This window comes from Alexandromys fortis, unplaced genomic scaffold (genome assembly GCF_014885135.2).
Source record: "Alexandromys fortis isolate MF-2015 unplaced genomic scaffold, M_Fortis_MF-2015_v1.1 scaffold_12, whole genome shotgun sequence".
NCBI lineage: Eukaryota > Metazoa > Chordata > Mammalia > Rodentia > Cricetidae > Alexandromys > Alexandromys fortis.
In genome coordinates, this window is record NW_026067937.1 from 18,640,683 (window position 1) to 18,712,035 (window position 71,353).

At 47.4% G+C, this 71,353-nt stretch overlaps 1 protein-coding gene and 1 long non-coding RNA gene across 6 annotated transcripts; one reads left to right on the top strand and one right to left on the bottom strand.

The window, feature by feature from the left end:
• Nucleotides 1-22,782: 22,782 nt before the first annotated feature.
• On the bottom strand, nucleotides 22,783-51,332 carry Kcnk1 (potassium two pore domain channel subfamily K member 1). 2 transcript variants are annotated; one of them, XM_050147169.1, is made up of 4 exons: nucleotides 51,245-51,332; nucleotides 50,383-50,790; nucleotides 26,590-26,985; nucleotides 22,783-23,914 (listed from the first exon to the last, which is right to left on the bottom strand). In XM_050147169.1, exons 2-4 carry the CDS (start codon nucleotides 50,735-50,737, stop codon nucleotides 23,655-23,657), a joined length of 1,011 nt encoding a protein of 336 aa, XP_050003126.1. In that variant the 5' UTR covers nucleotides 50,738-50,790; nucleotides 51,245-51,332; the 3' UTR covers nucleotides 22,783-23,654. The 2 variants fall into 2 exon arrangements, with proteins under 2 accessions (XP_050003126.1, XP_050003128.1); XM_050147171.1 differs by lacking the exon at nucleotides 51,245-51,332 and adding an exon at nucleotides 50,908-50,993.
• LOC126504711 (uncharacterized) lies at nucleotides 50,746-58,105 on the top strand. Of its 4 annotated transcripts, none has more exons than XR_007592691.1 (6): nucleotides 50,746-50,933; nucleotides 52,916-53,038; nucleotides 54,742-54,918; nucleotides 55,324-55,670; nucleotides 56,008-56,205; nucleotides 57,415-58,105. It is a non-coding gene; the product is annotated as an uncharacterized lncRNA (long non-coding RNA). The 4 variants fall into 4 exon arrangements; XR_007592689.1 differs by having other exon boundaries at nucleotides 52,919-53,038; XR_007592692.1 differs by lacking the exons at nucleotides 50,746-50,933; nucleotides 52,916-53,038; nucleotides 54,742-54,918 and adding an exon at nucleotides 54,511-54,705.
• The last annotated feature ends 13,248 nt before the right edge of the window (nucleotides 58,106-71,353 follow it).

Sequence of the window (71,353 nt, forward strand, 5' to 3'; positions counted from 1 at the left end):
TTAAATGTTTTCTTTTATAAAAGTTGCTGTAATCATGGTATCTAATCACAGCAGTAGAAACCCTTACTCAAACAAGTGGTCAGCTAAGGTTTGCAGGGTCTCTCCAAACGCACAGTCCCAGGATCTGTGCCTAGGTCACCCCCAAATGTTATTCAACATTATGCACTCAATTCTTGAAAAATCTCTTAATCCAACCATTTTCTACAGAACTACTTAATTTCCCATCATCAGAATGTACAGAGGAGTTTGTGCACAGACCGTCCATATTTAGTACTGGCAAATGAAGACAGCTGATAATTATCAAGAGTCTCCCACAGTCAGTGGAGGGTGGAGATGGGAGTGGGCAGCAGTGAGATGCCTGGAAATAAACTCTTTATGCCACAGCTGGGCATGGAGACAACCCTGGGATCCAAGCTCATGAAATGGGAAACTTAATGGCTCAGTGCTAAGTCAGCTCACAGCTACCATGCTTTACTTTCTCAGCCATTATGGTCGCTCATCACTCTGGAACCAGAAACCAAAACAGGAACAAAAGCAAGCAAGTAAACAAACAAAAAACCCCACTTCCTTAAGTTGCATTTGTTCGGGTTGTTTTACCAGAGCAACAGAAAAGTAATTAATACACTTTCTGCAGGTGAGTCTTTAATAGACTAAAATTGTGCCTTCCCGTTATGTTTTCTGTTGGTAAAGGGCAGAAAATAGGCACAACTAGGAAGTAGAAAATATTGGTCTGGTGTCATTGTGAACCTTAAAGAATATTAGTGCAAAATAAGCAATTCTGTTTCAAAGAAAATCAAGAGGGCTGGAGAGCTGCTAGAAGGGTGGCTCATAGGCTGAAGGTATATATTGCTCTCATGAAGGATCTGAGTTTGGTTCCCAGAAGCCATGTCATTTGGCTCACAAGCAACTGTCACTCCAGCTTCAGAGGATGTGATGCCCTCTTCTGGCCTCCAGGGCACCTGTACACACATGCAATATACCCACACACAAACACAAAGACACACCAATAATAAACTAAACGCATAGCTTATTCTGAGTGAGGCATGAGAGAGCCTGGAGTAGGAAAACAGACTCAAGTTATGCTGAGTTATATATTTCACTATGGAAATTTTTATATAAACTTTTATAATGACAAAACATGGAAAAAGTCATTAATTGATATATTTACCAGTTACTTTAATGGAGACATCAGGTAGGTGGGTTACTCAAGAGCAGGGGCCCACATCTACAGGCTTTAGATATTAACTTAGAACATTGTCAGCTTCAAGGTTGTAGAGCCAGAAAGGACAACTGCTTGTCAGAAGTCACTTCTCCTTCCCTACCTCTCAGTGGTATGACAGACCCAGAGTCTGACAGATCCTACCCTGGTTCTAGGAGTCCCTAACTTGAGAATCATTCTTGTGTGATTAAACTAAGTTAGATTCAAATTTGCCAAAAAGCAGCAGCCAAGAAAAATAACAAAGGGAGATGGAAAGGTTGTGAAGAAGAGGGAAACGGGGAGGAGGGGGAATGGGAAGCCTCGGGCATCTCATGACTTTGTGAAGTAGATTGTGCAAAACCCTGCACCTATGAGCTCAGCTGTTTGCTCTGCAGAAGCAGTAAACACAGTTTCATCCTTTAGAGGACCCCTTAGAGGTCAGCTCAGCTTAAGGATACATTCGAAGAGCTCTGTCTAGTCATCACAAGGATGCTGAGTTGGATAAAGAGATTGGCAGTAAATGGTCATTAAGAGAGACCAAAGATAGACCAGGATAATTTGGGCTCTTGATCTTCAACATTTCGTCTCACCACAATCATGATGACTTTGTTTTCCAAGGTCAGTCTCGAGGCCCTTCTACCAAGCTGTGGCTTCCCAAGACAGACTGAGTTCACAAAAAAATTTCTATAGTCATTTTGGTTTTAAAAATTAAAAAGAAGAGTTAAACAAAACTGAATTTGGCCAAAAAGAGCTTCTATACAAATATGATTATGTCCTCTCTTGGCCCACTGCAACCTAACTCTGTATAAACAGAAATGGATCCAAACAGGACTTTGTCTGTCTAGCAAATAACAGTCTCAGTCAATCAAAGTGCCAAGTCTTCAACCAACCAAAGTTGAATAAAGCAGACATCAGATTTTTAGATTTTTACTTCATTGCTTATATATACTTATGTGTATGTGTGTGTATGCATGTGCACATACATTTAGGTGCCTACAGAGGCTGGAAGATGGCATCATGTTCCTGTTGGAGCTGGAGTCAAAGCTGGTCATGAGCCTGTGTAGGTGCCAGGAACTGAATTCAGGTAACTAAGACAGAATTTGGTGCCAGGAATTGTATTGCTGTGACAGGCCTGACCTTGTGTGTGGAAGAATGTGGGAGACAATGGGACTTTAGACTGGGAAATTGGTTGGCTGCTGTGAGTTGGGCTAAATGGGCCATTCTAGGAGGAGCATGGAAGGCCTTGTCAGAAGAGGTGTGTCACTGGGAGTAGGCTTTGAGGTTTCAAAAGCCCACACCATTTCTGGTTAGTTCTCTCCCCTCCTCTCTCCCTCCCCCCTCTCTCTGCCTCCTACATTGAGATAAAGATGTAAGCTTTGAGAAGCTGCTCGTGTCTGCCTGCCTGCTGACATGTTCCCTTCTCTATAGCCATGAACTCACCTTACAAAACTGTAAGCCCCAAATAAACTCTTTCTTCTATAAAGAGCCTTGGTCATGATATCTTATCATAGTAATAGAAAAAAGATTCTGGTCAAATTTACACTTTCCTCACTTCCATTTCCTGAAGGTGACTTCTCATTTTCTGTTTCTATAAGCATTATCTAGTATGTGACTAACCTAGAGTCTCACAAATCCTACATTGTTTCTAGGGGCTCCCCAGTGTGAGAACTGTTCTTTGTCTCAGTTAAAGATAGTTATATTTAATGTATCTAAAGTTGATGTGTGCGTGTATATATATGTGTGTGTGTGTGTGTGCTGTATGTGTATGAGTGCATATGTGTATGCATGTGCGCATAGAGGTCAGAAGCTGACATTGGGTGTCTTCCTCAATTACTGTCCACTTTATTTTTGGAATGAGTTCTCTCACTGAATCTGGCCAGAGATCACAGGTTTGGCTCATGTCCAACAAGCCTCTGAGATGAGTCTGTCTCCATATGTACAACAGTGGGTTTGCAGACCTGCGATGCTATGCCTGGCTTCCATGTGGGTTCTGGGGGCTGCCCTTGAGTCCTGACATTTGAGCAGCAAGCACCTCACTCACTAAGATATCTCTTCAACCCTCTAAAACTTTTTTTTTAAATAACAAAAAAGGAATATAAAAGAAAAAGAATGAAGAGACTAAGAAGAACAAGATACCATCTGAGGTGGGTATAGGAGGCCTGTGACAGTGTGTTTAACTTAAAACCTGTCATTTACTCTTCAGAAGGTCAAATGGGGGTCATCCATCATTCCTTGGCATTGTGATGGTAACAGTGACTTTATTTTCCCAATAGCTATCCTTTTCATAAGGAGATTGGCACCATTAATACTGTAGTCAGGAAAACCAAGACCTTGTTAATAACTTTATAATATACTCTTTATCTTTGTTCTGGCAAAAATATCTAAATCCTTTCCTATAATTACATGGATTAAATCACAATATAATAGAGGTGCCTGGGGTTGTGAAATGAATCATTGCTTCTGAGCAGGGATGTCTTTGTGGTGGCACAAACCTGTACTTTCAGGATGGGGAGACTGGAGAAGGATACTGAATTCAACACTAGCCTGGGTTGCATAGGGCTGGGAAGCCAGACTAGACTGTAGTGACCCAGAAACTCCTCCTAAAGCTCCATCAGCACTGTTGGGTTCAGCTACAAGGAACAGATACTCCATTCCATTTCCTTTGAGACTGAATTTTGCTATGTTACCCTTGCTAGGTTTGAACTCTCTATCCTTCTGCCTTATCCCCCAAGTGCTGGGATTGCAGACATGACCCGCTGTGCCTGGATACTTCATTCCATTTCATAAATAAATGAATAGCAGCAGAACAGAGCCTGGGGCTGGGCAGATAGTCTGCAAAGTGTTTGGCACAAGGCCCTGAGGTCAACTCTCAAAATCCACATACAAGTTTGTTCTTGGTTTTCCAGTTTAACTGTAGATATTAAGGCTATATTGCTGAAGACACCAAACAATGTGGCTGCAGGATATAGGAGAACCTATCTCAAACCTACCAGGAAAACTCCTCCCTGCTGGCCAGCTGTCATAGCGCTGGTAAGGGGGTGCTATGAAGGATACCGGGAAAGAAAATACATTAGTGTTCTTACCCTGTGCTGGACCCTGCACTCTGTAATATTGACTTGCCAAACAAGACATGTCCACCGGCACAGTAGCTCACAACTAAGCACTTTCTGATTAGATTTGAAACCTTCTCCAGAGGAGGGAATTCCATGCCTGGTACAATAATCTTGGTCATGACTTGGGTAATCTTAGGCCCTAGGGTGGAACCTACCTATTTTTTTTTCTAAATGGCAATGTCAAATTACCTTCTAAATATTTATGTTTATGTCAGTAGACTGGGCTGTTGTCAACCATGGTCAGAGAAGATTCTTCCTACAGTGGGTAGCAGTCAATGCTAAGGTGTGTAAGTGGTCAAAGTGCTGAGAATTAGAGACCGAGTGCTCAGCCCTATGTGAAACACCTTCATCAATATCCCCCATTACCACCTAGGCTCAGGAAAGATCATAGAAGAGACAGAAAGAATGTATGAATGGGGGGGAGGCAGAAATGTGTGAAATGTTGTCTTCTGTATATGACATAACTGTTGTCCACATCAACTTACAATAGCCTGGGATACCTGCACAAGACCTGCTTAAGATCAGTTCTGCCAAACTTCTGGCATAGATGGGAAAGTTCTCTCTAGACTCCACCCCTTACAGAGGAGATATTGGCAGTTGATAGATACTGGGGGAGGAAGAACCATCTATTTTTGAATGTATGGCAGCTGAAAGATTTCCAGTGCTCCAATGGATGACCTCAAACTCACACATATACAGACAGCACTGATTGGCTCACAGCTTTAATATCAGCACTCGGGAGGCAGAGGCAGGTGGATCTCTGTGAGTTCAAGGCCAGCCTAGTCTACAAGAGCTAGTTCCAGGACAGGCTCCAAAGCTACAGAGAAACCCTGTCTCCAAAAAAACATAATTAAACCAACAAATAAATAAATATATGGATTTTGGATGGAATCTTGTTGGTGGAATTTGGGGGTTATTAGAGGAGGAAATGGATAGATCATGCTTCATTGATATATGTAATTTTTCAAGAAAAAATGTGTATCTACTTAAAGATAGGTGTGGGCCAGTCAGATGACACAGTGGGTAAAGGCAATTGCCCCCAAAACTGATGACCCAAGTTTAATTCCCAGAACCCACATGGTAGAAGGAGAGAATTAACTCCCAGAAGTTGTTCTCTGATCTGCACCACACACACACACACACACACACACACACACACACACACACACAGAAGACCCTGCTAAATAGAGCCCGTGGCAGCTGCTATATCTTCACCAATCCTCGCTCTTGATCATTGTGACTGCCTTGCTTTTCCATTCTGGCTTGACAGCAGGTTTAAATGTCAGAGGAAAACAACAGATTGGAAGACTGAATTGCAACAGCTGAGGAGTAAGAAAATACATTAGCAACTCCAAACCCCCACACCTCTGCCAGGCCTCCTCTAATTGAACAGAACAAAGCAGGTGTGCGATTTTGTTAGGAAAACAACCTGAGAGCTGGAGTCCCGGAGGCAGGAGGCCAGGGAGGGATGGGAAGAGCTGGAGATGAACCCTGCCTGTGATATGCCCACGTCATTGCACTTTTTCCAGTTTGCTCATGAGGACCACTGTATATCAAACAATTCCCAGGTCATGTTCGTTTCCAGTGTGATGGATGTGTTCACATTTGATAGGTTTTTAAAGTGGTTCAAAACAGGTTGTCCGACTGAGGTGGGAAGCCAGGGTGTATGTAGTCTGTCTTTCTTGGTCAGACTTTCTCTGGGACCACCAGCCTCCAAATGACACAGAAACTCATTATTAATTATGAAACCTTGGCCTTTAACTTAGTTAGGATTGTTCCCAACTAGCTCTTATATCTTAAATTAGAGAGACAGAGACAGAGAGAGAAAGTGGAGTCAGGGAGACACCATGTTGCCCCACCAGAGACAGATGCTAGACACAACCTCACAACCTTGCCAGTAAACCACAGCCATACACAGATTAGTAGAAATGAGTTAATTTGTAAGAGCTAGCCAATATGAAGCTAGAGCTAATAAGCCAAGCTGTGATTTAATTAATATAGTTTCTGTATGGTCTGTATGGTTATTTCAAGTTTGGGCAGCCAGGAACAAACAAGTGGGCTCCTATTACTCCCCTCTTTATGCTGTGAATGTGTTTTATTACCATTGGTTAGTAAAGAAGCTTCTTTGGCCTATGGCAGGGCAGAATAAAGTTAGGTGGAAAAACTAAACTGAATGTAGGAAGAAAGAAGGCAGAGTCCTGGAGATGCCATGTAGCTGCCAAAGGAGAAGAATTCCAGGACCTTACCAGTAGGCCACAGCCTCATGGTGATATACAAATTAAAAGAAATAGGTTAATTTAAGATGTAAGAGCTATCTAGAAATAAGCCTGAACCATCAGCCAAACAGTGTTATAATTAATATGGTTTTGTGTGATTAACAGGTCTGGGTGGCCAGGAAACGGAAAAGCAGTCTCTGTTTACATGCTTCTTCTACAGAACCCCTTCCGTGCTGTTTCTCTGTGGCTCTGGGCCTAAGCTCTTAGGGACAGTCATGATGCTGTCCATCTTCTCTGGCCACGGCCTTAGTCTCTCTAAATCTCAATAATCCTTCTCAGCGCTTCTCTTGAGCCCCACATCTAAGATCTTGCAGACGGCACAATGGATGATCCGTTTCACGTGTCTGGACTCTTGATCCTGTAAGTCTCCCCTCAGCCATGCTCTGTAAGTGAGACCAATAAATTTGCATGGAATTGCTGCTTTGGTCTGTCCTCGGTGCTGTATCTGTGGCAAAAACACATTTGGTTGCATCTCTGAAGAAAAGTTAGTGCAACAGAGAATGAAGCCTGGAAGTGAGGGGCCAGAGGAAGGGCACGGAGGGCAGGAAGATGCTGTCATTTGGCTTTCGGTTTCTCTGCATTTAGGACAGCACTGTGGACCCTCTAGCATAACACTGCAATTATTGGCGTAAATTACCGTCCATTATAAAGCACCTTTTGCTGAGAGTGCTATTAAAATGTGCTAAGATGCAGGCTTTAACACCATGCAATTAATAGTTCAAAAGCCTAGTTTAACAAAAGAAAAAAAAAAAAGAGCAAGCTTGGTTTTTTCCGGGCCACTGAAATAATTCTAATGTTTGTAGCCAGTGAATGGAAGAGGAAAGGATATGAGGTTCCACGAGGTGGGAGGATAAAGCTCGCATTTGGAGTTTAAAGAAGTGAGATGGAAATACAGTCTACTGAGACGGCCTAGATGGCTTCAGAGTGAGCAAGACGACCATTTCAGACACACGGACATAATTAGGGGGTAATTGAGAGAAGGTGAGTCAAATCCAGAGAAGGTGGCATATACCTGTAACCCAGCACTCCAGGGGCTGAGACAGGTAAACTGCAGGGCTACAAAGAGTTCAGGGCTACCTTGAGTTTACACAGTGAGATCCTGTCTCAAATTCACCCTCCCCTGCCACGTGCACATTGAGGCTTGTGGTGCTTGTTGCTTGTTGTGCTGGCTAGTTGTAATCATCAACTCAACACAGTCTACAATCACCTGGAAAGGGAGTGCCCAGGGAGGGACCGTCTAGATCAGGCTGGCCTAAAGGTATGTCTGTGGAGGGTTGTCTTGATTATATGATTTGAGACGAGAAGCCCCACCCACTGTGGGTAGCACCCTTCCCTAGGCAGAGGACTAGGAAGTGGAGAAAGTGAGCCGAGAACAGTTATGCATACAACCGAATGCCACAGGACCGTCCTGCATGCCCTCTGTATCCTCCCCACTGCGACAGGCTGCATCTGAACTCGGGAGCTGAAATCCATGCTTCCCCCTTAAGTTGCTTTCAGCAGGATATTTTTATCACAGTAGCATGAAGAGAAGCAAAGACACTTATCTATGGGGAAAACAGGATGCTCGTGAGGGTCCATGAGAGAAGCAGCGAGGCTGGTGTTGCCAATTGTTACATATTCTGACTATTTGTGTATTAAGCCACCTTGATCGGCTAACTGCTCAAGTGGTAGGAGACGCGTTTCCACTCTTTTTTCTTTTGATAGCAGATGGAATCGACACCCTGTCTAGAAAGCCTGATCCTCCAAGACTTACAACCCAATTAAATTATTGAGGATGTTAAGTTTCTCATTGAGGCTGTTGGCTAATACAGTCACTGTGACCTGTATGGTGTGTTTTACCAGTTGCTGCTACCTAAATGTTACCATTCTAAAGTCCTAGCTTTCCCCAAAGAAAGTCTGGGTGCATAGGAACTGTTACCCACAATGGCATTGATCAGATCTGCACAGGGGGCCAAACTGCGAGCAGAGCCAGGTCATTGCCAGCCCAGCCTAAGACCTGGCCCAGTTGAAGCCCTTGGCTCTTTCTCTGCCATCTCTCTTTGGCCCAGGCTTTATTTGTGAGTCTACAGGACACACAGGATAAGAACAGCCCATGTTCTGGACACATAAACAATCAAATGGGGGCACACTCGAGGTTATCTCAAGGCCCCTGGTGCCCCTGGTAGTGAGATCTGTTTCTGTGTTCAGAGATGTATCTGTCAGTCCTGGTGTTTGAGTATTCGTTTGATTTGGTCACTTATGGAGAGGGGGGTGGTGTACGTTCATGTGAGCCCAGGTGCCCGCAAAGGCCTGAAGAGGGTGTCAGATCCCCTGGCGCTGGAGTTGCCTGCAGTTGTGAGCTGCCCAGTGATTGTCCAGAAATAAACTTAGGTTATCTGCAGTGCAGGAAGCGCTGTGAACTGCGGAGCCATCTCTCCAGCCCCTTGAGTGATTATAGAAGGCTAATTGGGCCTGCTCCTTTGTTCCAGGCTTTCAAGCCAGATAAATATTCCTTTCACCCTAGGGACACACTTACATATTTATCTTTTGAAAATGATTGAAAGAGCATTCCATGAGTTTAATGTCTGCAGCAGGGTTCACTGGAGGACTTTTACACACAGTAGCTTTCTATATTATATTAAAATCTCCACATTTTTTGAGACTAGCATCTTCAAGGGCTGGAGACAAGGAGGGATTTCATTTTATTAAGATTCCTGGGGATTCTGATGAGCACTCATTGGGAGCACGGAGCTTTGGAGAGCCCTCTCCCGTGCATCCGTTCTCACTATTTCTCAACTCTTCAAAACCGCCTATCACTCAGAGTCTGGATTGTCTAAATGTTTCATTCATGAAATCGTCGTTCTCTCTGTGGGAGTCCTTCTAAAACATCTAGCATGTTCAAGTATCTTATGTTTTCAAACCAGTCGAGGGCTGGGGAGATGGCTCAGTCAGTAAAGTGCTTACCACACAAGCATGAGGACTCAAGTTCAAGCCACAAAAACCATGTAAGAAATGCTGAGCATGGGAGTGTTTGTAGTCCCTGAAATATGGAGGTAGAGACAGGAGGATTCCTGGGACTTGCTGGCTAGCCATCCTAAGCTATTTGGCCAACTCTGGATCAGGAGAGACCCTGTCTCAAATGGTGGGTGGCTTCTGAGTACAATATCTGAGGTTGGTCTCTGGCCTCCACAAGCCTGCATGCACATATACATGTACACCTGTGCACACATGCACTTATGCACTAGTGTACACACACACACACACACACACAAACACACACCTGGACCCTATTGTATCTGTTTCCAGCAAGGCCTGCCTGACCACAGGCAGACAGCTTTCCAAGCTCCCTCCTTCCCAGCTCAGCCCTCTGCATCCTTGGATGCACGTCTCAAGTAGACTCTGCCCTGGATGCTTAGTGGCATTGCCTCCAGCCTCTTCTGGCCTCTTGGGACCCTCTTTCCTTGACCTTGGGGACACCACAACCTTTCACAGACACTCTTTCTCGAGACCGACCCTGCTTCTTTTCCTAGCTTACTCTTAGGGTTGGTTTTTGCTGCTGCTGTTGTTGCTGTTTCTGCTTTTGTTATTGTTGTTGCTGCTGCTGCTGTTGTTGTTATTGTTGTTGTTGCTATTGTTGTTACTGTTATTGCTGCTGTTGTTTTTGCTGTTGTTATTGTTGTTGATGCTGTTGCTGTTACTGCTGTTGTCATTGGTTTCAGGACTTTGTTTTTTATTTTTAACATCAAGTACATTTAAAAGTAAAGAGAACAGTATAACTGAGACAGGAGTTAGTTTCCCTAGGCAATAAGGACTGAGCCCATAATGAATCATGAGCTGTTTTCTTAGCACACATGACCCCTTCCCTGAATGAATAAAGTAACCCTTCCTACCACTGGGCCATGTTGGTTCAAGGGAACATGTATAGGGTATGTGGACTCTTCACCCACTTGATCCATGATGCAGTTAAAAACAACCAATCCCAATAAATACTACCCAATCTCCACTTTGTTCCCGCCATAGGATCCATAAACCCCACTGGGGCAGGCCAGTGAGCTTCTATTCCTCCCTGGAACCCCCTTTCCAGAGTTCTTTCTCACTTTTCTTATGAATCTAGGTTTGTTCTGCCCACTCAAGAAAGAATCCATCAAACCTACATTATAGCAATTACCATGTGACCCACGTGGCAGTTGTCCGTTGACCACCATATTGTTAAACTATACCTCATCTATGTTTTCTCCGATGCCTGGATTGTTCTGAAACACTTCCCAGACACCATTCCACATGGTTGGGAGGTGTTTGATTTCATAAATGTTTATAAAATAAGCGTGAAACTCTTTCAAAGTAAAACCAGAAACACAGTCTCACATCACCAAAAACAACTGCTAAAGTCCCCTACAACAGATTCTATTTTCACGGTCCCTCTGTGGTAGTTCTCTTCAGCAAATGGAATTAAAATCTGAAAAGAAACAGAGACTGTGATTCACCGTGTACCCCTTCAGCCATTCTGTTCTTACTGCACTATTTCCACTGTTCCTTGTATTTGTCCTGAAGATTCCCCCCAAGCAATACACGACTTTGCCCTGAAAAGTTTCACAAACTCTGCAGGCTGGTGATGGCATCACTGGGGTCTCATAATGTGTTTCTCTCTTCTTAAGTCCCCTGGAAGTGATTAGCTCCATCTCCAGAGAGTTGAGCAGATAACGGTGGCATCTGAATTCTCCGCAGGAGCTTGTCTGCTCTGCTCTGCCCTTGGTGACGCTAACAGACCAGACAGATGGCCGCGGGATTCAGTAGGTGACTGCTGTCACCTGTAGTGCTATTTTGATTATGTGTTAACAAACAAAGCTTGCTTGAAGATCAGACTGCAGAGCTAAACCGCTAGGGGCCAAGGAATGGCGGCACACACCTTTAATCCCAGGGTTTGGGAGGCAGAGGCAGGGGGGTCTCTGTCAGTTCGAGGCCACCCTGGGCTACACAAGATTGAATCTGCTTAAAAGAGAAACAGAGCTCACACAAAGGCGATTCCAGCGGTTGGGATTCTGTACCTTTAATCCCAGTACTAGAAAGGTGGAGACAGGAGAAATGTGGCTCAGTGGAGAGAGGAATATAAGGCAGGAGGAGACAGGAGCTCTGTGCAGTCTGAAGTTTGGTGAGAACAGTTGCAGTCTGAGGACAGAATCACCCCATGGGACTAAGCATTGGTAGAGGTAAAAGAACTCTCAAGAGGCTGGCCTCTCTCATCTACAGCATTAACCCCTAAATCGGACTCTGTGTTTTTATTATTAATACCAATTAGAACTTGTGCTACAGTCACAAGTGATTTTTTTTTCGAGACAGGGTTTTTCTGTAGCTTTGGAGCCTGTCCTGGAACTAGCTCTTATAGACCAGACTAACCTCGAATTCACAGAGATCCACCTGTCTCTGCCTCTTGAGTGCTGGGATTAAAGGCGTATGCCACCACCGCCCAGCTCACACATGATTTTTATGAGTATTTTCAATTGATAATTGTCTTTTAGAATGGGTTTATTCATATGACTAGGTAGAAAAACCAGAATAGGGGCTGGAGGGATAGCTTAAAGGTTAGGAGATCTTGATGTTCTTGCCGAGGTCCTGAGTTCAGGTTCCAGTGCTTATTCAATAGGTTCGCAGCTCCAGCTCCAGGGATCTGGCATTCCCATCTGTGGCTACCTGCATTCAGGTGCACCTACCCCCACATACACACACACACACATATGCACATAACTAAAATTAAATAAAGCTTTTCATAAAAAGAAAAAAAGAATAGCTATTTTTATCCTTTTTCTCAGAATTCAAATAGTAGAACAATTCTCTACTATTTTCTGAAGATTAAAAATGAGCTTCAAAAACTGTCAATAATTTTAAGAGCTCAGGACTCAGCATGGCCGGTGTTTATGAGTCCCCAAGATTGTCTGGATTAATGGATTTGTCAATCTTCTCTGACTTGTAGCTACGTCTTCACAATGGCAAGAGGGTCATTTTGAGACTCCAGGAGTCTCAGATGATCTCCTTTACTTAGAATCTGACAAAGTGTTCCAGAACCACAATTTCCTGCCCCATACTGAGGACCAGGCTGTTCTCCAAAGAGCCGTGGAAACAGACAGGGCAGATGAATTTAGATTTAACACTTCCAGTGCTGAAGAAACTCATCAACCACATCCATCCTCAAGTTACACCTTCTGACCTTGGCAGAAGTCCCATTTTGACAGCCCTGTAATGACCGCTTGGTGATCCCACCACACACATGCGTGTCTCCCCTCGGTGATCCCACCACACACGTGTGTCTCCCCTCGGTGATCCCACCACACACATGCATGTTTCCCCTCGGTGATCCCACCACACACATGTGTGTCTCCCCTCGGTGATCCCACCACACACATGTGTGTCTCCCCTCGGTGATCCCACCACACACGTGTGTCTCTCCTCGGTGATCCCACCACACACATGTGTGTCTCATAAAAGCAGCACCATTGGCACAAACACCTTTTTGACACTGCACACATACGGTATGGGAAGTCCTTCTGTGTGTGTTGCTTTTATTGGTTAATGAATAAAGAATCTGCCTTGGCCTATGATAGGGTAGAGTAGAGCTAGGTGGGGGAAACTAAACTGAATTCTGGGAGAAAGAAGGGGCAGAGTCAGAGAGATACCATGTAGCCTTGCCAGAAACAGATGAGGAGGAACCTTGCTGGTAAGCCACAGCCACATGGCGATACACAGATTAATAGAGATGGGTTAAATGAAGATGTAAGAGCTAGTCAGTAAGAAGCTAGAGCTAATAGGCCAAGCAGCAATTTAATTAATACAGTTTCTGTGTGGTTATTTCAGGGCTGAGTAGCCGGGAACAAACAAGTAGCCTCCTACAACACATGCATCTGTGTTCTCTTATTGTAAGCATCCCTGCTTTGCACAGAAAGTATCCCACTGGGAATTAGAAACAAGGTTATGATGTCTTAAAGTCACTTGGATCCGTGAGGCCCTGTACCATCTAGATCTACAGTTGCAGTGTTTGGTTGCTAAGCACTATTTTAAAGCTTTGAGTGGGAACATGCCTGTGCAAGATCATGTGTGCATGAGTTTGCCTGCATGTATGAGCCAGAAGACAGACTTGATTGTCACTCCTTATGTGACTTTTATCTTGTTTGTTTTTCCAGACAGGGTCTGTCACTAGCCTGAGCTCATCCAACAGGCTGGGCTGGCTAGTCAATGAGCCCTAAGGATTCTGCTGCCTTTTCCTCCCCAGTGCTGGGACTGCAAGGATGTGCCATCATTCTCAGGGTTTTTTTTTTTCTTTTTCTTTTACAATTTTGGGCCCTGGAGGGTTAAAGTGAAGCCCTCACGCTTGCGAGGCAAGTATTCTACAGCCTAGCTGTCTCCTCAGCCTGGAATGACTTTTCTTAACTTGGATTCTGCTTTCAGCTTTCTTAATGGAAGGCCCTTAACCCTCCTATTTCAGAATCAAGGCAGCATATCACACAACTGGCTCCCTGGGTCTGCTAAACAGGGGTCTCTGGGGAGAAGAGCTTGGGACCAGGATCCCAACATTTGGTTTAGATCAGAACATCCCAGTGGATGAAAGAATTTCATGAGGTACACAGAGGCCCTTGGACTTCTAGTGGCTGGTGGCAATGTGAGTCACAGGTCCTAGTTGTCTTCCTGGTTGTCTTCCTGCTTGCATGGCCTCATCCACTCATCAAGGGTCTCTCTCCAACAGCGTCTTATTCATACTGTCATGAACTGAAAAGATTGGGGTGAATTACCCTAGGCAACTGCCATCATTAATCTCGACTGACAAATTGCTGGGCACCTAGAATTTCAATGGGACAAACCTCTGGGCAGGCCTGTGAGGCACTTTCTACACCAAGTAAATTGAGGTGGGAAGGCCCATCCTAAATGTGGGTGACACCGTTTCAGGAGCCAACAACTACGAGCCAACATTCCTCTTCCTTTGCTTCTTGGCCTCGGCTGTACTGTGACCAGCCATGCCATGCTCCCACCCTCGAGCCTTCCTTCCAGTCTTGGTGTCTCTGGCCTGTCCTTGTCTCCTGACTCTCCAGTTTAATCCATGGCAGCAGCATCTGCTCTCGGGCCCTAACACACATGGCCACAGACCACTGGATCTCTTGACTGACATCCACAGCCACGTTCAGAAGTTCAGTCCATAGTCATGTCTCGGCTGTGAGTTCTGAATGGCTCCAGAGGCTCCGCCAAACCATCACACACCGGGCCCAGAGCCGAGGACAAGCCTCCCCACTCCCTGCATCAACTCATGTGGGCATCCACTAGATCTCTAGTCTGAGAAGTAAGTGGCAGGGGCTTCATTTCCTCTGACTTGGCTATTTCTCAGTACCATCGAATAAGATTTTACATCGAAAACACACAAACTATGACTCTTGTCTGAAATCTTGCCTGAGCTTGTTGCTGTCCAGATAGGAGAGAGAACACGCTGAAGAGACACTTGTGCTTTTCCTTCAGGCAGCAGGCTATCTCTAGGGGGCCTCCAAGAAATTGGAATTTCCCAGGAATCCTAAAGTGGGAGAAGGAAAAGGCTGAGGCCTGAGGCCAGCCAGAAGAGAAAGTTGTCTCCCAGGAAGAGACCTCACACAGTTCTGACAACTTGTGAGGCTGATGGGATCTGAGACAATGCTGGGCTGGTGGTGGGCGGGGCCACACCCTGGCCTGGACTCCTTAGCTATTTGTGACTCCTGCCATCTGTTTAAACACAAGCCTTGTGGTTGCGAGCACACCTTCAAACCCAGCATGTGGGAGGCAGAAGCAGGTGCAGGTCTTTGCATTTGAGGTCAACCTGGTTTACAGAGCAAGTTCCGGGACATCCAGGGCTACCCAAAGAAATCTTGTTTTGGAAAAAAAAAGGGGGGAGGAGGAGGAGCAGGAGGACAAAGCAATCAAACATAGAGCTCATGTCAGGACTTGGCGCGGGAATCACTGGGCCACTTTATTGGTCTTTCTGCCCAGTGTTGCCACAATGCAGAATCTTCTTCTCTGCCTTTCAGTTACTTGTCTCTTTAATTGCCCCCTTGGAGACAGACACAGAGTCTAGTTTGTTGGAGGCATGGTTCCCAGGTTCCCTAAAACTCCAGTAATGCGCTCTGCCATTTAGTGGTCATGTGACTTTAGTTATTCGACTCTGCTACTTAGAGGCATTTGACTTTCACCAACTTGCTCTGCTCTTCTGACAATTTGGTTTTTCATCTGAGAATTGAGACCAAGCAATTCATTTCACAGGCCTGTCTGTGAAGATAAGCTTCTAAATCACCTAGTAAAAAATGCCAGGCAGAGACATGGTGCTGGCCAATTATCGGTGCTCTCCCCTGACACCTCAAGAGGTAGATGGCTGTCACAGATGAGAGGTTGAAGACTCAAACAGGCAAAAGAATATCCCCAATTCTACATGGGCATGTACCTGCCCTGTGCAGGATATGAGAGGATGAAACAAGATTTGTAAAATATCTAAACTGGGCCAGGTATGCATTGTAATAGCCCTTTCAAAAGCAAGATTGGTTTATTTTTTTATTTTATGTATAAAATAAAAAATTTGCCTGCATGAATGTCTTCGTCATGTGCCTGCCTGGTGCCAAGGGAGACCAGAAGTGGGTGTGACACTCCCTAGAACCAGAGTTACAGGTGGTCATGGGTGCTGGGAATTGAACCATGGTTGCCTGGAAGAGCAGCCAGTGCTCATAATTGTTGATCCATCTCTGTAGCCCCGGTTATAGCCTTTTAAATGGCGCTTTCATGCTTAGAACATCGCTCAGTTTATAGAGTATTCACTTAGCATACACAAAGCCCTAGATATGATCCCAGCGCCTCACAAACCAGGCATGTTGGTGCATGCCTGTGATCACAACCCAGGAGGCCAGGCATGATGGTGCAAGCCTGTGATCACAACCCAGGAGGTCAGGCATGATGGTGCAAGCCTGTGATCCCAGCCTTTCAGAGGTAGAGGAAGGAAGATCAGAAGTTTAAGGTTATCGTCTCTTTCATAGCAAGTGCAAAGCCAGCCTACTACTACAAAAGACCTTATGAAAGTACAATAAAGTAAGCTAAACAGATCACAAAGCTGCGTGAGGGCAAGCAATGACTTCTGTCTTTGTGTTCGCGGTTATGTTTCATGCATCTGGAATGATGTTTGCTGTCTTGTGGGAACACAACACTTGTTGGTAAAATAATATTCCTTTTCTATCTATATCTCCAGTATTTCACTCACCATGGGTCTAATATTAAGAAAATTTTGCTTTCAAAACTTCTTCTTTTCTTTTATGTATACTGAGCCTGATCTTATCAGATCCAAGAACTGTTACAGGCACGCTTAGACATGGCTTCTGCCCAGTGTAGTGACAGAAACATTCAATAGCAAACACAAAAATCCTCAGGAGAGATGTGACAAAGCTTGTACAGGAAGGGGCTGGGAGGAAATTGGGTTTGTTTAGCATCAGTTAAAATGACATCTCTGCATCAATACCAGAAGGGTCTAGAAACAAATGTCATGTTGGTACATAGCAGGTGGGAAGGCAGAAAGGAGGGGGACAAGAAAATTAGAAACAGCGGGAACAGAGCTGCAGCTGATATGCAGCAGATACTGTGGCACAGGGACAGAGCGAGGCCATCAGGACACCAGCTAATGGCAGGCCAAACAAATGGGCATCAAGCTGGTGCCAGGGATGGCAGGAAATGGAGGAGAAGTGAATGAAAGCTGAAGGGGCTGTGAAAAAAGTGTATGTAGTGTGTATAGTGTGTGTGTATGTGTGTAGTGTATATATGTGTGTAGTGTATATATATATATATATTTGTAGAGTGTGTCTTTGTGTATGTGTAGTGTGTCTGTATGTAGTACGGGTGTAGTGTGTGTGTGGTATGTGGTGTGTGTGTAGATTGTATGTGTGCAGTGTGTATGTATGGGTGTGGTATGTGTAGTGTGTGTTTAGTGTGTGTACTGTAGCATGTGTATAATGTGTGTATGTGTATAGTGTATGTGTAGTGTGTATGGTGTGAGTGTATTTGAGAGAGAGTTGTATATGTGAGAGAATTTTATGTGTGTGTGTAAGAGGGAGCCCAGAGATCAATATCAGGGGTCTTTATCACTCTCCACGTCATCATCTGAGCCAGGGTTTCTCATTAGGCATAGACTCACCAATTCTGCTAGGCTGGCGGGCCAGAGAGCCTCTGAGATCTAGTCGCCACCATCCCAGCATTCGGAATACAGGTTCATTCCACTTTATCTTACTTAGAAACATAAACTGAAAGCAAACAAAAAACCCTATATGTTTTGGGAATTCAAACTCAGGTTCACAGACTTACACAGGATGTAGGATTTTAACATTAGACAGGTGGCCTTACTCAGGCCTGTTCACACCGCCTTGCACACGCATCAGCAGTGACTTATCTTGCTGTGTGCTCAGTGGTGGCAGACACAGCTCTCGGGCCTTCGTCGCTAAGATGCACTGTTGCAGAATATTTGCTTACACTGTGTGAAAATGTGTCACTGTGACTGGTTTAATAACGAGCTGATGGTCCAATAGCTGGCAGGCGAGATAGGCAGAATTTCCAGGGAGAGAAAGAGAGGCTGGAGATGAATCTAGGTGCGTGGATTGTGACGGAGATACCCATGAGACTTTGAAGAAGTAGGACATATGGTACAGAGCAGAGGTGACGGAGCCACAGGGCAGAATGTAGATTAATAGAAACAGTTTTTTTTTTTTTTTAAGTAATAAGAGCTAACTGGGGACAAGCTTAACCTAAAGGCCAAACTTTCATAGTTAATAATGTCTCCAGGTCATTATTTGTGGGATGACCAACCAAAGACAGTTTGACAAGAAAACTTGCCACAATGCGCATGAGCAGGTCACAACAGGTGTTCTTACTTCTTCAGCCCTGGCTGCCCTGAAACATACTTTGTAGACCAAACTGGCCTTGAACTCACAGAGACCTGCCTGCCTCTGCCGCCCAAGTACTGGGATTAAAAGCATGTACCACCATAGCCTGGCCTCCCCTAGATGTCTTAAAGGAACAAAAAGTGCCATAGGTTATGGCGCTGATGAGATGCCCAACTCTAGGCAGCATCTGAGAACCTTAGGACCCTCAGGAAGGGTAATAAAAGGATAACAGTGTCAATAACAGGACCCATTGAGGAAAAAAACTGTTGTGTAAATGAATAAAGAGCGTGTCAAGTCTAGAGAGAAGAGGGAGGAGAGACCCGCTGTCATAAGCTTAGCATGGGACAGTACATGACCTGTGAGAACCTTTAGCTGGTCAACAGTTGAAAGAAAGTTAAACGTGCATGCGTGTGTGTGTGTGTGTGTGTGTGTGTGTGTGTGTGTGTGTGTAAATGTCTAAACTCAGACCTTCCTGGTGGAAAAGCCTCTCTGTGAGGCTTTATCAGCTTCATTTGCATGTTTATTTAGGACGGAAGCAAGCAGTGTCTGGATGAGAGTAGACCACTGCTTGTAGCACTTGCGTCTGCTGCCCTGGGTCCCCAGGTCATGTGCAACTATAAGAAACTGTGGTGGCTCATACGGGCTTTCACCCAGACACGGTCTAGTCTCACCTAACAGACAGGCCTCTGAGCTTATGAGAAGGTTCTAGATTATATTTATCAAGGCAGGAAAAACCTCCCTAACAGTGGGTGATTTTATGCCGTAGGCTGGGGTCCTGAGCTGAATAAAAAGGAGTAAGTAAATTGAATGCCAGGGTTCACCTCTCTCTGCACCCTAGCTGAAGATACATTGTGCCTCATGCTCCAAAGATACATTGTGCCTCATGCTCCAAAGATACATTGTACCTCATGCATATGCCACAGACACACACCACAATATATGTGTACAAACACTTACACACATTCCACACCACACATACACAGAGGCCATACACATACACAAACCACACACACCACAAATATACATACACCACACACACGTACCAATATACACATCTACACATATATCCCGTGTTCATATACTCACACACATATACATACATACATGCTTACACACACACATACACATGTCCATCCACCCCCATGCCTTCCAAAAGCCCCAGCAGAGCTGTTGCCAACATCACAATTATTGTGCAGCAAGAGCCAGGGAAAATCAATTCCTATTTTATCTCTGGTTTGTTATTACCTGGACAGATGAGGTCCTAAACTGTAGCCTTAATATAGTGAGAAGATACAAGAAAACACCATTGTCAATTTTTATAGGGAGAAGAAATCTCTCTCATGGTAGCTGATTCTATAAAGATCTTCACTCTGATCCTACACACTTTCCTCCTACAAAAACGGAGCCTGGGTCCTCCCATAGGTCACAGGGGTAACTACTGATATCTGTGTTCACAGCAATACATCAGTGTGGGATCTGATCTCAAGGGTACCTGAGGTAGACAGATAATTCTGGAAATGGATACATCCCTGTGTACTCATAGGAGAGTGTGTGTTTGAGTGTGGCATGCTTATGCTGGTGTGTGTGTGTGTGTGTGTGTGTGTGTGTGTGTGCATGTGCCTCTGGAGGTCAGAAGACAACTTCAGGTGTCATTCCATAGCACCAACTATCTTGTGACTTTGAAAGAGTCTCTCATTGGCCAGGACTTTGCAACCAGGTGAGGCAGGCTAGGCTACTGGCCAGCAAGTCCCAGCCCCAGCTGTCTAAGCTCCCCTAGCACTGGGCTTACAAATTGCCAGCATGCCTTTCTTTAAAATAGACCCTGGGGCTTGAACTCAGGTCCTCAAGGTTGTGGGGTACTTTATTAACTGAGCTATCTCCTGGCCCAGAAATAAATGCATTTGACAAAGAACCTTAGCCAGCTAAATGGTGTAGGATAAAAGCAAAAAGTGTCCTATGGATTGTTATGAGAAATTCCCTATAGTTGCAGTTGGGCCAACATTCTACCAAATTAGCCTTCTGCAACCAAGACTGACCATCTGAGAACACAACAGAGTGACATGGGGTGTCCAGTTTAGGGGACTGTGATGTGCAAATTCAGCAGCTGTTCAGCCCACAATACCTTGCAGTAGACCTTCCCTTCTCACAGACATCCAGATGCAAACTGAGACATTGTTGCTGGATCCCTAGTAACAGACTTCAGGTTCTAGGGTTTCACTGGCAGAGGAAATTGAATCTAAGGAGCTACAGTGACCATACATCCTGGTCCCTGCCAAATTCCTGAACTTCTGCCTGGCTTGTGCTGTGAACCTCCCCACCCCCTTCCTCAGAAAGTAGAAGATACCCCACATCGGCCCCCAAGAGCCTTGGCTTCCTCTCTTCAGAGGCCCAGCCGTGCTGTCTGTCTATGATTGGGGCCTGAACTTTCTTCAGAACCCCCACACTACTGCTATCTGTCTGTCCATGTCTTTACTAACCTTTCTAATAAACTCCACACCCTCAAGAAACCATCCTAGTGTCCCCCTCCTGGGACAGGTCAGGTATATAATGTGACAGGCATTGTTTTAAATAATCCTTTCATCTATGAGGCATCTTAGACACTGAGAACACCATGGTAGAGAGTAGCTTACCTGAACCCCACACTCAGAGCGTGGCATGGATGGCAGAGCCAGGTGTCTCTGTTGGCTCCTAAACTCGGTCTTTATACAGTTGTTGTGGGATAATATTTTAAGATGTGTTACATTTGTTTATGCTGCGAAACATTTGTTTAATGATGCTAAGGTGTGCTGCATTTATTTAACTCTGCGAAGATGTGTTACTTTGCCTGTCTACAACACCTGATTGGTCTAATAAAGAGCTGAACGGTCAATAGCAAGACAGGAGAAGGATAGGCAAGGCGGGCAGGCAGAGAGAATAAATAGGAGGTGACATCTGGGAAGAAAAGATCAAGTAGCAAGAAAAGAAGGGGTCACACCCAGCCACACAGCCAGACACAGAGTAAGGAGGAAAGAAAAGATACACAGAAATAGAGAAAAGTAAAAGGGCAGAAAAACAGGTGAATAGGATAATTTAAGAAAAGCTGGCTAGAAACAAGTCAAGCTAAGACTGGGCATTCATAAGAACGAATAAGCCTCCATGTGATCTATTTGGGGGCTGGGTGTGGGACCCTCAAAGAGCAAAGAGTAAAAACAACCAACAGTACCTGGTCTCCAAAAAAGTTCCTTATGCTTAATCTTCTAGGACCAGCTTCCCCACAGAACCTTGCTTCCAACCTTCGGCTGAGTCCATGCTCCTTTTGCTCACTCACAGTGTCACCAGCACCATGGCCTTGCACTGCTACCCGGCATGTGTGTTATTTCCATTCATAGGTGTCCCCTCGAGAGCCCACTTCACCCATTACTTCCTCAGCTGTCAACATTGTTTCCTCTCCCAGGGATGCCTGAGCCTGGAGTTCATAGCAGCTGCCGACGCTGTGGACCTGTTTCCTGAGCACTGGTGGGCAGATGACGGTCACGTGGTCCTCCCTTGCTGTAGCTCCCTCTCCTGTGATTCTGAGTCCTGACACTTACAGGAGACACGAGTGGGACCTCCTAACAGTGATGATTCTCAGCCTCTGCCTTCTCAAACTTCTCTTCATGACCCAAGCAGGGGACACAGAGCCATGAACAAAGAGACTGGGAGGCTCAGCCCCCAGCTTAGCGTGTCTATTGCTCTTGTCATTATTGTGACCCAATTAGCTGTCAAACATAACTTAAGGAAGGGTTTGTTTTGACTCAAGGCTTCAGAGGATCCATTCCATCATGTGGTACCAAAAAGTACCACAAGTGGAGAACTGAGTGTTAAAAACATTCAAATCCCAACACTGAGCAAATGACATAAAATGACTTCAAACTTTTCACACCTGAGATTGTATTTGCCTGTAAGGTTGCTAATTCCAGGGCTGTGCTGTGATATAGTAATTCTGGAATAAAATGGCCCAAGCCTGGTTCAGATCCATGTTGGGAGAATAAGGCCGGAGTGGGCAACAAGGGGCTTAGGTGGTGGGAGCGAGCTACCTAATGTGAGGATACCACACCCTGCAGTCACGGATGTGACCAGGTCATCACCAGGTGAGGGGAATCACCTCTGGGTATGAGCCATGACAGCAAGATCGTGAACATCTGACATCACACAGGGCCTTCCTGATATCCCAGATACACCAGGTACATCCCAGATGGCTACTATCGTTATCCCTAAAGCAGTGCCCATAGAGACTATAGGTATGGAGGAAAACATCAGACAGAGTAGAACACGAGATTGCAGCCTGCCGTGATTTTATTGACTTCAGCTTCTACATGTAGACTTCTCAGATTAGCCTGACGTAATCTGTTCATTGGGGGCATTGACACTGTGTCCTGTGCTTTACTGTGAGGTGTGTAGAAACAGCAGTAACTCTTCCAGACCAGATATCTTCACCTTCTCATAAGTCCTCTTCCTCACTGGCCATCTGGTCCCACACCATCGTAAGAAGGCAGAAACAAATACGGTAATATAATATCATACTGATTTTCTCTTGGGTTTCTTATGCCTTCTAGCTTGTTGTGGCAATTTTGAGTTCTTTAGTATAAAGAGAAATCAAAAAGAAAAAAATATTCCTTATCTTTGCTTAAGGAGTACAGGGAGATCTGGTAGCCTACACGTATGTACAGGTTATAAACATATTTATATGTTCTATGTACACAGTGGATGGTAACCTATTTATTATAAATAGCGTTAATTTAGATCCTACAAAAATAATTATTTTGGAGAGGTACATGCAAGCCAGGACACTTAAGCCTATTTATAAAATACATCTCTCTATATATTTTTTACATATAAATGTTGCTATTATAGCTGTCAGCAAAAATGATTGGAATGCAAACCCAGAGTCCCCGGTTATATATAAAATCTGCTCCCATCCCCTGCAGCACACTGCTTCAAGTATCCGTCCCAGTATGTGATGTCCAGGTGATGTGTCTCCTATGAATTACAGGCACACATTTCATCTGGGCAGGGATTAGACACCCACCTCCAGAGCCCAAAGTCCCAAGTTTTTAAAATATTAATATTTCTTAAAATGACGTCATCTTGTTTTGACTTCCTTGTAAAAATGGACAGTCAAGGCTCTGCCTCACGTCCAGGATCTGACGGCCCGGGCTCAGTGGTTCGCAGAGCCATCCTCAAAGGGGGGTGACTGGGAGGCCACAAAAGGCTCGTTTTGCTTCTGATCCTCCTTCAGGCCGGCCGCCTGCTCAGTGATGGAGGAAAAGGACAGCTGGTCATGCTCCATGATGTGAACCTGATCCTCATCCTTGTCTTTCTTCACATAGAACATTTTCCTGAATTTCTTCAGCTCATGGAGCTCACAGAAGGTTTCCAGGACGACCAACATGGCAATGAGTCCGAGGAGAAGGTAGCCTGCAAGGCAGAAAACACGGCAGCAGCTCAGTTCGACCAAGTACCACAAAATCAAGACTGCATGACTTATTCTCCTCCCACGCCACACACACAGAGTTCTCCAAGCTGTGGCCAGTTTATTCCGAAGCATGTTTGAAGTCCAGGGCTCATGGAGGAACCCAAAGAAGAATGAAATGACTTAGCCATGGGTGAACTTGGATTAGACACAACCACGGGCTTCGATCATATGTGTGAGCTTCACACAGGTAGGAGGGTGCACCCATGCACGTGAGTGCAGAGGCTGGGACACTGGATGGCCCACTCGCTCACTCTCTGCTTCATTCCTTGAGACAAAGTCTCTCAATGAACCTGGAGTTAGGCTGGCGGCCAGCAAGCCTCAGCGACCCTTCTGTCTCCGCCTCTGCTGCCACTAGTGCTGCGGGTGTGCAGCCATGCCCTCTAGTGGGTATGCGGGGGCTGCGGTGTGCAGCCATGCTCTCTGGTGGGCATGCGGGGGCTTCGGGTGTGCAGCCATGCTCTCTGGCGGGCATGCGGGGGCTGCGGGTGTGCAGCCATGCCCTCTGGATTCGGTGTTTTTTTGGAAAGCTAAGCTAGCTCACAGATCAGGAGATAGAAAAGAACAATTAATACAAGAGAAAAGATGAACCAGAAAACACAATTTCAGGGACATTCCACTACTCAAAGAAATTAGAAAGCCAAGTGAAAACTAAAGACTTGCCTGCTAGCTGGAAAGAAACTTAAGATGGCTTCTATCTACACTGCTATTAAATTCACGCACAAAATGCCTTTGCCACCCAAAGAGGATGGAAACTCGGACACCAGCGACTGTGTGCACTTGTGTTCCCTTTGGGGGCCTCAGAATTATGTTCTGTGACTCACGAAAGAAGCGTGTTCATTTGGGGCCAGCAATCCCACTTTTTAGAAAGATCTCAAATACAAACACAAAAAGAACTCCATACTGAGGAGATTTGCCATGCTACCAAATTAGAGGCAAGCCAGTCTAGCTCTACAAGCGAGGCAGGCCGGCTGTGGGGTGGTCCTGGAGCTACACCCAGACTCTAAAATAACAAAGAGTAGGAAACCCTCCCGCAGAACACTCTGGCAAATGTTTACTGTGCTTGGACTGGAGCCAAAAGCCAGGAAGCACTGGGTTTATGAGTGCAGGTTTTGTTCCTGGTGAGCTGACGGTTTCACCGAAGTGTTCAAATATAGTTCAACCAACCGCTTTCTGGAATTAAGACAGCAAGACAGGGCGAGGACACCGACTGCTTCCTAGAAGTTGTAGCTGGGCAGGGTCACAGGTGAAAAGAGCCCAGGGAAGGCAGCAGAGGAGACTATGCTAGGGCTGCTTGCTACTCATCCTGAGCCCACAGAGAGGGCTCACAGAAAATCTGCTTCTTCCAGATGAATGGCTGCCTTTTTCCAGACTGTGTGCTGTGTGCATGCATGTATGTGGGTGTGCTTGCTGGTGAATGTGCATGGAGACGCCAGAGGTCAACAGTCTCTGTCTTCACTGTAGACGCCAGAGGTCGGCAGTCTGTCTTCAATGGCCCTCCGGCTTATTTTTGGGATAGAGTCTCTTGCTGCACTTGAAGCTTGCCATTTTGGCTAGACAGACCTGTCAGCGACCCTGGGATCCTTCTGTGTTTGTCCCCGCCAGCATTCCACCACACCTGGCTTTCCACATGGACACTAAGGATCTGAACTCAGGTTCTCAGGCTTGAGCAACCGGCACTTTGCCAACTGAGGCCTCTAAAATTTGCCTGCCTCATTTTCTACACGTAAATTCTGAGAAGAATTGGTGCCAGGTAACTTCAAGACACAGACAAATGAGGCCAGTGACTACTTAGAGAAATTTCCTGGAAAATTAAAGACCACAATGTTGGTGACAAGCAGAGGTCTTATTTTCCTGCGTGTAAATAGTTACCGGTGTAATGTAAGTTACGGCAGTAATAGACAGCTAGTCTAGTATGCCTGTCATACCATCTGAGAAATCCATCAGGGATTGGGAGATGGCCCTGGCAGTCAAGAGCATCACAAGTGTGAGCTGGATCTTCCAAGCCCTTGGGAAATGCTGGTGCCATGGTTTGTACTTGTAATCCCAGAGATGTCGAGATGGGAGGCGGAGACAGGTGGGTCCCTATAGCTCCCTAGTCAGCCAGCCTAGGCTGCTGATGAAATACCAAGTCAAAGAGTGACCCTGTCTCAAACAAAAAGAAGAAGGCACTGGAGGAAGGACTGGGGAGGTTGTTCTCTGACTTCACAAGCACAAACAAGAACACTTGCACACCCCACATAAAAACACACACATACAAGAATCTTAGCAGTGACTTCCAGGTGCATTGGGCACACCACTAAGCAGTAAGAGTTGTGATATTGGAATGGGTGAAGTGAAATAGCTCTAGGAAGTCAGGGGAATGAAGAAAATAGATCCAAGAGAAAGCAGGCAGGCACTGTCACAGGACTGTCAGTCCCTAGACAAAGAACGTGGGGACAGAGCAGGCACGCAGGGTGCAGCCCGCCACGGGTACTCACATGTGATCCCAATCTTGTACAGCTCTCGGCAGAGCAGGCACGCAGGGTGCAGCCCGCCACGGGTACTCACATGTGATCCCAATCTTGTACAGCTCTCGGCAGGGCAGGCACGCAGGGTGCAGCCCGCCACGGGTACTCACATGTGATCCCAATCTTGTACAGCTCTCGGAACTTCTGGTTGTAGCCTTCCCCTGGCACGTAATCCCCCAGGCCGATGGTGCTCAGCGAGATGAAGCAGAAGTAAAAGGACTCGAGGAAGTTCCAGTCATCCTCCAGCACGGAGAACACAGCGGCTGGGATGAAGAAGAAGCAGGACACGGTGACGAACCCCAGCAGAACAGCATGGACGATGGCCACCACCTGCTTGGAGAAGCCCCAGCGGATGTGGAAGTAGAGGACGGGTCTGCGGGTGACATGCACCGTGACACGCTGGACCACGGCCGTCAGGAAGAGGAGGGTGAACGGGATGCCGATGACAGAGTAGATGATGCAGAAAGCCTTGCCCCCATCTGACAAGGGCACCGTGTGCCCATAGCCTGTGTGGAGAAAAGGCTTTGTGAGTGCACTGGAAACACAAGACACACCGTGAAACAACACAAGGAGACTGGGAAGAGGCGGGAGCCTTCAGAGGCGCTGGCCTCTGGGTGTCTGTTAAATTCATCAGGGTGACAGTCACTTGTGAGGCAAGAAGGTTTGTGAATCATACAAAAGTTTAAGGTAGGGACCCAGCAAACAAGGAGGGCTTCGTTCAGACTCTGCCTGACCACCCCAAGAATTGAATAAGCCTACTCCAGCAAATGGAAAATCAACTACCTACAACAACCAAAGAAAGATCCACAGTGTCAACTAACTTCTCTCTGGCCTTTGGAAGAAAGGAACCCTGAACTCTAAGTCAGGGCTCTTGAACTACCTATGCATGCTCCCTCCTGTGGAGGGTCCTCTGTTTTTATTCTCACCTTAAAAAAAAAAGAGAGAGACTTTAAAATATTTTGTGGGCAAATGTGTGTCTGTGTGAACGTATGTGTGCATGAGTGCAGGTAAAACTGCAGAGGCCAGAAGAGAGCCGCCTGAGGTGGGTGCGGGAATCAAACTCCAGCCCTCAATGCTCTGAGCCATCTCTCCAGATCCTGTTTTTGTTTTTAATCAATCTACGGTTTCATAACTGCCGTGCTGTCTCATGTCCCCTTCATTGTCCAAGAAACAAAGAACCTGAGACCCCCCCTCTGGTAACATGTGGAGCGTCTATCGGTTCTTCGTGAAATCTGACCTGCTCCTCTCACGCAGAGGTCTCTGGCTTAGGACACACTGCAGGGCTGAACAGGAGGAAGTGTGTGATAGAGGATGACACCCTCATCATCTCAGACCCCTCGGGAAAACTCCTGCAGGACACCCCACTCATCGGGGCTGATTCCTCTCCTCCCCACTCCCCACAGGTCCCTCATTAGTATCTGTCTATAGCCGCACTATGCTCCCTTCAGAACCAGGTGACTCAGGGAATGTTGGTAGGACTGACAGACAGACAAAGGTGTGTGAGGGGAAGCAGGCTGATAAGAGCAGGGGCAGAGGCGAGCAGACACGGTAAAGACACAGGAAGCAAAGCCTCAGTGAGTCATAGGCTGAGTGATTCTTTCCAAACCTCGCCGCCCATTCCGAGCTCCACACATTTCCCCTCCTGCCATTTTTAGACATCCAGAGACCCCGTGACCCCCACCAAACAGAGCAGCTATTTCAGGACTGGTGATTGTTGGTCATAGCATGTCTGACTTTCTTTCATTGAAATCATTATCAAAAAGCCTATCGGGAACCGACCAGAGAGCTCAGGTGAGAAGGAGGATCTCGGAACCATGTCTGAAATCCCACGAGGGCTTCCTCCTGAAATGGCAAGTGTGTCTGAACAAGTCAGTTCAAGAGAGAGCTAACTAAGCGTATTTTTTTTAAAAAAAAAATGAAATTAGGTTCTGAAAAAATGACATGTTAGTGTAATTTGAAACGGGTTTCAAAGTGTAGTCTTGGGAATATATTTTGCCTAAAAATATATAATTCTAAAACCCCAGAGTTGCAGATTCAAATTGTTTCATTCTCAACTATCTGATGTTGTTAAAAACAAAATCAAGCCCAAGAAAAACCTCTCCTCTTGGGGTTCAAGATATGATTTAGATGTTCTTAGCCCTTGAGGACATGAGTTCGAATCCTCAGCACCCATACAGAAAGCCATGAATAACCATACATGCACCTAAATCTTAGCTCAGTAAGGGGGTTAGGGAGACAGGAGGATTACTGAGGCTTGCAGGCAGACAGCCTAGCTCCATGTTCAATGAGAAATCCTGTTCAAGGGAATAGGCCAGTGTGATAGAGCTGGGCACTCCTCCGACCTCTGTACCCGGTGAGTAAACACACACACACACACACACACACACACACACACACACGAACGCATGCACGCGCACACACACACGCGCGCACACACATGCATGCATGCACACATGCACACACATGCATGCATGCACACATGCACACACGCGCACACACATATGCGCACCCACGCACACATGCAATTATCCAGATTGCATGCCCCAAAAGGTGCACAGCTCGTGAGTGAATCACAGATCATCTTCTGAAGCCATGTGCAAATGTATACATCCACCCACAGATGCGTGTTTTTGTGAAGTTCCCACAGTAGAGCTTCTCAAAAGTGGCACATGTCCCCAAAATGGTAAGAACCGTGACTCTGAGCACCAATCCCTGACTCTATCTGGTCTCCACGCTGCCAACAGCTCCTTAGGGCTGAGGCTAATTTTGAGCTTGACATTTGAAGCGTTGGGGCTTCCATATCGCGTGAAGACTGCCAATAGTGTGCCACATCCAGGTGGCATATGGAAAAGGGAAGGGCTAGATGGCAAAGAACAAGACCATTTGTGGGTCAAACAAACCACGACCACATCGACTCCAGGTCTCTCAGGAGCCAGAGTTCTTAGACTTCAGGGGACATGTTCCAGGGATCAGAGAAACGAGACGGGATCTGGAGATGGATTTCTATTCACCCATAGCAACGCATAAACCCAGGAGTGGACTAAGAGTGTGGCGGTGAGAGCATCCACAGCAGAGACAGCTAAGCAGAGATTGCAAGGGAGGACAGTGACTTTGGCAGGAGCTTGTAGAGGAAAGAAACTGATCTGAGGTGGGGATAAAAATTTGCATGCCTGTGAAGTTGTGGCTTTTTAGGGAGGGAGGGAGGGAGGGAGGGAGGGAGAGAGAGAGAGAGAGAGAGAGAGAGAGAGAGAGAGAGAGAGAGAGAGAGAGAGAACAACAACTTGTAGCCATCAATTATCTCCTTCCACCTTGGAGGCAGGAGGAACCAGCTCCTGTCTGCATGGCTGGTGAGGGAAGCGCCATATCTTTGGGAATCAGGAAGCAGGGAACCTGGGACAGGGAGCAGAGAACATTAGGCAGGAAGAAGGGGGCCAAGTCAGGAAGCAGGGAGCCTGAGAATGGGAGCAAAGAATCTGGAGCAAGAGGCAGGGAGTCTAGGCAGGCAGAGAGTGGGACAGGAATTAGGAAACCTAGGACATGAAGCAGAGACCCTGGGGCAGGAAGCTGGGGTGCACTAAAACCCAAGGCTTGCCCCCCCTCCCCGGTGACCCGCTGCCTCCAGGTAGGTAGGACCCTCTCAATGAGCACCCACCATCTCAGGACTACTCATGCAGACACATGAGGCCAGGGAACATTTCACATGAAGCCCTCAAATCGTGCTGACATGGGTCTTAGGGTGTATATCCCCTTCCTAGCATCACGGAGAAACTGGGATTTCACACGGCACAGCAGAGCACATCACAGAGTTAGAACTTTCTCCCTTGCACAGATGCATCTAAGAGAGAGGCTGCTCAGCAGGTATAGTAGCTACCCTTGTTTCTTTACCATAACTATCAAGCTACGGAACAATACAGGCCGTCACTATTGTTAGCGTGGTGCATGCTGGGAAGGAGGCCCAGGCTGGAGCTGCAGGCACTGAAAGCCACCCTGACACGTACACAAATCAGTGGCCTCTTGTCTCATCCTCTGTGAAACTGACCAATCCCGGACTCTGCTTGTTTCCTTCTTCTTTGGAACTGTGTGTCCCTACAAGGGCATGGAAGGAACAGGTTCTTCTCTGATGCCTCTGATACTTCCAGCCTACAGTGAGCAGAGCTCTGGCCTAAGAACCAAGGCGTCTGACTTCCAAAAGCAGAAGGGAGTGTCCCAGCACAAGGAGGCAGAGAGAACTAATCTTTTGTTCGGTGTGGACCCTTGACACTCCAGATGCAGCCAGACACACTGGTGGGCAGATCTCCAGAGCTTAACTCTGTACTAACTTCCTCCAGAAATGCGCTCCCAGACTGACACCAAATAACGTTCAACCAGTGATCTGTACATCCTTCTGTCTGCCCCCCCCCCACACGGTGCTGAGGTAGAGGTGCACACCTCCCTTTTTATGTGGGTGCCAGGGTTCTGAACCCAGGTCCTCATGTTTGCACTGCAAGCCCTCTTAGACACTAAAGCATCCCCCAGTCCCCGCCTTGGCAATGGTAGTACCAGGACTTGGCTGAGGGTGAAAAATCATCAAAGAAGCCAGGAAGAGTAACAGACAAAGATTCTCTGGAAGCCCAAGATCATGAACTAGGTCTGCTGATCTAACTAAAGTCTTAGGTCCTCCACTGCCACTTTCCCTGAGTCCCCTCCAGGTTTAACAAGACCACCCTGAAGCCATCACTACCCCGAGGTTAAATTACTATACTTTAAAGGTTTCCTAGATACGCACTTTCAGAAAAGGGTGCACGGTCCCTGCTGCAGGCATTCCCCCAGGCAGGGCAGCTGCTCAGATAATTTAATCTTTCTTCCCCTGGGAACTGCTAAGCCCCATAGGCTGGGAAGACAGACTCCAAAGGTAACTCAAAATGCCAAGAAAGAAGAGATGCTATTTTCTTTCAGACTTATTTTATTTTTATTTATGTGCATGAGTATGTGTCTCTGTGAGGCTATGTGCACACGTGTGCAGTGCGCACGGGTGCCTGAGGGTGTCAGGTCCCATGGAGGTGGAGATAGAGATGGTTGTGAGCCATCCCACATGAGTGCTGGAGACCAAAGTGGGTCCTCCGGAAGAGCAGCTAGTGCCCTTAACAGTGGGGCTGTCTCCTCAGCCCAGACACTGTTTTCTTGATGCTGCATTTGGGGTGTACCCTTAGCCACAGAAAACCCACAAGTAATCAAGGGAGCTCTCACTTGGCCCCAAGCCCTAACTCTAGAGCGGAAGGTGAAGTGGTCCTCATGAGACCCTCATACAGTGTGAAGGGATGGGGATCCCGAGGGACCCTCTGGAGCAACCAAATCTGCCCGCCGCCTTGCCACTCCTGAGACTCACAATTGTCCTTTGTCAACGTCCCTAGCGGCTACAGGAGGAGAGCAAGGTGTCCACTGAGACTTTCTGGAACCTTAACACCTGGGGAGGTAGAAGTTTCTAGATGAACCTGCAGACGTTCCCTGTGGGCTTGTGTGATGCTACTTCTCAGTTCATGCAGGTATCCCGAGGAGAACGCAGAATGACTCATGTACTGTATGTACTGAACTCACGAGCACACGTGAAACACAACCCTCCTGTGTCACTGGCCATACAATATGCACACATGTTCAGGTCAGCAACGCAGCTTCTCAGTAGAGTACAAAAAAAGTTGCCTAATGCCGGGCGATGGTGGCGCACGCCTTTAATCCCAGCACTCAGGAGGCAGAGGCAGGCGGATCTCTGTGAGTTCGAGACCAGCCTAGTCTACAGAGCTAGTGCCAGGACAGGCTCCAAAGCCACAGAGAAACCCTGTCTCGAAAAACCAAAAAAAAAAAAAAAAAAAAAAGTTGCCTACATACTTCACTCTAGTCTCTGCACACAGTTCAAGTCCCACCGCATCTTTTAAGATAACGTCCTCCGTAGTGATGACTGAAGGCTACTAAAATAGTCCCTGATTTAATTGATAAAGGAACATTCTGAGCTGTCTTGTAATTAATTACACAGGCTGGCAGGTGAAAACGTAAAAGGCGTTTAATCAGCTGCAGGTGAAGTCCACAGGAAAGACTGTTTATGTGGAAACTTTAGTTTAGTTCCTTTGCAGTCGACCATCAGGGACACCGCACCCTGTTTTCCTGTTTAGGGTATAAACTTTCAGGACTGCTGACCCCAATCAGCCCAGGATTAACAGCTAAGGACGTTCCTCTATGGAGCACCCTTCTGTGAATTCCTGACAGCTCCCCCATGCAATTCCCCACTGTCTGACCAGGAGCCAAAGTAACTTGCTTTTCTTTCCCTTTCCTCTGGGGGCTGAGGAGAGCACTCAGTCACTGAAGAGTTTGCTGTGGAAGCATTAGGACCTGAATTCAATCCTAGCACCCACACAGGTCCATGTACTGTAATTTGGGCTCTGGGGAGGCTGACCGGTGGATCCCTGGGACTTGCTGGCCACCTGGGTTCTAGGGAGGCTGACTGGTGGATCCCTGGGGCTTGCTGGCCACCCGCTGGCCACCCGGGTTCTGGGGAGACAGATCATTGGGTCCCTGGGGCTTGCTGGCCACCCGCTGGTCACCTGGGTTTTGGGGTGGCTGACTGGTGGGTCCCTGAGGCTTGCTGGCCACCCAGTCTAGCTGAACAGTTTTCCCTCCATCTGCTTGTTCCAGGCCTCATCAGAGGCCTAAAGCAAGACAGTGGGCCAGAAAGTCAAATAGATCTTTCCTCCTCTTAAGCTGATTGTCTCAAGTATTTTGATACAGTAAAGGAAGAAAACAGGCACCCAAACAAGCAAGCAAACAAACAACATAGCTTTTATTCCAATTCTAAAGGACTCTTTAGCCAAAGGTGATCAAACACAGGGGACTCCATGCCTTCTGTTTGTCTAAAAGCAAAATAGAGATTCCCAAAGGCAAATGTCCTTCTGGCTTCCTTCTGCCCTTCTAGTCTATGGGCTGGATGTGGATTTCCCTTTCCAAGACTTTTTTTTATTAGCTTGGAAACTGGGACCAGTGGGACCTGCAGTTCCTTCAGTGAGTTCTTTCTCACCTGGGACACCTGGGACTGTGTCCCCTCCCTAAGATGTGCTCTTTCTTGTGGAAATACTTTTCTCCCACGCTGTGGACCTGCACGTATGGCAAACTCACAAACGTTCCCTGTACTAACCCACCCATTGCTATAGGGCTGTGTCTCAGTCACACACTTACGCCAGCTAAGGAAAAGCACGTTTTCCTGCCCCTCCTTTTACTTACTCAGAGGGGATTTCTGAGACATTCTACTTTCCCCAAAGGAACCGGAAGAAGCTGACTCTGTGCCAGGACCTTTGCACAAGATGTCACCACCACCTGGAGTGGCCCTTGTTGGTTCGTCCACATGCATGGCTTGCTCACAAACTTTAAGATTTGACCAAAGTCAACATGGAGAATGTAAAATATGTAAAGTCTCTACGTCACCCCCGTGCAATCCTTGTATCACCTTTACCTCCTTAGTCCATCTTCCTTCAAATGCTTATTTGATATGAAATAGTTTTTCACATGCTTACATTGATTGTGGTTATTCTTCTCTTTTAAAATGTATGTTCCAGGACAAAAATGTCTGTCTGCTTGTTTTAGGATGCCACTCAGTGCCCCTAAGCCCTTCTGGTGCCAAGCAGTACTTTATGCTAGGGTGCTAGCATGAGCCAAATGGAGTTTCATTTGTGGGGTGCTTACTATCGATTGTCAACTTGGCAGGACCTAGGATCACCCAAGAGACAAACCTCTGGCCACATCTCCAAGGAGGGAAAACCGACCTGAATAAAGGCAGCATGTTTCCATAGACCGGGGTCCTGGGCTGACTAAAAAGGAGAAAGTGAACTGAGCACCTGAGTTTATCTTGCTGCTTCCTGACTGGATACAATGTGACCAGCTGCCTCAGCTCCGGCCGCCATGCCTTCCCCGTTATGAGGGACTGCACCCTCACACTGTGAGCCAGAGCCTCCCTTCAGTTGATTCTGTGAGGTGTCTGATCACAGCTCTGAGAGAAGTAACTAACACGATTTGGCAGAGGTAAGCTTTATGCATTAGTTATTAACAAGAAACTGAACTACTAGTTGGATGACCCGGGGAGGTGTTATTAACTTGCCATGTGTAAAGTCCAAATGTCAGAGAAAGATGCAGAATTACCAGAAAGAGACTGCAGAATTATGATGTCCTACCGGCTTAAACCGTCCATCTTCACTCAATCAAACCAAAGCACAAAACACAACAAAGATGATGATGACCTTGGTGGGAAGCTGTAAGTTTGCCTCAGATGAGGGTGTGTCTGCTGTTTAGACCTATACCTAAAAAATAATTAATCCACTTTTTATTTTATGTGTTTGAGTGTTTGCCTGCATGTATGTATCTGGGCCAGGGGTGTGCAGCCTTATTTCCATATTCTTAACCCAAGAAGCAGCAATCAACTCACGTGTGTGTGTGTGTGTCTCAAAACATCCATGTGACTCGAATGAACAACAAATACCAGTTTTCCCCATAGTTAAGCGGATTTGTTTTCTGGGTCATATTGTGTTTCATATACCCCAGGATCGTTGCTATGCAACAGGCAAACTATACATAAGACATTTATATGCAAATTATTCTTATTTTCCATTCTCAAATTGGTAATCACTCTCCACAGATCCTGACACTGCTCTTGGGAAGGAACTGCAGTGTGAATGCTAAGCGCCCTTAGCTATCTTGAGACTCTCATGGTTAAGGCTGGCCAAACAAGGTCAGAAGGCACCAGGGAGCCATTTCTCCACTCTCCAGTCTTTCTGAGTTGGCCCAAGGGCACAAACAAGCCTAGTGTGCCAACCAGGGTCATAATGCACCCATTGAGTCTTGGAAGCAAACAATTAATTCTTTGACCATTGTTCTTTTTAAAGTCACATTCATTTATTTATTTTTATTATGTATTTACTAATTAATTTATTTATTTTTTGTGTTGCTCTCTCTCGTGTCTCTCTCTCTGTGTATGTGTGTGTGTGTGTGTCTGTCTGTCTGTCTGTCTGTCTGTCTTGTGTGCAGGTTAGAGGGCAACTATCAGGAGTGGGTTTTCTTTGCCCACCATGTGGGCGGGCCTTGAGGGCTGAGCTCAAACCATCACACTTGGCAGCAAATGCCTTCACCCACTTAGCCATCTCACTGACCCTTTGACAATTGTTCTGTCTGGACAGAAGCCACACTCTGTGCTCCTCAGCCTTAGTGTGTGTACTAGTGAGGTTTCTCTGTTGCTGGGATATAACCAACGATGGAAAACAGCCTGAGGCCGCACGGGTGTTTTTGGCTTACAGGTTACAGTCTGTCACCTATGGAAACAAAGGCAGGAACCTGGAGGCAAGAACAGATGGGATACCTTGGGGGAAAAGGCTCACTGGCTTGCTCTGCAGGGCTTGCTCAGCCTGCTTTCTTAGAGCATCTATGAGTCTCCACTGCACTCTACTGTCTCACAGAAGACATTTGTGTCTTCTGGACTTGACTTTTCCATCTACAGACTGGACTCACAGAGCTGCCTGACCGTCCACACACAGAGCTAGAGAACACGGAAGTCCTGGCAGCAAGAGCCACCTGACACAGCACAGCCCTGGGAAGGCAAATATCCCTTCTTGTCCCTTTCTTATCTTAACTGCCTCTGCTGATCACCTGTCTTTACAGCTTCTCACCCCCAGTTAATAATAAACAGATGAACGACCACTGCTTCCCAAGGGCAGAGATCTCTGCTAACTTCCCATTTCTCGCTCTAGAGGGAAGACTGCTCTCCTCTGGCACAGAAAGGGGTTCCCTTTCTAACGGTCAGCATTTTCTATCCCCTCCTTTAAGGTCTGCTACCAGAAAATCACCTGCTTACAAACAGAAATGTTTAAAAATGCCTCCTTCTCAGACTGACTCCAAACTCGGAGTTACTATGATATGTTACAGGTCATTAGTGGAGGTTTTAGACGAATTAGAGCCACGCTTTGACTTTTTAAGTAAAGAACATTCTCTTGACACTAAGACTACAAATCACCTCCTAGAAAACCAGCCACGTAAGGACAGTAACGCAGCCCAATAGTCCTAGATGCAGGGAGAGTTCTTGAATCCTTCCGATATTTGAATAGTGGTGCCAACATTGCCAAACACAGTATGTTAGTCTGGTTTATTCAGATGTGCCGACCTACATGCAAACACCCCGAGGATAAGCTCCATGACACACAATCTGACAGATGTTCTTCTAAAAATACACACACACACACTGACACACGGATGCATGCACATATACTACTGTTAGATTATTTCTAGGGAAGATAGTGGAGGTTCAAGAGAAACGGTATGCACCCCCACACACATACACATATATAAAGTCATATGGGTGGTGTGGGAAGTCCTTCTGTATATGTGTTGCTTTTATTTGTTAATGAATAAAGAAGATGCTTGGGCCTATGACAGGGCAGAATAGAGCAAGGCAGGTATTCCAAGCAGAGATAGAGGAGAAAAGAAGGCAGAATCAGGGAGACTCTATGTAGCTGCTGAAGAAGACAGATGCTCTGGAAGCTTACCTGTAAACCATGAACCTTGTAGTAAAATATAAAATAGGAATGGGTTAATTCAAGATGTAAAAGCTAGCTAGAAAGACACCTAAGCTATTGGCCAGACAGTGTTGCAATTAATATAGTTTCTGTGTGATTATTAGGATCTGAGCAGTTGGGAAATGAAAGGACAGTCTCCGCCTATACATGGGTGCTGGAGAGATAGCTCAGGAGTTAGGAGTGTTAGTCCTGCATCACAAGGATGAGAGTTTGGGTCACTGCACCCATTTAACAAGTCTGGCAATCTGTAAATGCCGGCACTCCCATTTCTAAATGGGGTGGAAGCACAAGGGTCATCTGGCTGGCTGGCTCTTGCCCTAGCCTACACACAAGCTCCAGGTTCAGGAAGAATCCCAAAGCCAAACAAGCCTGCTTAATCATACTTTGCCTCCCAAACACTTCTGTGGACCTGTCTGGTCATGAACTGTGGAAATGCATGCTTGCTGTGTAAGTCAGTTCAATGTGATACTCATTTCTCGAGTTCACACTTTTCAAATAAAGGAACAAGGAGGAAAAGGAGACTGCGAGTGTGATCCTCTGTGTGGCATTAAAAATTATGTCTCTGAAGAAGCTGGCAGCCGGGCGGTGGTGGCGCACACCTTTAATCCCAGCACTCGGGAGGCAGAGGTAGGCGGATCTCTGTGAGTTTGAGACCAGCCTGGTCTACAAGAGCTAGTTCCAGGACAGGCTCCAAAACCACAGAGAAACCCTGTCTCAAAAAAAAAAAAAAAAAAGAAGAAGAAGAAGAAGAAGAAGAAGAAGAAGAAGAAGAAGAAGAAGAAGAAGAAGAAGAAGAAGAAGAAGAAGAAGAAGAAGAAGAAGAAGAAGAAGAAGAAGAAGAAGAAGAAGAAGAAGAAGAAGAAGAAGAAGAAGAAGAAGAAGAAGAAGAAGAAGAAGCTGGCAGATCACAGAAGTAAAGATCACTGATGGGGGCTCGGCTCAAGGCTGTGTGAATTCCACTTGGCTTCTACAGAAGTGGGACTGAACTTGCATTTTGTGACATTGGTGTCCTGAGAAACAGTAAAACTAACAAAACATTAGAGAAAAGCGGGTCACCTTCTCTCTGAGTTTAGAACCTTAGGAAATTGCCTTGAACAGCTATACAATACAAAGAACTGTATTTAGAACATCCTGTTTCAGGGTAGCTCAGTAGGTAAAGTGTTTGCCACACAGGCAGAAGGACCTGAGTTCCATCCCCAGAACCCACGTAAAACAAGAGCAACAAGCCCAGTACAGGGGAGGTGGAGACAGTAGGACCCCTGGGGTTTATCTAGCTGGAACATTGGGGGCCGAGTCACTGAGAGACCCTGTATCAAAAGACGAGGTGTGGAGTGATGGAGGAAGACAGCCAGCATCAACCTCTGACCCCCACTGGCATAAGCATATGTACACACACACACACACACACACATCAATGTCCTGATGATGCGTAACTTCCCCCACCTCAAGAGCAGGTATGCAGCCCAGCCACACATAAAGAGTCTCATGTCCTCACCGACGGGAACAGCAGGGCTCATCTAAGAGAACTGCCTCTGGGTTTTCTTGCGGTCCTCACTGTACAGTCAAGGTTTTACTAGGACAGTTCTGAGCATAGCAATAGGATGACTACCCACTTGGATGCACACCAGCTGTGTGTAAGTACCATCTGTGACTCATCCTGGAACCTAGACTACTTTACACCCATTACCCCAGAGCTGGATCCGGGAGAATCTGGGGCAGTGGTTCCAACTCCCTATCAAGTCCTGCACAGAACACCAGAAGCATGGTTTCGAATAGCCATGGCGAGGTGAGAGAACACAAAACACCCAACGAGGCGGTGAGTTATCTGGATTCCCCGCACCATGCAGCCCCAAAGGAGGTGTGCTCCTATCCTCAGCAAACACCAAGGCTGCACTTGGCTCTTGTTCTATCAGTAGTGACCTCAGAGGGGTGGCTCAGGGACAACTCCCTTACCTATGGTTTCCTGGGGCCTGCACGACTGTATCCATCCTGGCAGGAACGAAGGTATTCTCAAGAGACACCATGCCCTTCCCTTTGCCTATCAGACAGTTAAACAATGAACCCCAAGAAACTGGAATTTCCCCAGGAATCTCGAGCTGGCAAGAGAAAAAGGTGGGGAGCTTATCTCCCAGGAAGAGATCTCGCGCAGCTGTGGCCACCTGTCAGACAACCTAGAGGTACAGACTGGAACCCAGACCGTGGCAGAGGCGTGATGGAAGGGACAACCCCCTGACCGGATCTGCTCAGCTGGGCATCCACTTGCCCTGTAAGTCTAAGCCACATGTCAGGATCCTAACAACAGACTTGAGGGTCACTGGTCACCAAACCTCCCCTTTTGTGTGCTTTCCACGACTCCTCATCATTTTAATTGGCCTACCGAGGTCAGGTGGCCAAGCCTGGCTCACTGGAGAGCTGCCAGGGACAAGACCGTGACCCTGACAAATCCAGTGGCACCGTGATGTTGCGTCTACATTCACCCAGGACTCTGAGGGAAGCTCTGCGTACAGTTCGGCTTCTCCATCCTACCTCTCAGACCCCACATCCAGGACCCCTTCAGAGCAAGGCCCCTCGTTTAGTACTGTAGCAGCCAGGTTTGTCTGCCTTAGCTTTCCCTATCCTGGGCTAGCATACAGGCCAGGCCACTTGCCGGGTAACACCAGTGACTCCTGCTGCCCATGATTCAAGGGCCAGCCCTCCTTTCCTCCTGGGCACCTCAGTGCCACTGTTGCTGCGGGTAGCTCTGGACTCTGAACTTGGGCAAGGCTGGCTCTCTCGCTTTCTGCGGACAGGCTCGTGCCTGCCTCTGGACATGCGCACTGAGCAGATGTCCTTGCCCAAACAGCCTTCCTTTTCAGTCCCACCAGCCCAAGATCACCCGCATCAGTGGGCCTGACCCTATTCCCTCAGCTGTTCAGATCGCTGCCCCCACATCAAGGCCTAGAGAGTCCCATGCATGCTGCCAGGAGCCTCATCCATCCCATCTCTGCATCCTTTCCCCTCTGCAGAAAGTGCCGTGGGGGCTCTCTGAGCTTACGTGGCTGTCCCTGTACTGTGAACACAACAGGAAACAGTTAGCTCTGGAAAGAGGCCCCTGTGGTCTAGATGAGCAGAGGGCACTGGAGAGACCACTGATTAAAGTGATCCTGATGAGAACCCAGCACCCGCCCTTACCCTCATGCTCAGCTAATGTCCTCATACCTCCTGTCCCTGCATCTGGTCTCTCTGGGGTCCTTCATATATCTGAGCAAAAAGAATCACCTTAAAGCAAGGCAGGAAGGGCTGGGGATGTGGTTCAGTCGGCAGAGTGCTGCCTGACGTGTGAGAAGCCCTGAATTCCACCCTCAGCACTGCACAGGCTGGGTGTAGTGGCTCGTGCCTGGGATCCCAGCACTCAGGAGGCAGAGGCAAGGGGATCGGGAATCCAAGGCCATTCCTGGCTACAAGTTCAAGGCCAGCCTAGGACGTCTGAAACCCCTTTTAAAAAAATTAAATTCAACTAAATAAATAATAGTAATGATAAACTAAAATCAGTTTCTGACTCCCACTCTGTGTGACCTAGCGCTGGACTTTTCCAGCCGTATCGACTAGACTGACTCACGAGGAGGTGACTTCTCGGTGCCCTTCCCATGGTGATGATGGCTCTGGTCTTTGCCAGTGACACTTGGAAGGGACAGGTCAGGTGACAGAAGAGACTGCAGTCACAGATTGCACCATGGTGGAGCGCAGCTGACAGCCTGGGCACAGCAGGAGAGAAGCCCAAACAGGGCACAGACTCCTTCTGAGTGAGGCCATCCCTGCTTGGCTCCCCTCTGCTGCCAGAAGAACAAGGGAGGTTCATGTCACCACCATGTGCTGCGGCTCATCGTATGCTTTAAGGCCTCCTCCTTCTGGTTTTCCACATTCGGTCTCCTTTTGTCTGTGCGGTTTGGGGTTCTAAGTTTCAAGTTTCAACTGCTTTGCCATGGCAGGAGGTGAGCTAGAACAGGGCGGGTGACAGATGGCTCGTCCACACAGCACGCTCTTTCCTTCCACAGGGGACCCTGCCATCCCAGCCCCACCAGGAGACCCATCTGGTGTAGCTGTGCAGGCTCCAGGCTGGTTCGTGGGCACTGTCCAGTCTGGGTAGGGGAGGGTGGATGGAGAGGGGCCCTTCACTCAGCTCAGAGCCTCCTCGAGCCACTCGGCAGTGCCACGTAGGCAGGCAGCTTGGGAACAGCCTCTCCTGTGCCTTTAATTAACTTAATCCACCTAACCATGTTCTTTAAATAATTGAGTGCCTTGGTAACCGGTATTCAAACACTTGAGGAATTTTGGTTACAAGAATGCTGGAACCTTTTAATTTGGGTTTAAGACATTTCACGTCCCCCGTTGTTATTCCAAAACTGAGGCTGCACCAGGAATCGTGGGTGGGGAATGAGAAAGCGATTGCTAAGGGATGGAATGCAGCAGCTTATACAAAGAGGATCCTTCCAAATTGTGAAACAGCAAATGCGATGGCCTCTGGAAGGGGCATGGAGTGTGGCTCAGTGAGAGAGTGTTTGTCTAGTTTGTGGGATGTGAGGTCCTGGGTTCAGCCCCAGTAGCAAGAGGAGAGAGGGTAGGGAAAATGGGAAGGAGGGAGGGAATGGGGAGGGAGAGACACACACAGAGGAGGAGAGGGAATGGGAGGAGGGGAGAAGGAGGAGGAGAAAGGAAAGATGGGGAGAAAGAAAGAGAAGAACGAAAGAGAGGAGGTAAAGGAGAGAAAAGGCGAGGGGAGAGAGACAAAGAGAGAGGAAGGGAAGGAGGGAGAAGGGAGGGAGGGAGAGAGAGAGAAAGAGAGAGAGAAAGCACAGAGACACAGAAATGAGACAGATGGAAAGAAAGGAAGAGGCAGAAAGAAATGATTAGGAGAAAGAAGAGAGAGACAAAAGAAAAGATTTGGGAGATAAAAAGAGAAAGAGGTGAGGTAGAGAGGAGAAGAGAGAGAGAGAGAGAGAGAGAGAGAGAGAGAGAGAGAGAGAGAACAAGTCAACAAGCCTCAGCTGACTTCACTGTCAATAGGGATTTTTTCCGAAAGCTGGTGATGTTTTCCCGTCCAGTGAAAATTGTATTTTTTGATAACTATACCTTCTAAAATATTTGACTCTATTGAAAACAAACTTCATGTTTGCATTATTTGGCCCCTAGATTGGCCCCATGGCTCCTTTCATGCGATCCACTAAAAACTGTGCTGAGTACATTCATTCATTAGCGTCCTGTCGGCTGTGCACACGGCATATTCTATAACACACATTTCATATCAGCTATCAAATATTAAGTACCTACTGAATCTACAGGGTTCTGGTTTTTCAGCTTTCTGCACAGCTTTCTACACTATTAAATTAGAAGCCAAAGCAAAGTTTAGTTACTCTTCAGCAGCACAGAAACTGAAGTATTTAAAGTGACTTAGAAGCTATCCAACATGGCGGCAGCTCACCCTGGATAGCCACACACTCCATCGGAATTCTCTCTTCCCTCTTCCTCCTTGTCTATTTTCCCTCAAAGCTGAAAGTCAAATCTGTTTCTCAAAAGCCATGGCAGATAACTGGGAACCACAGCAAGTAGTCTCCTGCACTTCCAAGGGTGACCCTCGCTGTTCTCCCATCACAGCTGAATGGACCTAATGTAACCCAAGTTCAGAAGCCTATGGCTGGATGCCAGGCCTCCCATGCAGAGCCCACTCCTCCTTGGCTGTAGAATGTTTGTAGGGAGGGGCCTGGCCCAGTCAGTGTCACCACCTCTGGCCTTTTAGACCTGCTAGGGAAAATCTCTTAGAATGTGTTACCCATTCCCTCAAAATCTGCCAGGGCTTCCCGCTGCACTCAGAGCAAGCATGGATGGGGCTACAGTCTGTCTCTCTCCTGATCCTGGAGCCCCACGTGGCCCTGGTTATAATGGCTTTTTGGCCATGGCATCAATTGCAGGTGGAGAGCTAAGTGCTTGGGAAAGGTATGAAGTAGGGTTGAGCTGGGAAAACAAAATCCTCAGCAGAACCCACTGCTCAGAGGACTGAGTCCTGTGTGTTGTACTCAGAACCCACTGGTAAGAGGACCTGAGTCCTGTGTGCCATGCTCAGAAACTTACATCCACTTTCAGCTGCACTACAAACCTAACCAGAGACAGAAGAAACTTCAAGGGACTCCAGCAGACAAGAGAAAAGCACAGAGGTCATAAAAGCATGAACACAGAAGGCACATCAGAGTTGGAGCCTCCAGCCTTGTCTCCACAGAACAACTTCACACTTTTCTTCTGAGACAGAATCTTAGGTAGCCCAGGCTGGCCTCAGATTCACTAAATGCCTCCTGCCTCTGCCTCCCGAATGCTGGAATCATAGGCATATGCCTGCACACTTGTAGGGTTTGTGCAGTGCTGGGCATCGAACCCAGGACTTTGTGTGTGCTAGGCAAGCACTCTGCCACCTGATCCACATCTCAGATGTGACCCACTGGCTACATTCAGAAAAAGTCTGAGGGGCCTTCTGTGAGTTTGCCGTCCTCCACACTGAATTCACAAGCTGGACTAATGGCTGAATCTACAGAGCTATGTCGGTCACTCTTCTCATTCCCTGACAGAATTCCTGCAAAAGCACCTTCAGAAACGGTGCCGTCCACCATGGTGGGAAGGCGTGGCAATAAGAGTGTGAGGCAGCTGCTCACAGTGCATCCATGGTCAGGAAGCAGAGAGATGAAGGCTGGGGCCCAGCTCACGGTCTACTTCTCATTCAGTCTGGGATTCCAGCCCATGGGATGGAGCCACACACATTTAGGCTGTGTCTTTCCAGCTCAATGAACCCAGCCTAGAAACCCCCTTACAGATGTGCCCAGAGACCTGTCTCCTAGGTGACCCCAGATGTGGTACTGACATCACTAACCATCAAAGGAGCCTTCTGAGGGCAGGCGTTTGATTTGAAGCCTAAGGAAAACAGATAGCCAGGAATCACAAACGGCCCCGCATCCAGCAGGCGACAGCAAAGTGGGGCTGCAAAGCGAGGCTAAGCTCCAGCAGGTGCCAGCTGACCTCGTCAATGTAGCAACTCCGTTTGCAAATTAAAGCATTCCGAACATGGCTCTGATTTCTGTTATTAAAAGCAGAGGCCGGTTTCTTGAAAGCCGTGGCCACTTGCTTATGACAGTATGTTCCAAGTTCTATAAATAGGCGCAGAAGCAGCAAGTTTCAAGATGAACGGTAAAAACTCCCTTGAGATACTGAGATACTGAGAGCTCATGCAGTACGATCGGGGTGGGTTTACATATCTGAGCATAAATCTATGCTCTCCTCTACCAATGCTGGACAGAAGCTCTCACAGAATTTATTAAACATTCATGTGAGTGTATGTGTGCATGTGTGCATGTGTGAACCTGTGTGCAAGTGCGTGCCCATGGGTCATAGAGGCCAGAGGAGGATGGCGGGTGTCCTGCTTTATCTGGAGACAGGTGTCTTACTGAACCTGAGGCTGGACTGACAAACAGCAAATACCAGAGATCCTTCTGACTCTGCCTCCTGCAGAGCTGGGGTTGCCGGTGTGGGCTTTCGGTATGAGGGCTGGAGGACTGAGTCCAGGTTCTCACGCTCGCACAGCAAGACCCCCACCCCCAATCGTACACTGCCCTTAAACAGGAGCACGCTGCGGCATGTTTTTAGGCTCCAGGGCATCGGTGTCTATATTTGGCTCTGCAAGAGTAATGTCCCGTTTGAGTACCGTGCACAGAGCTTACAAGAGCAAAGACCTAGAAGTCTGTTTCTGTTTTCTTTTCTCTGCTTCCTCTTTCAGAGCGCCAGGATTTACCGGTGTGATTCCCACACTCTGGAACCTTTTGTTTCTTCTGCGCCTATGTCTGACCTTGTCCCCCCTTCCCCATTGCCTCTTTAAATTTAAAAAAAAAAAGACCCCGGCTTCATTGCTAAGCTACCATTGCACAAGAACACAGACTGATGCTCTAGCTAAAGCAGAAATTTGCTCTCTGCTTCCTCTCAGACCTGGAGGCTGGATAGCGGAACATCAAGGTATTAGCAGGTCTGGTTTTTTTCTAGGCTTCTCTAGCTGGAGCATGGCCACTTTCTGGCTGGGTCATCATTTTTAACTTATCATTCCCCTGTCTCCAAACCCAGGCCCTGCCAGAGGTTTCCAGGTTAGGACTTGAGCACAGGAGTTTGCGGGAGACAAAATGGGCCTGTAAAAACCTGCAGCCAGCAGCTAAGAGAGACTGAGCTCGACATCGGGTCACTTAAAGCTGCAAGCAAAGCAGGGGCGTCAGCCAGCGGTTTTTAGTTCCCACTTCTGTGCTCTGAGATGGCGGTAGGAAAGGATGGGTCTCTACACCGGGTGGTCTTTAGAAGCTCACTTCAGTTTTGGGGGTTGCAGTCTGTCTGTCTTTCTGCTGCCCTTCTCTTGCGTTTTCCTGCAGCTGATCCTTCCCACTTTAGTCCACATGGGCTCACAAAACCACACAATTCTATGGATGAAAACTGAGACCCAGGCTTGTGAGGCAGATCCGCAGTCAAGAGCCTACACTGTTCTTGCAGAGGACCCAAGTTCGGTCCCCAAGCAGAGGAGTCACATAAGTGCCTAGAACGTCTGCTCCGGAGAATCTAGCACCTTCTTGTGGTCTCTGGTGACACTTTATACTCCTGTGTACATAATTACACATAAACATACGCATAATTTAAAATAAATCTTTTTTTAAAAAAGAAACAGAAACCAACAGGTTCTCCAGAGAAACCAAAGCTTACAGGCTGCCTCCACGGATTACAGCTCCACGCTGGCTGATAGGGACTTTTTGCTTTCTTTCCTACTCCAGATGGAGTATATGCTGTCCTTTGATTGGATCTGGTTTTGTTGAGGCTGGATCTCGCGTAGCTGAGGCTAACTTTGCAGTCCTGATCCTCTATTTCTGAAGTGTTGGGACGACCAGCATGTCTCCACAATGATCTATCTCTGCTCATTTTTGATAAACAACCCTAGGGTTAAGCACGGCTTTGTTGCCCTTCAGAAAGAATGGGGCTGTGTCACAGACTTTGTGACATCCTATGGTAACTACTGCTTTCCCGACAGGCTGGCTGGGAATCAGTATCTTAGAGGTGGCATCCACTCAAGAGCCCCAGAAAATAGGAGGAGCCTTGCTATGGTTGTGTTCCAGCAAGGGGGCAAAAGCAAAGGGCAGACTCATAAAGCTTACAGACTCTCAGCTCTTCTTCCAGAACATTCCTGACAGGTGTCTGAAACTTACTTTGTAAAAACTTAGAAAACCGCCGTTTTAGGGTGTGTGGCCCTATGGTTTCCATGACAACCATTCAACGCCTCCAGACGGCAGCCATAAGGAACACAGAAATGACAGGGATGACTGAGGTCAATAGGCTTCTTACACACCATGAAAAGGGATTGTTGTCAACTTTTATTGTGTTGGGAAGATTTTACTTTTGCTATTTTCCCTAATTGTTTGAAAACATGAAGGCCGTGCTTTGGGCCTTGTAAGGCTGTAGTGTAGCTACGTACTGGGTGCTAACGTTCCGTGTCTGTCTCAGACCTCTCCTGCTCACTGGCTGAGGGTAACGACATATTTCCCCTCTTGACAACAGATTTAAAACTAAGGATCAAACAGTACCCTCTTAGCACCAGTTCCCATCCCCTTTTTAAAAGCTGCCAGGGCTCAGGTGGCTGCTCCCTCAAGTTTGAGGCCTGCCTACACAGCCTAGAGAGATTCCATCTCAAAAATAAATGTGTGGAAAGGCCAAGGGATATGGCTAAATGCTTCCTTAGCACGTGTGAGACCCACCAAGGGTTTAAGACCAGCAGTGCAACAAAGCAAAACAGGGACAAACAGAAGGGAGTAAGGGGAGGAGGAAGAGGGAGAGCGAAGACTGTATGACATGGCTGAAAGACTTAGACAGTTGCTGAAGACACAGAGCTGTCTCTTATTCTCCGAAAATCCAAATGTTATTTCCTTTGCAAGTGCATGGGATTGCAATATAAAAGGTGCATGAAGCTGCAGTATAGAAGGTACATAGAGTTGCAATATAAAAGGTGCAGGGGGCTGCAGCATAGAAGATGCATGGGGCTGCAGCACAGAAGATGCATGGGGCTGCAGCACAGAAGGTGCATGGGGCTGCAGCATAGAAGGTGCATGGGGCTGCAGCATGGAAGGCGCATGGGGCTGCAGCATAGAAGGTGATGGGGCTGCAGCATAGAAGGTGCATGGGGCTGCAGCATAGAAGGTGATGGGGCTGCAGCACGGAAGGTGCATGGGGCTGCAGCATAGAAGGTGATGGGGCTGCAGCATAGAAGGCGCATGGGGCTGCAGCATAGAAGGTGCATGGGTACTGTGATCTCTTTCCCTTGTATGCCTCCCTTCCCTGGAAAAGCCTGACCCTGGTGCACCCTTTCCTCTGTTCTCACATGGCTTCAAGACACTTCTGAAGCCTTAACTGAACCAAGGTTGATAACATTCAGAGCTGCTGCTCCACATTCATGGCAAGGGTAGAGGTGGGAAGGCCACTGCTCTGTTCCCTTCACTCCAGAGGCCTCCTCCGAAGAGACCCTCATTCTGGGAGAGTCCGCTCTGTTGACAGAGGTAGAAATGCCCATATGCATTGCTAGAGGCTGCCATGCCACTCAAGTGGACAGGAAATAAGTGTACATGCCTCTCTGTTTCTAGTGTTTCAGCCAAGAGCCTTGCAGTGAGGAGAAGCAACCGTCACGCCTCCTCTACCAGGCATTCAGTGGTTTAAGGATAGATAACATGGTGTCCTGTGCTTACTGAAGCCTCCCATCCAAGTACTAAGCAGGCCCTACCCTGCTTAGCTTCAGAAAATAAGCACGTTCAGAGTATGGCTGCAGACCAGTGAGGAGTTGGGCTTTCCTGAGGCTTCTTCTAAACAGACCAGGAAGACTTCACCCATTTCCTTCCATTGATGCAAGCTGGCACTGTAGGGGCCAGCAGGCAGGGATAAAAGCATTTATTAGCCCGTGATACAATAATGGCAGCCAGCAAGGGCATCTTGGTGTGTTTCGCTGTTGCTCGGATTCACTTGGAGACAAGGTCTCGCTCACTACCTAACCTCAACTTGCCTCAAAAATCACAGCAATCCACCTACCTCAGTTTCCTCAGTGCCGAGAGTAGAGCAAGCCCAGCAGACAGATGCCTTTGTGAGCCCTGGCATTACTATGCCAGACAGAAGTCTACCGCTAAAAGCACGTGACTCGTTCCTGCCTAAGAGAGGGGTAACTCCGGGGCATCTGAGGTCCTGCTTCTCTCGCATGAAACAGTTTCTTAGCAATGAAACCTATCAGCCTTAATCTTAGTGCTGTCTGCATTTCTGCCACAAAACCATTCTGGAGACCATGAGGGCTATCAAATGTGTCCTACGATGGCATCAGCTCAAATCCGAGAGAAGGGCTCTGCCTCACAGTACTTCGTTCAGAAGAAGGTCTCACCAATCAGCTGGTTTCACAAATCGGGTCTCCTCTTTTCCTCTTTTGTCTGGCTTATCCCTAAGTGCCCCTTGCTCTCATTTCTTAAATGAACCCTTGTTCCACCACCAGAGTTCAGACTTTCTTTCTCAGGAACAACAATTCAATCCGAATGTCAACTGCCGAGCCCCCCACTCCACCCCAACTAGTCCAGGCACTGTAATGTTTTTTAATTATAGGGGCTACGTTGCACACTAAATAGACAAACATTTCCCAGAAGAAACAGGGTCTGAACTAGCTCTTGTCACACAATTCAGAGGACTCAGAATACCACGATTCTTCAGAAACGTCGGGGCTACCTGAAAACTCCGCCCAGGAAAAGCATACAGTCTTTTCCTTGTGGCATTTCTTACCCTCACCCTGTCCCCCAGCCCCTGGAGGAGCAGTCTTCATTTTCAAACTGCTCACTCGATGTTGTGAACCAGTTGTGAACTTTCTGTAAGTATCCGTGTCTGTGGAGAAGGAGGGATTTACACTCTGGCACCAAGAGAATCCACAAAGACCTGACTGACTGACCTGAAGAACTGGGCGATGTTGCCATAAAACTTGGACTGTGGGCAGCAGGGGAGGGGCAGACTTTCTTTGGAAAGTGAGCCAACAGGTTTGTCTTGTTTGGGCATCCGTTTAACACAGTTTAAAATACCACAATACAGTCTAGAACTCTCCTTGTGTTTGAAGCAAGTTCAGTAACTCACCCCAGATTTCTGAACAATAAATTTACCTGATCTGGCTGGAGAGTGTGTTCACTCATTATTGGGTGATTAATAAAATAATTTACTAGCCATGGCCCAAAGGAGGCTGTTGAAGGGCCAGTCAGAGAGGCAGGGCAGGGTGGCAGAAGGGCTGGAGTAGCCCAGGTGATGTTGAGTCACTGGGTAAGGTGGGGCAGGGGCATAACACACTGTTCCTGGCAAGAACTCCGGAGGCCCAGATCCCAGAGCGTCCCTGGGCACTGTGTGACCTTGTGCCTGCCAAATGGGACCATTTCAAAGATTGGCTCTCATGCATAAGAAGAAGGGACAGTACTGAGGCCCTTTGAGAGTCCCTCTAGCTGTCCATGCACCTATTTAAGTCTTCCAGAGCCTGCTAACCTGCACGCATGGTCAGCCGCCACTGACGAAACCTGGCCTTTCTTTGTCTAGTCGAACCAGTGCGCCCCGGGGCATGTATGTTCAGCTGGATTTCTAAGCCTCCTGCAGAAGGTAGCGGGCGCCTCTAAATAGTCAGGGAGCCAAACACATCTGAAGTTAAAGTAACTGCTAATTCTGGAATCACCACAGTGTGGGGTCTAGGCCAAGTGAAACCCCCTTCCCTGCGCCCACCTCCCTCTGACTCCAGAAACCCCATAGGCCTGTCTGCTCAGAGGTCACCTGCGAAAAAGCAGAGTGATGTCACCACTGTCCCCCAAACAGATTCAAAGAAGCTGAAATAGGTTTACAGTCGGGAAGTTGGTGTCACAGTCACGAAGGTGACCTATCCAAGTGTCATTGCTAGATTCCTCAGCCTGGGGTCTCTGGGATGGAGTCAGCAGGAAGCCGAACACCCCTTGAAGGCTCTCAGTCAGCCCCTAACCTTGCTGCTCAGTTTCCAGGACAGAATGTCAGGGTCCCACCCGCCCATCAGCTCAGGGTCCCCACAAGTGTGGAGCAGCTAATGAGGCCCCTGCGGCAGCTAAGTCCAGGGTGTTAGGGACCTACTCCTGAAGAGTTAACAGCTGCAAAAACCACGTAGTGCTCCGAGGTCACCTCGCCGGCTGCCACTGCGGGCCACCGCAGGATGCGCCCAGGGGAGGCCTGGGGTCGCCGGGGGCCAGGGCAAGGTAGCAGCATGGCCCCTACCTGTGGTGGAGAGCACGGTGCTGGCGAAGAAGAGCGCGGAGGTGAAGTCCCAGTTCCAGTTGCCAGAGGCATTGCTGAGCACCGACACTCCATAATTGCTGGCTTCCAGCACGCGGCCCAGGAACTGCTCCAGCTGCGGCTCCGACAGACACTCGTGTTCCTCCAGGAAGCGCCGCTTCAGCTTGCGCAGCTCCTGGCGCAGCAGGTCCTCGTAAGGCAGCTCCACGGACGAGAAGACCACGGCGCCGAACACCAGGTAGAGCAGGTAGCCCAGCACCAGGAAGCCGAAACACCAGGCCGAGCGGTGCCGCTCCACCAGGCGCACGCACGAGCTGCCGGCCAGGGACTGCAGCATCTTCCCGGCGCCCGCGCCCCGCGCCTCCCGCCGCCGCTCCCTTTCCTGGATCCCTGCAAAGAGAAGAGGCCAGATGATGTGGCAGTGACGTGGTTGCCGGCTCAGGTAGCAGAGCTGGCAGAGAGCGCGCACCCACTTGGCGGGAGCTGTTAGCTGCCCGCGCCCCCTACCTGGCTTCCTAAACCGGAAAGTGCAGGTTTGTTGGCGCCAGACTCTGGCCAGGCCACCACCCCGAGGCTGCCTGGCTCCCTCTTCCCTTCCCCAGTGCAGTCAGTAGGACTGAGCTCGCTCTCTCTCTCTCTCTCTCTCTCTCTCTCTCTCTCTCTCTCTCTCTCTCTCTCTCTCTCTCTCTCTCTCTGCCACTTCTGAGCAACAGTGCTTGTCCACCCAGCCCCTATCCTACTACATTAATACCAAGGATACAGATAGGAATTGTCTTTCTCTGTCTTGTCCACTGGACAGCTGAGACATTTGCTGCCCAGACTACTGAAAATACAGGAACCTCACTCTAAAAAGCAACTTGAAACATCTTCGGACCCTCAGCCTCCACCTGGAACAGAAAGCTAAAATATAGCCTCTGGATTTTAGCTTAAACAATACCCCCAATTTCAGGTACTTCATGGCCAGGGGGCAGAAACAAAAATGTGGACTGGAGTACTGAACACTCTAGTACTGATGGTGGACAGCGGCGATGTTGTGAAAATCAGTACTGCATTTCTGCAAAGACATGCATGTGGCTATGTGCTTCAAGAGTCCCAGAAGGGTGTGTGTGTGTGTGTGTGTGTGTGTGTGTGTGTGTGTGTGTGTGTGTGTGTGTGACTTGACTCTGTGCCGCCTCTTACAGAAAGATAGCCATATACATAAGGTTCACCATAACTGTACCTTGTCCATTTAAGTCATAACACATATCATGCCTACTGTCTTTTTGTTGTTGTTTGTTTGTTTTCTTGTTATTGAGACAGGGTTTCTCTGTAGCTTTGGAGCCTGTCCTGGAACTTGCTCTGTAGACCAGGCAGGCCTCGAACTCACAGAAATCTGCCTGCCTCTGCCTCCTGAGTTCTGCGTGTGCCAGCCACTGCCAGGCCATACCTGCTGTCTTTGTTAGGGTTTCTATTGCTGTGAAGAAGACAACTCTTATAAAGGAGACCATTTAAGTGGGGCTGGCTTACAACTGAGAAGTTCAGTCCATTATCATCATGATGGAAACATGGTGGCAGGCAGACAGATGTGATGTTGGAGAAGGAACCGAGAGTTCTACATCTGGATCAGCAAGCAGCAGGAAGACAAACAGACACTGGGCCTGGCTTGAGCATTTGAAACCTCAAAGCCCACCCCAGTGACACATTTTCTCCCACCAAGCCACACCCGTTCCAATAAGGCCACACCTAATAGTGCCACTCCCTATGAGCCTAGGAAGGCCATTCTTATTCAAACCACCACACCCACACAATGAAGATGTGTTCATGTCATTATAAGCACATGAAGTCAAGAATTAGGGACATTCTGAAAGCTCCCGAGTAGGAGGATGAGAGCAGGGAAGACAGCCTAGCTGGGGAAGCCCTTGGATCCCCAGAAGTGAGGTCAGACACTCACGACCCACATAAAAAGTCTAAAATCATAAGAGCAAGCCCTTGTAACCAAGCACTGAGGGTTCAGAAACCATAGGGTGCCTGGAGCCTGCTGGTCAGCTTTGCTAGCGCAGGTTCATGAAGAGGACTGAGGGAAACACCTGACATGGAGCAGGTTTGCAGAGTCTGACAGTCCTCTTAGTAAAAGACAGAGTTGGGTCTCCTGTGCTAGGTGACTTGAGACGATTCCAACTGGCGGTATTTGTTAGAGAAGACACTAGGTGACTTTTCAGGGTGGGTCATACAAACTGCAGCTGCTGACCTTGACCCCAGAACATTCCTCCAGTCGGGGGAGCCTTGAGCCACAGTAGGAAAGCTACCTGTAGGTGTTCTAGGTGACAACCTGCTTAAGTACAACGCTTGCTTGCTGAGTTGTCGCCTGCACCCTTAACGCAATGTCAGTGCACATAAATTAGATCTTATAAGCGGAAAAAGGATTTCTGTCCCAGGAAAAAAGGCAATATTCACTGCATTAAAAAAAAAATGAATGAGTCCCTGTACCCTACTGGAGAGAGACGAACTCATCTGTGCTCATTGTCTCTACGCACAGTAGCCCGGAGATGGACTCAGTGGGGACGCCATGGCCTGACTAATGGATCCTGGAAGCGTGGTTCATATGCACAATGGGATTTTATACAGCTGTGAAGTAAAAGCGAAATGACGACATTCAGAGGTAAATGGATGGGACTGGAAAAGCATTGTACGAAATGAGGCCATGAGGCAGATCAGAGAGACAAACGTCGTCTGTTCTCTTTTACACGTGGGTCCTGTCTTTAAACTGTACATGTGTGCGTACATGTGTGCAGTGTGTGTGTGTGTTTAACTTGGGGTGCTTATAGAAGGCAGCAAATTAAAAGGGGACTGTTAGCAGTTTCTGGAAGAAAGACCTTAAGGGAGAGGGGACAGTAGAACACAGGTTATTTCACATAGCAGATGGGAATCAGAGAGGGGAAGGGGCTGGAACCCAGGTGCAACCTTCAGAGGTTATACCCCCCACCCAGTGAGTACAGTCTTCAATCAAGCCCTACCTCCTAAAGTTTCCAGAGCTTTCCAAATAATAGCACCATGACCATAGCCATGACCATGGCATCTTGTTCCTTGTTCTTTCTTCTCCACCTTGGTTAAACAATGATAATTCCTCAAACAGTTTGAGTTCCTCAACTCTAGTAGCTTTGTAGATTATTCTCCCCTCTCCTCAGCCAGCCTCTTAATTCATGGTGGCCACCATGGATGTTTCCAATCTCCTGATATCCTGTAGCTCCCTGCTTACCCCTAGCAACAACCAAGTCCAGGTCAAAGAAAGGAAACTTCTCCTTTCTTCTTCTTCCTGACTTCCCTTTTCTTCCCTATAACCACTGCAGCTGGTTATAAGCAGACGGCTGGCTCTGACCCTCACACCAGATGCCCCTTTTGCAGGTCTCAGAACAGGATAAAGCCTGGACTACCCTCCAAGTCGCTGGCTTCCTCGTCAGTCCCCTTCCTGCCAACCATCCACACCTGGAGACAAATTATTCAATAGACAAGCTGGTGGGGAACTTTTCATACTCAGAACATAACTCAAGGGTCATTTTATGGAGGTGTCCTGAGTTCTGGATGATGGTGAAGTCTGGGGTCCAGCCTTTGCCCTGGAGGAGAAAAGGCTGCACTCTGAGTATCTACATCCAACATAGAAGACCAGGGTAGAAGAAGAAGCTGTGTGCCAAGAGCAGAAATCCACAGGACTTGGAAAGTATTGGAGAGGATGCCTGGAAGAGGCTGAGTCCCCAGTGGAGGGTACCACCCCACTTCTTTACGTCGCAGATCACACTGCCCCCCCCTCCCCGATTCCTGGCACACACAGACACACACCAGTGCTGCCTCCACTGCCACCATCACCACCATAGGAAGCCAGATACAGGTGTTGGTCAGGCTGTCAGTATTGCCTGACAGGAGTCAGGCAGGGGTTGGAGATCTTGATTCTACCTGAGCCATGAACTTCAAGTCAGAGCCTCTTTTTCTTTTGTGGACGTTTTCACTGCAAGCTTCCTTTGCTAAGCCCGTTTTTGTTTGGTGCTTTGAAGACTGTAGATAATTTCCAAAGAAAAAATTCATTAGTCAAATTCCTCTGGGTAATGCATTACGATAAGTGCATAAGTAGGCCAGGCATTGTTTTCTGATTTCCACAGCTGAATGAACAAAGAATTTGGGAAATGCCCGTCAAGGGCACCCTGGGTAGATCCCAGCCTGAGCCTGCCCTCCAAATTGCAGCGCTGCAGGGCACACTGACAGGCCCGCAGAAAGCATGCCTCCCAGACAATCACCATGCACTTGGCATGTCAGAAAAGGAAACTTAAGGACTTGGTAAGACACAGCTCTCTCTTGCCATTGTTTCTCAAGGATCCTCACATTACTGAGAAATACACATGACCTGCCCCTGAGAACCACTGAACACAGATGAGCATGTAAGAAGACAGAAAAGGAGAATGCTCCAACATGACTGCATTTGAAGCCAGAAGCTACTGTGTTTGCTCTCTGCTCAGGACAACACCAAGTGCTAAAAGAAACTAAGTGATGGTGGGTCCTGGTCAAAAGACATGAGTTAATAACCATCCAGAGGTTTAGAATAGCACACATCTTCCTGGGAGGGCAGCCCTAACAATGAACTTGGCACGTCTGCGTGGGAGGCGAGGAAGGGAAGGCTTCAGGACTCTCTCTAAGACCGGAGGTGCAAAGCCTTTCAGAGTCTGTAAGCAGACCAGACAGGAGCAATAGGCTCCATCATGGGCCCATCCATCCACCTTCAGCTTGTGGACTTTTTCGTATCTTAGCATTTTAAAGTGCTTAGTTGGATCCTGAGAAATCCTATCTCCAGGAGCTGAATAGTACTTGTTCTTTTACCTACTCTACCCTGACCCTCTCCCCTCTCCTCCTCCAGGATTTCTCTGATTATAACTAACGTGTGTGTTGTGTTGTTTCTAGGGTGGAGCCTGAAATTGGGAAGCCTCTAAGACACTGATTCCCAAATCACGTTGCCTGTGTAACCAGGGGATTGAGTGTTGGGACTAAAGCCATCTCCTTTCCTCTAAAGTGTGGAGGGATGACCAGTCTGCCCTGGATACAACCACGTCTGCCCGTAGAGGAAATGCCTTTGCATCCCTGGAGCTGCAAAATTGGAAAGAGTTTCTATTAAAGCGTGTCATTCCTGCAGCTTGCTAGCTAGATGGCAGCCAACTCTATTTCATTTTTTCTGTGATTCTGTCTCTTCTGCCTATACTAGGTACCCAGCTTACCCAGATTCTGGGGTGTTAAAGCAACCAGGAGCAGAGGTGAGATAGAATAGTTGTGTGGGTTTGTTGTTTGTCTGCTTTTGCCTTTTCTTGCCTGAACACTGAAAAATGGTATTCTTTCCTGGTTCAAATATTTTCCACGCCCTTAAATCTACAGCTAGAAAAGGATCTATAGATGGAAAAGGACAGATATAAGGACAGGGCATCATACCTCGAAGTATTATTTTTTCGTTTTGAATATATTCCCATGTCCTTAAATTTATAGTTGGAAAAGCATCTTTGGGGATGGAAGGACGGAGATCAGGACATAAGGAGGCTGCTTCTTAGGTTTCAATGGTAAGGAGATGCTAATGGTGTCCTGTACTTGCCTTCTCAGCTCTCTTCCTAACATTAGAACTAAACAGAAGCAAACTAACAGGAAGGCAATAACAAGGTACAGTAACCATGGTAACCTAGCACTGAGCATATGGGAAAGACTTGAACCATCGCATACCACAACACCCCCATCCCTGTGTGAATTAAGAGGGAGCTTGGCCCTGTGCTCTGGGAAGAAGAGCAGAAAACCCACTCTGAGGTAAGGCCAACCCTTTGATTTAAAAAAAAAAATTGTGGGTTCCTGACTTGACTAATGGTTCACCTAGTGAGGACCCTGTTATACCTCATACAGGGTCCCCTCTCAGTTAATCTTGACCACTTGGCTCTGCACGCCTGACCCTGTTGGAAATTAATAAAAAAAAAAAAAGAAACACAATACAGAAGCTAGACTCTGACAGAAAATTAGAACATGCTCTGTGATGCTGAGGCATTAAGTCCCAGAGGATCTCTGTCCTTTAGTTTTTCTTGCTCCTGTGTACTCCAAACCATCCACCTCAAGGGGCAAGATAATGTCTCATGCCACTGTAAGTTCCCAACATGGAGTGCTGGATGCATGGTTGTGGGCTCAGGAAATGTGTGTTGGGGAACAGACACCTTTTCCAAAAAGCCAGGCTATCTCTGAACAAATCATGAAGAATCATTTTTCTTCTTTGCGCACTTGCATGTGTGTGTGTGTGTGTGTGTGTGTGTGTAAGGGCATATATATATACATACATACATACATACATACATACATACATATATTTGTGTACACATACCTGTGAATGTCAGATTCAACCTTGGATGGCATTCCTTGGGAGCCATCTACCTTACTTTTTGAGACAGGATCTCTTGTAAGACCTGGGCCTCCCAGGTGAGGGTAGGCTAGGCTGGCCAGTGAGCTCTGGGGATCTGCCTACCGGTGCATCCCCAGCACTGCGATGACAAACACGCACTTGACCTTTTCACACATGGGTCCCGGGAAACACATTCAGGTTCTTGTGTTTGCTAGACTGTGCTTCACGGAGCTATCTCCACAGCCCCCTGGCTTTTGAAATCACTGTAAGATAACTGTTACCAAAACCTAGCAAATCTCGTCCTGAATTGTCTGTCACTATCCGCTGAGATGGCTCTCAGGGAGTTACTGAAGTCTGGGACCAGTGAATTCCCGTGACAGGATTGCATGTCTAATTCAGTCTCACAGCTGTGCTCCTGTGATAACTTGAAAGGGTGTGAAGAGGTGTGGTCTTGCTTTGGTCAGATATCCTCTCTCAGGTTTAAAGAAATATGCATCAAGCCTCTACACGTGGCTAAATCTGTAAAAGAGCCATTGTGCATCTGGGGTCAGTACACAAATCCTATTGGTTTCTGAAAATGAATGATGCAGCCTTTGACACGTTTATCACGCTGTTTCATGAATGTCCTGAAGCGCTGGCTGGTAGCATGCGAAGCTGGAAGTCATTCGCGAGCCTGGGGAGTGTTCCAAGGCTCTTTGCACCCTCCATCTTGTGTGGACAGGAACCATGCCTGGAAGCAAGCAGTGCTTCTTAGGAATCGCAAGGTCAGGAGTCTGCCTGTAACACCTGTGCCCACTCTGCCTGGAGCCAAGGGGCTACAGTTTGTACACGTGTTCCCTGCAGGTCCCCTGTTGAAGGTTTGTGCGCCCACCCCCACACCCCAGGCTTGCATGACACTGGGAGTTCATTGAGCCTTTTGAGAGTGGGAGGAAGGGGGTTGTTTGAGCTGTGACCCCATTCTTCTCCTTTCTGTCTCCTCCTGGGTTCCCGTGAGGTGAGCACCCTTCGCTGCTACGCAGGACCACCAGGATACAAAGGCAAATGCAGACTCCTTTACCCAGCAGCCCACACTGAGGCTGACTCTCAAGAAACCACTGACTTTTCTTAAAGCTGGTTCACCTCAGGTGTTTGCTACAGTCATGGAGAATTACCAAACAAAGCAGGGCTGGGATCCTCGGCAAAAACTGACTGTGTTGGAGATGGCCACTGGGCCCTGGGGGCAAGACATCTGGGATTTCAGGGAAGATGCCTCCTTCTCAAACGCACAGGCGCCATTTAGACCGAGGCAAAGACTGAAGGCAGGGGAACTAAGACTAAAACCATGTGCCACCACACCTGGCTGTGGTTTATCATTTGTTTCTGATGAATCGAAAATTAAAGGTTTCTTTTTTAAATCACATCCGTTTGTTTATATGCTTGTGTGTGTGTGTTTGTGTATGGGTGCGTACATGCCACAGTGTGTGTGTGTGTGTGTGTGTGTGTGTGTGTGTGTGTGTGTGTGTGTGTGTCAGGGAACAAGTTGTAGCCGTCAGTTATCTCCTTCCACCTTGGAGGGTCCAGCTATTAAATTCGGGTCACCTTTACCACCTTTACCTTCTGAGCCATCTTGCTTGCCCAAGCTTTCCTTTTACAGGCAAGTTGGATTTATGATTCATTCTAGTTATGGTAAGCCGACAAAGAAAGACTGAGTTCACAGAGAGAAAAGACTCCTTTCCCCCAGTGGACCCTGGGGTTAGAAGTTAGCAGGCTTTGGGAAGATGATCTGCTGGTAATTTGGATGAATGGTGCCCTGTTGCTGTGCTGAAAATGGCTCTCTACTGACGACCAGCTATGACCGCTCTGCTCTGAAGTCACAGATCCGAGTTCAGATGGATGGACTGTAGCTGCTTGCGGCATCCTCAGCTAGACAGATGGTCTCCATCTCTCCTCTTTGCCTGCTGGGAGGCAGATGGTGAGCTGGGAGGGAGATGAGGCCGGCTCCCAGCCCTGGGAAAACATATCACCATAGCTGGGATGTCTATTTATGACTTCATTTGTGTAAAAGAATACTTCTCCTCCTGGTTGAACCCGATGATTTTACACCACCCTGGTCAGCCAGTTCCAATCCTAACTCACAGGGAGGTACTGACACTGGTGGGCAGTAGTGGTAAGGAAGCTATTGGATCTTTTGCAAACACTGTTAAAGGGAACATTTTTTTAAAAAAAAATAGATTTTTTTAAAAACATTTGATGATGTTTACTTGTTTTGAGTGTGCACGTGTGTGTGTGTGTGTGTGTGTTGTCACATGTACTGGTCAGAGGACAGCTAGTGAGACTTGGTTCTCTCCTTCCATCCTGTGGGACACGGCTGGAACTTAGGTCCTCAGGCTGAGCATTAAGTTCCTGCACTCACGGGCCATCTCTCTGGGCCAAATATAGGCTTTTTCATCATATCAACCTCAGACCAGTGCTCTTGGAAAACCACATTCACAGGAAGCCTGGATGAGATAATCTGGAACACAATGTAAATTCAGTATTCTTAATTCACTTCTGTTCTCTTGGTGTTTGAGGGGAAATTCCGACAATTCATTCAACAAGACAAATGATTAGCCACTGGCCAGCTGCAGAAACCCACATCTCCAATGACCCTGGCTCAATAAAATGAATTCATTTCTCAGTAGTACTACTTATCTTGATGTGTCTTTTATACTTGTGTGAAATTAAAAGTCTACTGAAGAAGAAAAGCATTCATTGAACCAATCAGGACATTAAAAAATAATAATGTCTTGTTCTTTTGCCCTGAGGAAGTCCAACAAGTCATTTTAGCAAGTTAAGAACATGAAGAACTAATCAAACACTAGGCTTAGGCGGAGCTCAGAAAACCCTGAGGAAGAAGGGTAGGGAGGATTGTAGGCATCAGAAGGGTCGAGGACACCAAGCAGAGGTTTACAGGGTCTCATTGAGGTTGATTAATCATGGAGACCGCACAGCTCTGTGCTAGGTCTTCTGCAGGGATTTTTATGGTTGCGTAGCTTGGAGTTTCTATGGGACTCCTATCAGTGGGAATTGAGGCGTCTCTGACTCATTTGCCTGCCCCTGGGACCCCTTCCCTCCTACTGCGTTGCCTCATCCAGCCTTGATATAGTTAGGCTTGTGTCTAGTCTTAGCATATCTTCTTATGCTGTGTTCAATTGATATGCCCGGGGGGGGGGGGCAAAGGCTTCCATTAAAAGTAACTTATGGATGCTTTCCTGAGGTGATCCACAGATGGACCTGAGGTGATTCTAGACCTGCTTTCTGAGGTGACCCATGGACCCCTACCTAAGATGACCCATGGATCCACCTGAAGTGATTTGGGAGCTGCTTCCTGAGGTGACCCAAGGACTCCATGTGAGGTGGCCTGTGGGATCAGACCTGAAGTGATTAAAGACTTCTTCTATCTAAGGTACCCATAGACTTCTATCGAGTAAACTGCCATCCTCCCTAGACGACCTTGGATACCTATCTGATGTGACTACGGATGTCTATGTGAACTTAGCTATGGGTTTCTCCCTGAGATGGCACAAAGACCTGATGAGACCATGTTCTGAGGTGACCTGGGGACTTCTTCCTGAGGTGACCTTAAACTCCTACCTAAGATGACCCATAGACTCCCACCTGAGGTGACCTGTGAACTCTCTCCTAGTTAGGGTTTCTAGTGCTGTGATGAAGACCAAGTCCAAAGGCAACTTGGGTAGGAAAGGATTTACCTGGCAGGTACCAAGTTAGGTACTCAGGTAGGGTAGGGACCTAGTAGGTAGGAATTAAGGCAGAAGCCATGGAGAAACAGTGCTTACAGATCTACTCCTCCTGGCTTACTTGGTCTGTTTTCTTCTGCGCTCGAGGACTGCTGGCCTAATGGTCGCAGCACCTACAGTGTCTGGGCCCTCTTCCATCAATCACCAAGCAGGAAAATGCCACTACACACCGTCTTATAGAAGCATTTTCACAATCGAGGTTCCCTCCTCTCAGAAGACAAGCTAGGGCTAGTGTCAATTTGACAAAAAAAAAATGAGCCGTATAGACCATCTCCACCTGAGGTGACCTATGCACTTCCAGCTGAGGTGACCTATGGACTGTCCTCACCCAAGGTGACCTATGAATTCCATTCGAAGTGATCTACCGGCTCTCAGCTGAGGTGACCTAAGTACCTCATTGCTCCTTTGCCTGCTAAAAAAAAAGCCACTCACGGGAACAAATGCTGACTTAATGGCTCTCTCTGGGCTCACTGGACTCAGCAGCAGCACTTTGGGGCTGAGCCAGGCGACCTTCAAAGCTCTTCTCAGCTATAATTTTTATATTGACACTGGGCCATCCAGGAGAAAGTGGATAGCACCGCACAGCAGTATTCTCTGAGTATGGAAGAGAAAGAGGTCAGCCCAGTCTCGGGAGGTCAGGGAAGTGCTGCGGAGAGGTCCTGGCTGTAACACCACCACCAAGACCTTCCAATTCCAAATTTGGCAGGGACTCAGCTGGGCTCGAATGTGGGTGTCAGTTTGATGGATCCATCCGAGTGCCAGCCCCTGCCTACATGAACAGATCTTTCTAAAAATGTAGATTTTTGTTACCCGATGATAAAAATACACTTGTTAAAGGGAAAAATAGGAAAGAAAAGAAAAACCAAAATTGCATCCACTACCTAACCGTGATGATGGTTAATAAGTCCAGCAGTTAATAAGTCTCCTCACGTTCTCCTCATCTCACACGGCATTATGAATTTTCTATCATCTAATATTCTATGGAAATTATACTTTAATAGCTACACGGCGTTGTGTGTTATTAAAAAACCATGAAACACATTCCCTAGTTTTTTTTCCAATATTTTAAGGAATATCTTAAAAGTATACAAATCCTTCTGTGCACTTCTGATATGTTTTGAATGAACCTCTGAAAACATATGTCTAGGTTCATTTGGAAGGCTATAGCAGAGTGACGTAGGCTAGACGCTTTACCAAGAAGAAATGTTTATCCCTCTCAGATCCAGAGACTGGAAATCCTCCTTAACTTTGTGGTCAAGACATGGTGGGCTTGGTCAGTCAAGCAAGGACCCACTTCCTCTTTACAGAGAGCAAGCACTTTCTTGGTGTGCGCCTGCGTAATGGAAGAAGTGACTATAGCGTCAGCCTCATGACCCAATCACCTTCTAAAGGCTCCACTTACTAGTACCATCACCAAAGACTGGGTCACTCCATCCGAAGACTGAAGCTGACCCAAAGGGAGCACGTCACAGCAGCCTGAGGCTCACCTATAAAGAGCTGTAGGAATTCCTACCTCCAGTAGCCTTTAAGTCACCTGCCCATTTGGGCGTGCCCTCTTATACCAATTTATTTATGCCAGTGTAAAGCACCTGTCTGGTCTCTTTGCTGGCTGCGGGATTTGGTTGCTATCCCCTGTTCCAGCAGAAAATTGTGATCTGTGAGTCTACCCCTAAATAAATAACCCTCTATTAGTCTCAATTCTGAGCTAATGTGGGATTTCTTTTAAGCGTCCTTCTTCAATAAAAAGCAGATAGGGAGTATCCCCAAATCAATTGTGTGTGCACGTGCGCATGTGTGTGTGTGTGTGTGTGTGGTGTGTGTACCAGAAGTTAACCTTGGGTGTTTTTCTTTAAGAGGCACTCACCTGATGTTTTTAAGCAGGGACTCTCAACGGGGCCTGGAGCAAACCCATTCAGCTAAGCCAGCTGCCCATGATGTCCAAGGATCCTCCCATCTCTACCACCTCGGTGTTGATGTTACAGGTACACGCCACTGTGCCCAATTCTTTATTTAATCCCAGATCCAGGGATTAAACTCGGGTCCTCCAGCTCTCCGTACTGCTCCACACTTGTATATTAAGGAAGATTTATTTTGACCTGAAAGAAAAAAAAAAACTTTACTAGAGAAATGATTATTTCCACCACATCTTCTTGTATGGCTACTAATGTGTATGAGCTCCACGAAACATTAAGGGACCTGGAATTAGAGACCATTTAGGGTAAAGCCTGAGTAAGACTTCATACAATGTTCAGCAACACCGTCAGTACTTAACATGCTTGGTATGAAACCTGCCCAACTCGGTGGATTTTCCTCATTTTGATCCCAGGCTGTGCATGAACTTAACTTACTGAGTCAAAGAGGAGCAAAGGAACAAGGCTCTGTGACTACCCTGGTGGGAGCGGTGGCGTTATAGACACTTGGCTCCTCCCTCTGACCTTCAGACCATTTAAACAGTGGACTCTAGGAAATCGGAGCTTCCCCAGGAATCTCAAGCTAGGAGAAGAGAAAGACTGGCTCCTGGTACCAGCCAGAGCTTGTCAGATCAGCTTGCAGGAGAAACTGGACCTGAGGCAACTGTGGGTCATGATGGGCAGGACCACACCTTGACCAGCGTGGCTTTGCATCACCTCCTCTGGCCCTCTGCAAACCCAAACCTCCTGCTAGGACCCTGATGATGGACTTGGGGGTCGCTGCACCTCTTTACCTGTCTTCTTTCTTTCCTTCATGGCCACACCTACAGCTGTAAATCCCCTGTCTCGGGTTTTCCTTGTTCACCGAGCCACCAGTCACAGATGTAAATCAGGCCACGCCCGCTCCAGTCTCTCCCTGGACAGAGCTGATAGAGCGCACTGTCCTTGCGGTCTCCCTCTTCCTCAGAGCTCACTGCAGGCCTGTTCACTACCTTGGATCGTAGCTGCTCTTTGCAGCGTCCTCCTGACTTCTAGCGCATCCCCTGTCCTATGGAACCTGTGTCAGCACTGCTCTGGAAACCAGGAAGCGCCGGAAACTCCCTTTGTGCTGCAGAATTGAAGTCCCCCTACCTCCCACGTCCCGACTCCCTCTGGTCCCCACTGCTCTGCGGTTACCTACCTTATGATACACTAACTATCCTAATCTGGGAACTGTAGAATCTGTCAGGAGACCCATCATGCCACACATAGCTGCTATCTCTCCTGCTCTTTCTCACTTCAGGGTCTCATTGTGACTGCCTATGCCCATGGTCTCATAACTCCCCATTTGATTCCTTTTTGGGAAGTTCAGACATGTGTCTCTTGGCTTGACCTCTGAGGTTGGGTAGTCAAGCCTAGGTGGTAGGGTTGCCAGGGCCCAGGATCCTAGAAACTCTAGCTACACTAACAACAGACTTTTTCCCTTTTAAAAACAGCTGTGGATCTCAGCGGTCTTCATAGTAGCCGGAGCCCATGGCAGTCGGATGTGGGAGGTGCCATCCACTCTGAGAACGTTACCATCCCATTGTTCCAATGCAGGGATTATTAGCCAGCTTGTTTGTAGAATTAGTCAATTCTGCAGGAGGGGTAGGAAGGCAAAGGCATGCTGTAGGGCATTCAGTTCACTTGTTAGGGGGCAGGAGACCCGGAGTCTCTACCAGCAGAACCATGATCACAAGACGAGAAGCATAGGGCCAGGCATGGGGATTGGGGGGAAAGCCTGTCAGGACTGGGTAATGGGAGACATGGACTGGTCTGCCTCCACCCAGAAGCACCCTGGCTAAACCTAGATAACAGCAATCCACACACGCCTGGATTGGCATTCTGCTCCTCCCCTCCTTCATAGGATTGAATAGTCACTTTCTGTCCTTGACCCAAATGGGGTGTCCACTTTGAAGAATCGCTGTGATGGTTGACATGCCCTGAGAGAGGCGGGAACCTTTGGTAAAGGCTCAGGTGCATCATCAGGTACACTTAAGGGACACTATTAACAAAGGCAAAATCGCGGTGACCAGAAGGCCAGCAGCGCCAGCGTGAGACCTGCCTCATGGCCCTCAATCTATCCTGTGTACAAAGCCTTAGCCAGGCCCCCAGAAGGCTGGATTCTCCCTCACTTCCACCTCCCTAGTTGCCCAGTGCTTGGCGGGAAACAGGTGAATTGTTGGAATACTCCCTGAGGGAGGGCTGGCAAGGGTGTGGTGGCTTGCTCCTTTCAGTTGGATAGACAAAGGGTTTGGTTTATTTCAGGGACGATATAACAGGAGTTGTATCTATCTCAGGTCTCAGGGAAGGGGGAACAGATATGGTTGATAGATCATTCTACCCACAGAATCTGGAACAGAGCTCTGCAAACCAGCTTCTCTTATTGAGAATTGCCGGAAAGTGGAGGGTTCGGAACACTCAGAGGTAGCGCTCCTCGGCTCCTCAGCTCTCTGAACTCTGCAGACAGATGATGATATAACTTCAGTCACCAGCCACACTGCGTGGTTTTTTTTTTTAAGGGTTTTGTTTTGCTGGCTTTAGAGTTACCTCGGCAAGAGGGATGTGAGCGTGGGAGGTGGTGACATTCCACGCTGTGTGTATTTCTGTACGGATGTGGAAAGTGGGCAGCTGGGGTTGAAAAAGCTGTCATTGCCTTCTCCCTAGGTGGGAGTCATTTGGGTGGCTGCCATGTGGAAGCAGATCCTCTGCAGCAACCTAATATTAAGCCCTTTGAACAGGACACAGTGTTCTTTCTCCAACACCTTCTATCTTTTCAACTAGTCCCGGGGATCAAAGAGCACGGTATATTTCATCTTTTATTGTTTGTTTCTTGCTTTATTCTATATAATAAAACCTTTATTTCCCAGGTTTTCCCCTGCCGGACAGTAATAGTTGTCTTTGCTGATCCCTGCTTTGGTAAAAAGCTCTCTATCTCAGAAGTAAGATGGCACACTCGAGAGAGGCTGTTGGGCTTCTTATCTTTAATCTACCCTGTTCCCAAATGTGCAGAACTGGTCCTGTATTTTAAAAAAAAAAAAAGCCCACATACTCCTGTGAGAAGGACCAGGATGTAGCGCTTGTCTTACAGGAAAATGGGAAAGATGGAAAGCATCGTGATGGTGTGGAAGGGGTATCCAGAAAGAGCCTCGAAGACAATGGCAATTTTTATTTCTGGGTAAAATTTGGACGATGGGCGCTGTACTTTTAATGTTACCTGTCCCCTTGTGTCTTTTATTAATGTGTTGTCAATGGCCGGTGGCACTGCTGGGGAGGCTGTGGCACATTCAGGAGATGGAGCCTTGCTGGCGGAAGTGAGTAGCTAGAGGTGGGCCTTGGGACTTTAAAGTCCAGCCCCACTTCCTGTGGGTGCGCTGCTTCAGACTGAGGTATTTATCAACCTAGTTATGTGAGGAAAGTAACTGGGGAGTGCTCTTCACTAAAAAGTTATTAATTATTTCTGTGTATATGCATCCATTCTGATGGTGTGCAGTGACGTCACCACCAATGCATCCGTTCTGATAGCTGTGAAGTGACATCACCAGCAACGCATCCGTTCTGATGGTGTGCAGTGACATCACCACCAATGCATCCATTCTGATAGCTGTGGAGTGACATCACCGCCAATGCATCCGTTCTGATAGCTGTGGAGTGACATCACCGCCAATGCATCAGTTCTGATAGCTGTGGAGTGACATCACCACCAATGCATCCGTTCTGATAGCTGTGGAGTGACATCACCATTGGACATTAACTTGCTACCTCAGTGACTAATGAAGTGGAGCTGTCCTCACTAGCATAGCATCTTCTGTATAACCTGTCCACTGAAATATTTGCTCACATCTTGGACAATATTTTATCTATTTTTAAAATAAATTATGTGGTTTTCCATTTAATGTACACAAATTAAATTCTGAGTCAGTCACTGCAGAAAGTAGATTTACATGGGGGTTGTTTTGTGCCCTGCTTATGTGCATGAAGTCCAGTCCTTAGCTATTTCTAGACCGTTCTGTTGAGTTGCTTCTGAATGCAGTCCTTCCCCTAAGTGTTCACTTCAGCTACCGTGTTTCCCAATTCTCAACCATTCACTCGGTCCTTCTGACCTTCTGTTTCTTTGGAGAGACCATGCAGAGTATTTCACCTGACATGGTGGAGCCTTGGTGGCTGGGGCAGCTTGTCGGGTTGCAGTGGGAACTTCAGGTTGCTGCTCTGCAACCTTCAAAACAGCTGGGGACTAAGCATCAAAGACAAGCCAGAGGGGACATTTCAGATTCAAGCCAGAACAGGCTTGGAAAGGGACACGAGCTTGTCTCTTTGGGAGACTGAGGAGTGGTTTGAAGGCAGCTGTCAATCATCCTGGATTGACCTGTCCCGCATTCTTCTGTCTGTAAGGGAGAAGGACTATGGCTCACATTGTAACTCATACAGAGGTGGCAGATGCTCTTGCTGGGGGAGGGGGAGGTGACACAGAAACATGTGAGCATCTGTTGCCAGTACTGGGCTCATGACTGTGAGGGAATCTCACTGTGTCGCTGGTTTCATGACCACAGAGTGACTTCACTTCGGGGTGGCGACTTGTGAAAGCACTCACTATCTCACGGCCAGCAGGACATTGTGATCTGGGGGTGAGCGCCAGGTCAGCTGTGAACACCAGCTAATAGCTGTTGTAGCTGCTTTTGTTATTCTCTTTTAAAAAGTGTGGATTTAGTACAGAGGATGGCACAATGGGGCCAATGTTCCATTTTTCTAAGTTTCGGATAAACGCCTCTAAGATAAAGGCGTGCCATGTCCACCTATGTTCTTGACCACCCATGCAGCTCAGCGCAGGGGTTCCTGGTTCTCCCCTAAGAGATAATGTGGTCTCTTCCCCGTGGTCAAGTCTCCCCTTCTGCACTGTCACCTTCATGAAATGACAGTGTCCTTTAGTGTCTATGAAGCCATGGAACTGTCAAGGTAGGTGTTGTCTGAAGGTCCTCAGGCAGATCTCATCTTTACAAAGCCTGATAAAACCCAAACCAGGTGACCTTTACTGGGTGAAACTTCACTCACCTCTACCCTGCTCATGTGGCAGGCAGGGATCAGAGTCCAGAGGGCACCTGCTGAGATTCCCAGGTTCTTGGGTCCTGGAACAAAGAGTTAGGCCTGAGGCATGTGTGTCATGGTAGAAATACAGTACATTAACAAATAGGAAAGCTCTTCCCAGAAGAAGGCAATGCTAGGATTCAGAGCAGACTGTGACTTAGGACCCAGGACCTGCAGAGGCTGTCACCTCTCACAGATACGGACAGACTGACAGACATGATCTGTGAATCTGGGATGGTCATTGGGTTTCAGGGTCTCTAACCTGGGGTTGTGAGTTCATAGTGAAGGGGATATTGGCGGCCACATGTCTTGCTCCCCACCCCTTCCCTGCCTCCTGCCCGGGAATCGAGAGCCTATCACTGGCTCTGACTCCTCCCTTGTCCTTGAAAAGCTGAAAACACACACCTCCACTTCTGCTATCTGTGTTCTGATCCCTTTCCTCACAGCCCCCATCATACTGCTTTCTGTCTGTCTGTCTGTGACATAATGGCACTTCTAATAAACTCCATACTCATAACAATCCACCTCAGAGACCAGGCAGTGGTGGCACACACCTTTAATCCCAGCACTCAGGAGGCAGAGGCAGGTGGATCTCTGTGAGTTCGAGGCCAGTCTGGTCTGCAAGAGCGAGTTCCAGGACAGGCTCCAAGACCAAAACCAACCAAACAAACAAAAGACAAACAACAAATAAAACAATCCACTTCAGTGTCTCCTGGAGCCCCGATCTGAGACCTTTTGGAAGAACAGCAAGTGTGCTGACCTTCGAGCCCTCTCTCCAACCCTGGCAGAGCCTTTTCCACCCCCCTTGAAGCTGCTGCAGTGAAGTGGGTTGTGCATGCAATTCTTCTGACCAGTGGCGATGAGCTCTGGGAAAGCAGGGTTGGTGGGGGTAGCTGGGAACTGTCTTCATGCCGGGGGCTTTTAGACAGGAGCTTTTGTGGCAGACAATTCAGGGAAGTGGAAAAGCTGGGACACTATTTCCAAGACCTCTGGGATGTCTTCCTTTGTCCTTCCCATCCCCCCTGCCCCTGGTGGAACGTCTTCAATACTCCGAGCACGCTTCCTTCTCTTACTGCTCCCAAAGAAGAGATCCCCACTCGCCCGTGGTCTGACAGTGTCCTGCACAGTGGGCCTGCCTTTCATATGATCCAGTTACGGTCAATACCATGTAAACTGAGTCCCTTTGGAGAGGGATTATCTTTTGCGGCAATTATTTCCTGATAAAATGGAACCAGTGGCGTCAGTCAGCCTACCCTTTAGTCTTTTTTTCCTTCTTCCCTGCTCTCTCTTACCGAATACAAACCCAATCCCTGGAGGTGTCACAGCCTTTCAATAAACAATCAAAAGTCAAAGTTCAGCAACAGAGGAGCAGGATGGCCCTGGGAACCCAGATCCTTGCTGACCATCCCAGAGCCTGCGCTAGTCCTAGGTTGGCTCTGCTGAAGAAAAATAGACCGACCCCTGCAAGACCTCATTGTTAGGGTTCTTTTCCTTGGATGTCTGGTGGGAGCCAAACCCCCTCTCTTGTCCTTGCCTCTGGAATTGCATGATTTGTTTTTCTGGCCTCGGAGCTTCTGCTCAATACTGTAGGGACGGCTGAGAGACCACAGCGCCACCACATTTACTCATGGTCTTCAGCATTCATTTGGCTAATCTAAATAAGATAATTTTAGAGAATAAATGGGTTGAATGTCAGCCGAAATATTAGCAAGCCTTTGAGGCATCTCATCTTCCTGATTTCCACTCAGGGACAGCAGAGACACTCGCTAAACATCGCTCCAGCACCTGACTCTACAAAGCGAAAAGCTCAATGCTAATATTGAAAGAATTGTAATAAGTGCTTGAAAGTGACTGGGAGAAAATTGAAAATTCAATTCTGTGTTGATGAACCTGTTGTAAGTTACAATATCGGAGGCATTTAATATAAAGTACTGGTGATTTGTCATTTGGGGAACCAGGGAAATGTCTTCTGAAATGAGAACAGTACGGTGTGGCCCAGGACTTAATACGTTTATGAAAGTTTATTAATGAAGTTCATTCAGTGTGATAGACTGCCTGAGAATTTGAAATGAATCTCAACAATTATCCAGGAAATCTCAACAATCTCCAGGAAAACCCAGCACTAGGAAAACATGAGCATTTTGTGTGCATGCCTGCACATGCATTCACGCATGAATGTGTGTGTGAGAGAGCACCTGCACATGCATGCATTAATACGTGTGTGTGTGTGTGTGTGTGTGTGTGTGTGTGTGTGTGTGTCAAGGCCAGAAGTTATCTGTGATAACTTTTGAATGCCAACTTGCCATAACTTAGAGTCACCTGGGAAGAAAGTCTCAAGTGAGGAATTACCTAAATAAGTTTGGTATGTGGGCATGTTTTTGGGGGGATTGTCTTGGTTGCTAAGCGACACTATGTTGGGAATTATTGAGTACCAGCCTGGCTTGGGAATGGGTTCTCAGGGGTAGAACTAACTGACTTACATATGTATTTCCTGCATGTTTCTTTATTTCTTGGGGGAAGATGAACATAGGGCAAGACTAAGGGTAGGGGTAGGGCATCAAACCTAAGAGTAAGGGATACAGCATAAGGGTTTTAAAAAAAAGGTAAAGAGGGCAAAACAGTCATCTTCCCCGAGCTTTCAGTTTACAGAGGCATACAGACAAGTTAACAATCCCATAGGCAGTAACATAGTATCAAGCATGCATTTTCACAGTCACAAGAAACAAGTGGATCTGGCAAGGAGGCCCCTATGTCTCAGAGGGGGCGTGGCTGTGAGGTTTCCCTGATGTTGGGAAGGAACCAGGTCTTGGTAGCTATACTAACTTGTGGGCTTGATTTGTGTTAGCATCTAGCTGGAATCTCTTCTGGGGACTTTGCTTTTGACTCCAGCAGGGTGCCCAGGTGAGAATTTTTCTCTCTGAAGCTAGTTTTCCCTGTACAAACAGTTAATTTCCTGGGCTAGGATCTTATGGTAGTTGAAACCAAGGTAAAGGGTAATGCAGAATATTAGTAGCCTGTTAGGTCAGAGCAGAGGACCAGTAGGTCACACCTTCCTGAGTCTGCTGTTAGAGCAGACATGTTACCTCCTGTGTGAGGCTCCTTTCTTATCCGTGACCACTGTCAATAAAGTGTGTGTGTGGGGAGACTATTTTTATGTAGATTTAGGCTATGAGAACAAGGACTTGACTGAATCCTTTTTACACCATGGCTTCAAGGTATAGGGGGAGGTATCCAGTTGCCCTATAGGAAAAGTCAGGTTTATACACTGTTGAGATACTATAGAAGAGAGAAATGCCATGATTTCACAAAATTTTTACAGAATGGACAGTGACTTACCCAAAGGACAGATACGCCCATAGCTCTGCAAAAAATGGGTTAGTCCAAGTGGGGTGTGCGCATACACTTCCCGTGGGTAGTCCAAGTGGGGTGTATGCATACACTTCCCGTGGGTAGTCCATGTATGCATACACTTCCTGTGGGTAGTCCAAGTGGGGTGTATGCATACACTTCCCGTGGGTAGTCCATGTATGCATACACTTCCTGTGGGTAGTCCAAGTGGAATGTGCGCATACACTTACTTCCCGTGGGTAGTCCACGTGGGGTGTATGCATACACTTCCCATGGACAGTCCAATAGATCTGTCAGCTGTACATTTACTGTGTAATACCCGTGGGCTTACCACAGCTCTCTATGGGCAGCACCATCCCTTAGGCTGGCCTCTGAACTGCACACTAGCTGAGTGACCAAGCAGGCAGCATGGTTGCATTTGGTTCTCTCCGCTCTTG

Bases quoted from the DNA above. Each gene is read 5' to 3' on its own strand.
- Kcnk1 (XM_050147169.1), bottom strand. From the start codon at position 50,737: ATGCTGCAGTCCCTGGCCGGCAGCTCGTGCGTGCGCCTGGTGGAGCGG. The intron at 26,986-50,382 runs GTAGGGGCCATG...TTCTCCACACAG, and splicing joins CACCGTGCTCTCCACCACAG to GCTATGGGCACACGGTGCCC. The intron at 23,915-26,589 runs GTGAGTACCCGT...TCTGCCTTGCAG, and splicing joins GTACAAGATTGGGATCACAT to GCTACCTTCTCCTCGGACTC.